Here is a 56,073-nt window from a genome sequence, read left to right on the forward strand (position 1 = left end):
TGAAAAACCATCAAATGTGACAGAGAATTCTGGGATTATCAATTTATGTTGTGTTTTTCACTGTCAATTATAAGATGGCTTGTTCTTTTTCACTTCCGTAAACTGTACATTTAACAGTATTTTACTGTACAATTACAGTAATGTGAAATATCCCGCTTGATGTCTTAGTTTTTCACAATATGTATGTAGCAAGGAAAATGTTAACCAATTAATATCTGTTAACTGCGGCATCTTTACAGGCTTTTACCTTCAAAATGACCATGCATCATAAATAAACCAATGGCATGGTAAATCGTGTATATCAGTAGTTCATTAAGTAGCTTATAATGAGAGCAGTGCTGAGAAAGGTCACTCATCGGGCCCTAAATGAGATTTACATTTAAAGCTTCTTTGATTTATTAAATCTGCAACTGGACGCTCATAGCTATGGTGCAGTGATGGACTCTGGAGGAATTATTCATCCACGGAAATGCAAATGAATGACACTAGTCAGCAGTGCTATATTGAAGGTTCCCGTCATGTTTTTGAACTCATCGTTTGCTGTATGGAAATGATATGATCCCGTTCACTTCCATGCGCTGACTCATCTTTTTCTTCACTCAGGTCTCTCTCTTTTACTGTGTTCAAAGCCTGAAGTCACAGTCCTACACTGCAGGTTCCAGCCTCACGGCTTCTCAAACACCAATATTTCAATGATTGATAAAAGATGAATCACTGTCTGGCCACTATCTGAGAGTTTGGGAAGGAGATGAAGTTTATGATCATGACTCTTCTGTAGTTTTACAGCAGGCCGTGAGTGTATATTAGCAGTGTGTGTAGTTTGCTTTGGCATCTGTTAGAACATTTGGACCCCAGAAACATTTACTTAAAGGATTAGTTCACTTTAAAAATATATTTTGCTGATAATTTACTCACCCCGATGTCATCCAAGATGTCCATGTCTTTCTTTCTTCAGTCGAAAAGAAATGAAGGTTTTTGATGAACACATTTCTCCATATAATGGACGTCAATGGGCCCCAAACGGGTCAAGGTCCAGATGACAGTGTCAGCGCCGCTTCAACGGGCTTTAAACGACACCAGACGATGAATACGGGTCTTATCTAGCGAAACCATCGTCATTTCAAAAATAAATACAAAAGTTTAAGTTTTATAAGCACAAACGCTCGCCTTGCTCTGTTCTGTGATGCGCGTTCGTGACGTCATGTAATACGCAGTTACGTTGAAAAGGTCACGCTTGACGAGTCAGTGTTTACAGATGTACGGAAGGAGGACCATACACACATATTCAAATGTCTTTGTGTCAGTTTATCGGTTAAAATGCCCATCTCGTGTGTGTATCCTGGTGTTGGAATATTAAAAAGCCTAAAATAAAATGTTCGTCTGAACAGAAATGTTTTACTTTTCATAGAAGCGTGACCTTTTCAACGTAATTGCGTATTACGTGACGTCACGAACGCATTCTCATCCTTGGGCGTCATATACTGACACTTTTGACATTTCGTCTACATCCAACGCACATGGAACCCTTTAGCGTCAATATGACACGCACAGAGCTTTGTTCGGTTATGGTTGGGTTTAGGTCTGGGGTAGGGTTAGGGTTAGACCGCTAGGAGGCGCCTTCTGGCCCATATCTATCTGTGTCTCATATTGACACTAAAGGGTGCCATGTGCGTTGGATGTAGACGATATGTCAAAAGCGTCAGTATATGACGCCTTGGGATGAGATCGGGCTCGACGTCACGAACGCGCATCACAGAACAGAGCAAGGCGAGCGTTAAAATTTTAACTTTTTTATTTATTTGTGAAATGAGCGATCGTTTCGCTAGATAAGACCCGTATTCATCGTCTGGTGTCGTTTAAAGCCCGTTGAAGCGGCGCTGACACTGTCATCTGGACCTTGACCCGTTTGGGGCCCATTGACGTCCATTATATGGAGAAATGTTTTCATCAAAAACCTTAATTTCTTTTCGACTGAATAAAGAAAGACATGGACATCTTGGATGACATCGGGGCGAGTAAATTATCAGCAAAAGTTTTTTTTTAAAGTGAACTAATCCTTTAACAAGCGGATAGGTACATACACTGTGGCCAAGTTGCTGTTTTGAGACAGTATAAAGTCCATTCTTCCCAAATAACATTTATGCCTGTTTAGTTATTGCTGCACTGTTGCACAATCCTCATGCACTGTCAAAAAAATAGCTAAATTAGAGGATGCATTACCCTTACCAGGACAAGCTTGTACCTCATGCATCTTTTAGGGATATGTAAGGTACAAATGTGTCCTTTTAAAGGAACTGCCGCAGTGACGAGCCGTCTCTCTAAAGGCACAGTTTGTGCAGATTATTTTCTGACAGCGTCGGGGTGTAATGATACTAGCGAGAGGCAGTTAATGTGAATCTGGTTGCAGGAGTTTTATTCACGTCATCATAGGACGAGCGAGATGACTGGAACGGAGAGAAACACCGGGTGTCACAGCACAGGACTGAGGAAGGCTTTCACCCGGACGGGCACGACAGGATCAGACTCAGATTATTCACAAGTATTGAGGCTTTTTTATTAGGGTTGTAACAATATATCGTGTCACAATACAAAAATGCAACAATAACTATCATGGATAATGACAATATGTATTGTGTATAGTTCACCCACAATGAAAATTACTTTCACATTACTGTGTGAATAAAAAATTTTTTTTTAGAGTTTGTGTCAGTACTACATTAAACTACTATATATAATGCATAATGTAATGTATCATAATTCAATGGGGGGATATTTGTTGGTCCTGATAATGCCAAATGTCTGATGTTACCAGTAATAAGTGGCTTACATTATTTGAAATATATCTAGTCAGTGAAAGAGTGTAAGCAAATTCTTCTAAAATAATTCTGTATTTTCAGCTTCAGAATCATGAATATTGTTATTCTGGTGTCTCTATTGTCCTGTACTTTGAGTTTCCAGCACTAAGTCCAAGAATATTCATTTACACACATAATATAAAATTTAGCATTTTGATCAACATTTCATTTTTTGTTAACTTTTAGCATATGTCTTGGAGTATCTAATAATATTGTATCGTGAGTTCAGTATCGTGATATGTATCGAATCGAGACTTGAGTGTATTGTTACACCTCTACTTTGTATGCATCTCAGGTAAGCATTCACAGGTAATCTTACAGTTTTTGAAATGCGGCATCAAACATAATTCAGGGCTACGTTTCCCAAAAGCATCGAACTAAGAAGTTCGTAAAACCGATCGTACGACTGATCTTAATATTATGGCCTGTTTCCCAAAAGCATCGTAGCTTAAGTAGCACTTGAAAATCTTCGTAGAACTACGAGTGCTCTGGAGTAATCGTACATCCCCAAGTGCATCGTAAGAAGACAGATTTATGAGGACACCTGCAGGACAACCGGCAGATTACACTTTTATCTAGATTTAACCGATTACACTGCAACGTGAGTATAATATAAGGTTTTGATTGTACTTTATTGTACACTGTACTCGTTTTTTGTTTGAATTCAATAATTAAAAAGGGAAGAAAAAAATATAAAAATAGAAATACACACCTAAATTAAATGAATTAACAAAAAAAAAAAAGATAAAAGAAGTGATGTGGAAAATATGCTTCACAGACTGGGCAAAATAGGGATGAATTAAAAATGACTCTGCTAAATCTGTCAATGACTTGCTGACGTGCACGAAACCCTGCCATGTATTGGCCTTTTCTTGGTTGGCCATCATGTGGTCCCATGCCATCTTCGTCGTCGTCCTCCTCTTCCACCTCATCCACCTCCTCATCTTCCTCCCTGTTAAGTAAGGGCACTGTTTAATTTAATCTTTTTGAAATGTATATTTTCTTTTTTTTCTTGTTCAGCCATTTTGTAAGTGCCTCCGCCTGTAGGTGCTTTATATAGACTTGTCTTGACAACAGATGACGATTATTAGGTTAAACGTTCAGAATAGGAATCCATATAAGGTAATATTTCAGCACTTCACAAATGGACAGCGACTCTTAAGTAGCACGTAGAACGCGTTCTCGCGCAGTGCATTTTTGTGAAACGCGCGTGGAATTGCCGCGAGCGTTCGTAACCTTGCACGTAGAGAGCGCTCTTAAGAGCTAAGATACATCGTTATCTGGAAACCCGGCCCAGGTTGGTATTCACAGGTACAGTTCAGAATGAAACTGAAACTTAATTTGTATCCTTTCAGAGAATCAAACAACAAAACAGGAAATCTTCGGTGAGTTCGGTCCTCGGTAAGTATCATTTACAGCGTTCAAAGCCTGACCAGGACTGATCTCAGGCAGTGTCCGAATCGCCCTTATATCCCCTCATTCACTATTCCCTACATCACTCCACTAATATAGTCCACTTGAAGGAGTGAATTCGGACACTGTGTGCGCCGGAAGGGCCGCCGCTTTTGCATAGTTTGTGCTTGACCCCAGGGTTAATAATAGTAGTAATGAAAAGATTTATCTTGAACTCTGTCATGGAAACTAGCATGAGGCATTGCAATAAATGAGCGTAGCAAGGCTAAAGTTTTATAGGGTTGTACAATTTACGAATGGGGTAAAAACACTGATGACCCAACACTAATAGAACTAGACCTCAGTAAAGCATTGGGAAACGCAGTGCTTTAATACATGCTGTAACTCACAACTTAAACAGTTTTCCCAGCACTGCTTGAGGATGTTACTAAAACTCCTAATGCATTTAAGAGTTTCAATAGTTTGGCGAGCCCTGCAGTGGAAACATGGAGGAAAGTACTGGGTCTGTTTTGGAGAAAGTGCAAATGGAGATAAACACTATTTTTATAGTCTCTTAGTAGATTTGTAAGTTAATAAAGAAGAATAACGACTCAATAAATCATGTATTGCTGAATCCTTTGATCTATACTCTAAATCAAAAGAAATTTAACTCTTAAATTTATTTTTAGAGTATAAATGCCTTTCATTCGCTGTTCATGATGTCGGATACAGGACGAATCTGGAATCAATAGAGGAATCTGAGTCCTCACTATTATCCAGAGCTGTTCTGATGTTGGGTTCTCATGGTTTAATGCTTTCTCTGAAATATTTGTGTGCAACATTTTTGTTTTTTTTCTCGTCATGGTCAGTTGTACTGACGCTGGTCGTCTCCGCATCACAAATGTCATATTCATATGCAGTGTTTTGAAGCAGAATGCAAATACAACTGTCTTGGTGTTTATTTGTGAGTTAGATTAGATATGAAATGACCTCTGTGTAATTGTGTGTTGTAGTGGCTTGAGCTTGTTAAATATAGAGCTTGTTACCATAAATTGACCTTTGCCAAAAAAAAAAAAAAAAAAAGTATGCATAATTAATATGTATTACGCATTCTATATTAGGCTATACTGCTGCAAAGTAATGATCATTTCATTAGCACTAGCCAGGGAAATCCAATAAAGAAGCTCATTTATATGAGCCAATATCAATAATGGTAATTACCATTGTAGCAAATTAGCATTGCTTTTTTTTTATTCCGCCTTGCATTATTGTACAATTTTGCCGATAGTGAAGGAAACCGGTGATGCTCCAGCACTGAAACACTCATGCTTCTGTCTCCGTTTAAACCACTGCAGATCACAGAGTCCGTCGTAGATCACCAGCTTCTGTCTCGGGAAGCACAATAGAAAGTGTTTGCAGGCCATAGAAGTGCAGTGTGGGTAATATCATGACCTTCTGTTCAAAAGATGAAGCATCACACCTGATAAATGCTGGTAATTGATTTGATTGTTGTCTTCAGAACGTACAGTTCTCTAATGTGATTTGACAAGTACAGTAACATTTCAAAATTACTGAGATTTCGTAAAAAGCTGGAATTTAGAGCATACTAAGAATATAGCATTAACAGTCAGATTTTTCTATAGTTTCATCAATTCATCAATCTATCAGTCAATCATCCATTCATCCATCCATCCATCATTTTATCGTTCGTTCCATCCATACATCTTTCCATCCATCCATCCACCATTCTATTGTTTAATATATCTGTCTGTCTGTCCATCCATCTATCCATTATTCTATCGTTTAATCATCCATCCATCAATCCATCGTTCCATCAATCATTGTTTAATCCATCCATCCATCCATCCATCCATCCATCCATCCATCCATCCATAATTCTATCATTCGTTCCATCCATACAGTACATCTTTCTATCCACCATTCTATTGTTTAATATATCTGTCCGTCCGTCCATCCATCGTTCCATCCATCCATCCATCCATCCATCCATCCATCATTTTATCGTTCGTTCCATCCATACAGTACATCTTTCCATCCACCATTCTATTTTTTAATATATCTGTCCGTCCGTCCATCCATCGTTCCATCGTTCCATCCATCCGTCCGTCCATCCATCCATCCATCCATCCATCCATAATTCTATAATTCGTTCCATCCATACAGTACATCTTTATATCCACCATTCTATTGTTTAATATATCTGTCCGTCCGTCCATCCATCGTTCCATCCATCCATCCATCCATCCATCCATCATTTTATCGTTCGTTCCATCCATACAGTACATCTTTCCATCCACCATTCTATTTTTTAATATATCTGTCCGTCCGTCCATCCATCCATCCATCCGAACACAAGAGAACTGTATTTACAATATGCACTTGCCAAACATTCATATCTGCTGTTGTGTACTTGTATAAAGTTGTGTCTGGCTTACTAATAAAGTACTTTCAACTCATTTTAACACATTTCACACATAGCTTCTGTACACTGTAGCGTACTCTTCAACCTTGGCAAGTGATTCTATGAATATTGTTGTGTTTTGTATGATACAATGTTTGTGATGCTGCTTGCTTTGGATAAAAGCACCTTATAAATGGCTAAATTAAATATGCAAAACGATTCCACTGAATTCAGCTGATTTTCCCGCATAATAATGGCAGAACAAGTCAACCGAATCTGTCTTGTCTGACCCAATAATGAAAGTCAACTCCATATTTTACTTATATAGTCAATGAATGGGAATGCTTTCTCCAGATATGATTGACCTGAGTTGTTCACATCCAATTAGTACATTACCATAAAACCATCCTTACCTTGATAGGCTATTATCTACATTAGTAATTAGCACTGCCACCTTTTCTCCTCAGCAAGGTAAAGATAATCATTCCACCAGAGAAACGGCATGTTAAGGAGTTCAAGGTTTGCCAATGAGCTACACATGTACTGTGAGTGTATTGTTTGAGTTGTTTTGATCAGAATTATACTCCTGTTGCTCTCTTTGCTTCTGGCCAATGGTCACTCACGCCGGTGCCTTTGTGTTTGTCTCGGGTCTGTGTGAGAAAGACTTCCAGCAAAGGCTGCAGGGCACAGGTAGATCAAAGCGCGTGTCTACGGGGAGCGAACTGTGAAATTCACAACGTGACAGCAGAGCCTGGGTCTTGTCCTCCTGTTCCTTAACACTCATTTTAAATCCCTCGTCCTCATGATCAAAGTGTGGACCTGTGGACCCAGAGAAAACCCCGACAGCCCAAGGAAAATGTTATCGCAGGCCAGAATTGAGAGGGAGAATTGTAAGAGGATTGGCAGCAAAACGGCTTACTGAGATTAATCAAGAAATAATCGAGTGCAGTTAGAACATTGTTCACTTCTCCTGTGACTGATGTTTAAAACTGCGTCAGATCAGAGACACGTTGTTAAATTGCAGTGAGTAAAAGTAGACATTATAATGGACCTTATGTGATATGTGAATGTTTTGTATACGCACACACACATACACACACACACACGCACGCACACACATTGTTACATGATGAAAATAAGAGCATTATGATTGACTTTTAAGTCTGATGATAATTTGCAGTTGACAATATATTGGGCAGTATTGAATGTTACGGATAAGAAAGAATATAATATTGTATAAGCAATTAGGTGTGCAGGGTTGTTTGCATTGTTGTGAATGAGTCGTTGTCTCTGGTGAGCTTTAATTATGAGTTGTCCACTGTGCGCACTGATATCAACACACAGCATATAACCTCATCAATACGCAATAACAAAAGCATATAAATGTGAAAACAAACTTGTTTAAAGTGCCCATATGCTTCTGTTGAATATTACCTTTCAAAGTTCATTACCTCAAGTTTCAAATATCAAAGTCAGATAAATAAAGTTATTGTCTGCTAAAAGAATGAAGTGATTCTGAACTGAAACAAGTTGTCAGTAATCTCTCACTTCCTGCTGAACCTGTGTAGCTTTTTAACTAATTTGTATAATGCCAGGCCATTGGCTGAGCAGTGTCTCTTAGCTCCGCCCTCAAACACTGTGGTGTGTCTGAGACTGGAAGAGTTTGGTTCGTGTTGTTCATGTCGAAAAGACGCTGTTTTCTGCTGACAAAGCAAATCCACTTTGATGAGATCGATACGGTAAAACCCACTCCATCGTTACTGTTCGTATCACTGAGATCAAGAGCTGAGATTCAGATATGATAATGAGCATTTGCTTTCTGACCAATCACAGCAGACTGGGCCATCTGACCAATCAGAGCAGAGCAGCTCTCAGAGGGGCGGGGTTTAGAGAGACTGAATCCTTGATCAAAAACGTTTCAGAAACTGTACATTACATTAGCAGGGTTGCAAACGGGTTTAAAATGAAACCACACGCCCAGCTTTCCGATTAAAGAGATTCATCCCACATTCCTTTTTGCAATTAAAATGTCATCAATAATAAAAAGGATGATGCTTTTTGATGCCGTAGACAGCAGCTGTATTGACTTATTTGCAAGTTTAGCTGAATTAAAGTGGAAATACTTGAGTGAACTCTGTGAAAAGCTTCCATTGCTTTATTCTTCAAAGTACATTTACATTTTCTCTTTCCAGTCAGTCCTCTGAAAAGGCTTCTATCAGACCAATCAATCAATGTCGAAGTTCACAGGTTTTCACGTGCTCTGAAAATGATTGCAGCAGCTGTCCCATCTGTTCCTCAAACACTGACTGAAGACGGTGTGATTTCTGTCCCTCGATGACGTGATCTCTGGGAATAGATCTGAATGAGATCTGGTGATGGTGAATGCATCAGAGAGATCCTGTTAGGTGTGTTTCTGACAGAGTCTTGGCCAGAACGCGTTCAGCGCGGCTGGAGATTGTACAGTTTGGCAGACGGTTTCTTAGATCATTTTCTTTACTGTTTTTATTTTTTATCTGCATATACATTTTGTTAAAGGCTTTTCTATCAAAACATTTCCGTTATGTTTGAAGAAAAGAACGAGGGAATATAATTTATTCACAAATCATCCTTTTGTAGTGATAATTGCCTGTTGTGTGGTCCAAAAAAATGTCTCTCTCCCTTATCATCCTCCTACTAAATTTTTTTTACATGATTTGTCTGTGTTGAATTTCAAAGAACTAAATTAGGTTTTTAATGTTGATAAAAGCGTGACAGTTTCTGATGTTAAAAGAATACATAAATGACAAGAATGAAGAAACACAAATATGAAAGTATCCTAAATAGATGAAAATGGAAAATATTGACATAATATGACAGTCAATGACAATGACACATCCAGATTAATTAAAGAAAACCTATTATATGCCCTTTTACAGTCTTGATGTTTTCAGGCTCGACTAGAACAGGTTTTTCTGCTTGAATGTTGATTATTCTCCTCATATTCTCCATTGTTGCGGCTCCTCTCTTCCCAGTCTGTCAGTAACGCTCTGTTCACTTCCTGTCTCTATGAAGCCCCTCCTTCTGAAAAGCACACTGTGCTCTGATTGGTCGGCTGGAGCAGTGTGTTGTGATTGGTCGAGCGATTCGAGTGTGTTTGGGAAATGTCCCGCCCCTTACCATAACCGCCAGTTTAACACACTACTAACTAACTCAACCAGGCCCCGCCCCTTTATTCTGCATATTAATTATTATAATGAGGAATATTGTGAAGTGTTCATTCCCGTTAGAAACTCAAGACTACAATGGAGGCGTTTCAGGAGTTCAGAAACACTGACACTGATATAGAGGAGAACTGGAGCTTTGCAGAGCTTATTCATGATCGAACAGCAACACTACACACTAAAGACAGATATACATGTAAAAAAGCATAATATGACCCCATTTCATTCATGGTAAACTCACGACAGAGAATAATTTAATCATTAAATACAATACTCAGAAACTCAGGAAAATACACAGGAAATATATTAAAGAACCACCTAAAATAATGACAACAAATAAATGCACATAGGGATTAATCAACATAATGAGGAACAGGTGCACAACTCAAACAGAAACCATAGCAACAAGGAATGATAACATAACGGTAACAGGAAAATTAAACCGAAACACAGTAAAACTAAACATACCTCTGACACAATGGTCAGTCATAGTTTAGTGTCCATTTTATGAACATTTTGACTGCAGAAAATTATTGACCAATCAGAACCAAGCAGAGCTCTGCGTAGTAATAAATCGGTTTGATTAGACAGACATAAAAAAAAGAGGAAAGAAACAAAAGTAAAATACTTTTAAAATAGTACTTGTTATGCAAATAATATACTTTAAAATAATATACTTAAGTGTGAACTGAATGCAATGTTTTCACATTGCTAATACATGTGGCCGTACAGTCAAGGAAACTCCTGGCTCACAAATATTAAATGCAAATATTGCAAAACCATGCCACGGTGGGCCAAAAATACACACATATCTTACCTTGTGACGGATGTCTCGCATGATGGCAACTTTACAATCTGCCTGTAAATGTAGCATCCAACCTATTGTTTACAAGCTATTCTTTAACATATGGTTGGAACACTGAGTGATTGCATGAGACCCGACACATTTCAGTGAGTTATTTCAATATTCCTTCTGATGTTTATTCCGTGTTATAACTAGTAGTAAAGAGGAATCTGTTCACGTGCCGCTTGAACTGATTCGCTACAGCAATGTCACCACTCATTAAAGAGCCACGAAACCACATTTAATGCTGGTATTTCATAATAATATAGACATAACTAAACCTGAGACACATGTGTCCTCTTCGCTCCGCAATGTATGTTTTCCAGAGTTTGCAGCTCTGTGTAATATTAGGATAGAGTTTGAATGCATCACAAATCACATTTAAATGAATTGCTGAATAATTGTTTATATTATATTGTTAATTGTATTATTCAAATAATTATGTATTTCCATGGATTTGACAGGGTGGGCTTAGGCTCCGCCCCTGAATCAAGTGATTTACACACATTCAATACAATTAAGCTCTTCTTTGTCCACACAGATTGACTCCATTATCAGATTGCAATGGCCAAACCATAAATACTATGGGGAAACTAAATAGCATCTGATGTGTGTCCAGTGTCCTCTGGTGAACACTTTTCATGCTGGCAGTGAAGTCAGAGACAGTACAGTACTGGTGGTAAAATTGCTGGCAAATCTTTGTGTGGGTTTGATAAGCCGCACTAATCCATCTCTGCCTGTCTGGACCCTGTGCTGCTCCCGGTGTGTAAGCAGAGACCAGATTAGGATAAAAAAAACATGATAACATCCGGCACATCCTATATTACTGACCCCCACTTCATGTTAGATTAATTTCGAGGGCATTTCAAGCTGTCTGTGTGATGGAATTGCTGTGCTGAATTTCCTAGATCGTATTACTTTTCAGAAGCACAGAGTGGAGATCCTTCAGAGCCTTTATAGGGTTAAAAAGAGAGGGCTTGTGCGGCATTCAATTCAATTCCTGAATTGAAGTTTGAGTTTGAATCAGTTCGAAATTAAGGAAGTGTGATGATCTGGAAATTCAAAGAAATTCATATTTCAGTACATCTAAGATTTCAACTATTCCTCTTTCAAAACAATAAGCATTAGCTGTAATTGTTTGGTTTTTGACCATTGAAAATGGGTCAAATTTAATAATTTGGACATGGAGCCGCATTGAGATCCCCATATCTAGGACTGAACCGTATAGGGCCTTAAAAATGAAGATACCAAAAAAAAAAAAAAGAATCTGAAAAGATATTGAGATAATCCTTCACACCTCTTGGGTTGCAGGCATGTAACCTTTGGAAAAATATATTTTTTGTCCCTTAGAGAGGTATTTACGGATCCCCTAAAGGGACTTAAATATACAGACTTTGCATGAGTTTCTCACGAGGACGTGATAGTCTGCATATTTTTATTTTTGCAAAGTAGTGGCTCCATAGGTATTTTATATGCTATTTTTTGATAGAAGGAAACAATATATTTCCACTTTTAATAGTATTTGTTCTTCAGAGATTCTTCTTTAAACAACAATATCAGGACACAGTGACCCACATTTGGTATTCTTTCCAATAATTGGATATGGGTAAAATGATACCGCATTGAGATCCGCATATAGGACTGAACCATCTTTAATTAAGATATTTAAGTATTGTATTACATGAGTAGCTCTCGGCCACTTTCATTTTAAAAAGAAGCTCTCAAATGAAAAAAGGTTGGAGACCCCTGATATAGGGCCTTAAAAAAATGAAGAAAACAATATTTAAAAAAAATAGATTCTGAAAGGATATTGAGACGATCTTTCATACCTTTTGGGTTACAGGCACATAACAACCCAGTCTCACGGCAGTTCGTGATATGGTCACGTAATTTAATCTATTGATTCGTGGCACGGGCACGTTTATTTCGTTATTTTCGTAATTCCAGCACGTTTTTTAAAACTAATGTATTTCAATGGGAAGCATCTTTCGTGATCAAAGCACGATTATATCTCCCTATCGGGCTGCAGTAGAGAAGCTGTTTAATCAACATTTATTCACGAGATCTTATCATGGTTTATGTATTTATTTTAATTATATTATTTCGTTCTTATTGCCAGGGAAGCTGGATTGCTTTGCTGTTTATTGATATTTTAAAAAAATATTTTATTAGTAGGAAATCGCGCTGAAGAAGTCTCATTCCGAACACCTCGCGATATTTGGCATCAGTTCACGTGTGCCAGATGTTGGTAAGTAGTCGTAAATACGCTGTCCTAATAATGTTTGATATAATGTATTTTCTGTGTGTCGAAATTAATCAGATTAGCTCAAGTTCAGTCACTGCATTATATCTGTCATCTCAACGGAGGCTTTGCGTTTCATTGCTTTCTATGAAAATGGTTTCTATGGTGATTAAACACTGTCTGTCACGTGATGTGCTATACAGTAGGCCTAGAGTAGACCTTCAATCAGTTAATCATATTCATATCAGGTTTTTAAGTTGTACAATTAGTTCCAAAGTTGTATATGTAGTAGAAGCACAGTAAAAACAACACCATGCTTTTACCACAGTAACATTAGTTTTACTGTGATAAGTGTAGTAAAAAGACAGTAATCACACAACTTACCATGCTTTTACCACACTATTGGTAGTTTTAATGTGGTACTTATTGTAAATGCACAGTAACCACAACACTAACCATGCTTTTACCACAATAACATTAGTTTTACTGTGATAAGTGTAGTAAAAAGACAGTAATCACACAACTTACCATGCTTTTACCACACTATTGGTAGTTTTAATGTGGTACTTATTGTAAATGCACAGTAACCACAACACTAACCATGCTTTTACCTCAGTAACCTTAGTTTTACTGTGATGGGTATAAAAGGACAGCAATCACAAAACTTACCATGCTTTTACCTCAGTATTGGTAGTTTTAATGTGATAATTGTTGTAAATTATGCATATTAACCACAACACCTACCATGCTTTTAATGCTTAATAATGTAACATCCAATATTTGTAAGGAAAATCAGTACTTTTTCCTTTAAATAATCCTATATATTATACATAATGATATTTTATTTTCTCTGTTTTCAGCTGAAAAGACCAAAAGGGCCTTTCGAACTCAGTCAGCCCATTATTGTTTGAGGACAAGTAAACGGAGGAGACGGACCGCTGCAAAGACAAATATTCGCAATCGTACGTATGTGTTGGTTTTAACCCTAAATCAAACATTTTATCAAGCATTTGTTGTTTCTTAAACCTGTTCTTACAAAACCCATAGCCCAATCAGTATGAACAGTCTCAAAGTCTTAATAATTCACAAGATTTAACAAGTTGTCAAATTCGTACGATACTAGTACATATTTGTATACTCGTACATAATCCTGCAGCTTTTACTCCTAGTGCTCATTGGCTACTGCCTCAATTCCTGTACATATTTATCGCGATATTTGTAAATCAGTTGCGCCCCTTCTTGGATAGTAGTCTGATGTCCCACACACTGTCAGAAAGTTTATATTAATTGCATTGTGTATTCATTAAAATTATTACAAATTAGTCCCTGTCTGTTGTGTTCATGTTCCAATGTCCAATGATACATGATGTCTCTCCACACCTCATAACCTACCTCTGTTTGCAAGAGTGGAAAAGCTAATCTGACTTGTCACATGACATCAGATACGCGATTATTTTGTCGTAATCAGATCAGTTACACTGCTGATAACTGTCCCGTTTGCATATAAATCATGTTATTTTTAAACGAGTTCATATGATTATTGCTTGCTATTAAAGACATACTTTTATTCATAGAAATGCCCACATATCAGTGAACGTATAACATAAAAATGCTTTTAACATTTAATTATGCAACACTCTTTACAGAAATATATCCCACAGTTATGGATAAACTCCCAACATCATCATCAAGTCCTGTGCTGGGCACATTGGGCAACAAGTGTCCTCCAACGTATTCGATCCGTGGCCAAGTTCTCCGCATCTTCCCCTGGGACACAGACATTCTTCAGGTCTTTGTGAAACATCTGTCTCCATGTCTTCCTTGGTCTTCCCTGTCTCCTGCATCCTCCTGGTGGTGTCCACTTCATCACTGTCTTTGGGTGGTGTTGTTTGGGCATGCGACGGATGTGTCCAGCGAGGTGCACCCTTTGCTCTGTCACAGTTTCTGAAAGTCTTCATGTGAAGTCCCACTCCTCCTCAGGATCTCTTTGATATATGCAGAACCAATATTGAAAATAGTGATTTATCTTTTTTCCATATTGTTAAAGCATTTTGTTTTCTCTTTTCAGCTTCATAAACTGTGCTTGATGTCTGCCTAATGCCTTCATCAAAGAAGCGTCAGTGCTCATCAGGTGTTTTCCTAAAGGACATATTCATTGCCATCCATTAGTTCTAGTCATGCAGTGACTTCATGATGCAATAGACACATGTATATTTCTGCAAGTGTATAGCAGGTGTTTGTCCGAACAATTGAAGATAGTGAGAGTGTTCAGGAAAACCTTTAGAAAACAATCCATATTTATGGAAATCTTATTGGTGCTGAAAGAATATTACAGAAATGAGACACTTGACATAATGGACATTATTCTGAGTTTGTTACCTTTACATTTAGATGGACTTAATGTCTTACATTTAGCTTCATTAAACCTTTTATTACAGTGGTCACTATAGTAAATGTCCACCATAACTACATCTATGGTATCATCATTACATCACTACCTGGTTAATGTAAATGTAATATACCCGTGAATGTATTTTATTGAAGCATTTTCTTACTGACGTTTATAATCATTAACTATTTTAAGTTGCCTTTCATTTAGTGACAATAAACGTGATTAATGATCACAAGGATATAGAATTAAAGGTGAGAATGTAAAACGTTGTGCTTACGTTTTTGCCTATTTGTTCTTTAAAGCGAAGAAACAAATATATTTTCACATAACAAAGTTGAATCTCATCTCTTGGTTTGTAAAAATATAACTTCATCATAGCGATTTTTTTAAACGTTACTGTATATGTCCCTATAATAGATTGCCCCTGTATCTTATACCTGTTTTTTTTTATATAATTAACTTATTTTTATACTGTTGTGCAGTAGGTTTGGCACTACATTTGTCTTTAAACAGTTTGACATTAAATATTGGAATATGCTTTCAAAATTGTGTGCATTCATTGTGATTTTGTTACATTTATTTGAATATAATTGATATACCTTTGATATACTATACATACACTGTAAATGTTAGAAGCACTTTAGTATATGTAATTATCTTTAATTAAAATACTGCAAAACTACCCCTGCTGTAGGCCATTGCTTAGAAAAAAGTTTTTCTTTCAAATGTATTTATGAATCAGTCTAATCAAATAAAAACATTTGTGTCATTGATCATGTGATCTCGTTTTTGGATGGTAACCACACAAAGGAGTCTTTTGTTTTTAAATGTGAGTTTTATAATTTAATTAGAATTAATACATTACAGCCCAAATATTGTTTGGGTTTAAATATGAAATATTTAAGGTATCTATCCCTGTAGCCGGAACCAGAAGAGATCTGTCATCATTTACCATAAATGGGCAAGTAAGTGTGACGCATCTGTTCAGCTGGATTGTTATTGGCTGTGACTTTATCGCAGAACTCGCTGTGATTGGACTATCGTTTAACCCATATAAAACGGCGCTTCATGTTACAAAGTATGTTTTGGTGTTATTATTGCGTTAGTTATACATAAAGTTAATGATAAAGTGTCTCTGTTTTGTGAGAAATTGCTCCTTTACTGAGATCCCCACCCTAACCCTAAGCATGGCTGCACATTTCAATGAACTACAGGACAATGTTTCCTGTTCCATTGATAGCATGACAGAGATATGTGGGTAATGTAGTTTAAAACGTTTAGTAATGAAACAATAAATGTTAAATACATAATATCTTTAATGGAAAACTGGATATCTAAATTTGTTCATTGTGCAAACTTTTATGACATATATGAGGGACAGGCTGAAATTTGATAATTTACTGTGAGCACTTTAAAAATAGCCTTTATGCCAGCTTTCCGTATATGTCAGAAAACTGGGCCCAACATTATTTAGTAAACATAGCATAAGCAGTTGTCCTGCCGATTTTCTCTTTGATACACTAACCGGACTGTGAGTTACAGCCATTTGAAATGTGCAGTTTTTTGCTCTTCTGGGGGCCGCTGGGCCCTTGGGGGTGGAAGTGCAGTACAATCTACACAGATCTACACACACTATTACACAGGGATAATGCACCATTCAGTAAAACAAACAAAACAAAACAGTGCCTACATTTCCTTTTCACCCCCTCTGGTTGCTGCTTATATGCCTGACATCAGTAACGTCTATGCTTTCATTTTAAATGCAGTAGTAGATGTACTAGAATGATCAACATGGATCATCTTCAATTATGCTTGAAGTGTTTATATCAAGATAGCCACTGCAGCCTCTTGTTATTCACATAGCTTCCCTTTATTTCACTGAAAACATTGCAGTTGCAGCTTATACATGCAAGTATGTGCAACTTTTGTTGCATTGTTTTGTTGCAACTTTTGTCCCAAATATCATTAACCAGATCTAAATGTGTATGTCCTAAGAAAAAGAATCATGGTAATTAATTATATGTAGTTGTTTTTAAATTATGAACTAAACTAAAGAAATAAGAAATTAAAATTTCTCAAATATTGTTTTTATTTACTGTACCAAACACCACTTTCAATAAACAATATTCACCATACTTTATTACACAACACTTTATTGGAGGACACAGCATAAAGTTGATAAAGTAGCATAAAGACAATGAGATTCAAGATAAATAAAAATGTGTCTTCAAAAATACATTAACATCATATTAATCCATTCACAGCTGCTGAGCCACAAAATGAGTGCCAGAGAATCATATTCAGTCACCTATGATACAGAAAACAGATTTGATATTGTGTTGGAAAATAATGATTCATTATCACTAAACTGGTTTCTTGCTCTTCCCTGTACATGTCTCGATCATGTTCATGTTCTTCTTCCTCGTCTAAACAGTTTGTTCAGGTGTACCCTACAGTACAACAGAAGAACAGAAGATGTGATCACTGATGTGGTGTAGCTTTTTCTCAACCAGAGGAAGAAGTCTCAACATCCCATTGTCAGGCGTTCTCCAGTCCTGGTCTGAAAGTAAAGCAAAAAACACAAACAATACAAATTAAGTTGTTTAATGGACAGTCAGGTCAGCTTATGGCTACGTTTACACGTGGATGGCTATTTTCATAAACGGACATTTCACCCCTCTTCGTTTTCAAAAATAACATCGTGCACACGAACCCGTGTATATGCCGTCCAGAGCATGCCAAACCTGTAGGTGGCAGTGTAACGAGAAGCTCAAGCCCACGTTAGCCAATCAGAATCCCGAAAATAGTCTCATATTGTGACGTCGCTGCCTAAAACTCAGTTTTTCTCAGTTTACATGCAAACGTGCAAACAAAGTTTTCCAAAATCTCTACTTTGGCCGGAGTTTTTAGAAATAATCGTTTTCTGTGATAAAAACTGGGTTTTCGTGTAAATGAGAGGCCAAACCGCAGGGAAATATCAGTGTCTTCACTTCGTGTAAACGGGGCCTATGTTCTGCGATATATTAAGCAGTGATGGGCTACTCTGGCCCTTAGCGTCCACTGTCCTGCAGATTTGGCTCCAACCTCAAACCCTCCTGCCTATTGTCTATAAGTAAAGCTGAAGACTTTCATATGTGCTCAATTAGGGTTGGAGGTAAACTCTCAACCTTAAAAAGGAGAACGCAAAAGGGCCAGAGTTGCCCGTTCCTGATTTAAATATACAAAGCAGCAGTCAGTACATTATATAATATACACATTGATTTATTTTATACATATATAAATATATATGTATAAAATAAATCAATGTGTATATTATATAATGTACTGACTGCTGCTTTGTAAATTTAAATCAGGAACAGGCAACTCTGGCCCTTTTGCGTTCTCCTTTTTAAGGTTGAGATTGTATATATATATATATATATGTATATATATATATATATATATATATAATATTTCAGCACATTATATAAGCTAAATACTGAACAAAAAATGTTTTACCCATATCAACAGCAACCTATTTTAAAATATCTTTAAAAAAGGCATGGTCTCTTTTGCCTTTGCAAGTGATGCTTGATTTTTTTCAAGACAACATACTCTTCTGTCACTTGTTTCAAGAGCTTCCTGTAACCTGAACAATGTAAAATTGTCAACATCAAATTATGTACTACATATTACAGCATTGTTTCAATACAAGACATACCAATGGATTTGCCCACCTTTCTGTCTTCTTTGGGCACCAGATGTTCCTTCCTCACCCGAAACAAAGGACTTATTCGATTAGCTTGTGTTGATATAAGGACTGGTCTTCCTTCTCTGCTGTAAAAAAAGAAAGTATCTACTTACTCGTGCAATTACTATTGTTCTTGAAACATAAGACAGTTATAATTTACCTTACGATTCAGGAGAGAGCATTTGATGAGTAAATACTGATTGAAATGTTCTAGAAACTTTACCTGGGAAGGGCTGATCACGGCAAGATCCGCTGCGACTCACTAGTAGCTCTTGTGAGGGTTGGCTCTTAAAAGAGCTGTTGAGTTTGATGTTGTAGAGATCTAAAAAAAAGACAAAGTAATCCTGCAATACAGAAAGGAAGGTAATTTTATTACATTACATGCAAGCAGTCAGTTATACAACTGTGGGATATATTTCTGTAAAGAGTGTTGCATAATTAAATGTTAAAAGCATTTTTATGTTATACGTTCACTGATATGTGGGCATTTCTATGAATAAAAGTATGTCTTTAATAGCAAGCAATAATCATATGAACTCGTTTAAAAATAACATGATTTATATGCAAACGGGACAGTTATCAGCAGTGTAACTGATCTGATTACGACAAAATAATCGCGTATCTGATGTCATGTGACAAGTCAGATTAGCTTTTCCACTCTTGCAAACAGAGGTAGGTTATGAGGTGTGGAGAGACATCATGTATCATTGGACATTGGAACATGAACACAACAGACAGGGACTAATTTGTAATAATTTTAATGAATACACAATGCAATTAATATAAACTTTCTGACAGTGTGTGGGACATCAGACTACTATCCAAGAAGGGGCGCAACTGATTTACAAATATCGCGATAAATATGTACAGGAATTGAGGCAGTAGCCAATGAGCACTAGGAGTAAAAGCTGCAGGATTATGTACGAGTATACAAATATGTACTAGTATCGTACGAATTTGACAACTTGTTAAATCTTGTGAATTATTAAGACTTTGAGACTGTTCATACTGATTGGGCTATGGGTTTTGTAAGAACAGGTTTAAGAAACAACAAATGCTTGATAAAATGTTTGATTTAGGGTTAAAACCAACACATACGTACGATTGCGAATATTTGTCTTTGCAGCGGTCCGTCTCCTCCGTTTACTTGTCCTCAAACAATAATGGGCTGACTGAGTTCGAAAGGCCTTTTTGGTCTTTTCAGCTGAAAACAGAGAAAATAAAATATCATTATGTATAATATATAGGATTATTTAAAGGAAAAAGTACTGATTTTCCTTACAAATATTGGATGTTACATTATTAAGCATTAAAAGCATGGTAGGTGTTGTGGTTAATATGCATAATTTACAACAATTATCACTTTAAAACGACCAATACTGAGGTAAAAGCATGGTTAGTGTTGTGGTTACTGTGCATTTACAATAAGTACCACATTAAAACTACCAATAGTGTGGTAAAAGCATGGTAAGTTGTGTGATTACTGTCTTTTTACTACACTTATCACAGTAAAACTAATGTTACTGTGGTAAAAGCATGGTGTTGTTTTTACTGTGCTTCTACTACATATACAACTTTGGAACTAATTGTACAACTTAAAAACCTGATATGAATATGATTAACTGATTGAAGGTCTACTCTAGGCCTACTGTATAGCACATCACGTGACAGACAGTGTTTAATCACCATAGAAACCATTTTCATAGAAAGCAATGAAACGCAAAGCCTCCGTTGAGATGACAGATATAATGCAGTGACTGAACTTGAGCTAATCTGATTAATTTCGACACACAGAAAATACATTATATCAAACATTATTAGGACAGCGTATTTACGACTACTTACCAACATCTGGCACACGTGAACTGATGCCAAATATCGCGAGGTGTTCGGAATGAGACTTCTTCAGCGCGATTTCCTACTAATAAAATATTTTTTTAAAATATCAATAAACAGCAAAGCAATCCAGCTTCCCTGGCAATAAGAACGAAATAATATAATTAAAATAAATACATAAACCATGATAAGATCTCGTGAATAAATGTTGATTAAACAGCTTCTCTACTGCAGCCCGATAGGGAGATATAATCGTGCTTTGATCACGAAAGATGCTTCCCATTGAAATACATTAGTTTTAAAAAACGTGCTGGAATTACGAAAATAACGAAATAAACGTGCCCGTGCCACGAATCAATAGATTAAATTACGTGACCATATCACGAACTGCCGTGAGACTGGGTTGCACATAACCTTTGGAAACATTTTTTTTTTGTCCCTTAGAGAGGTATTGTATATGCTTTTTTTTATGAAAGAAACAATACATACAGTATTTCTTCTTTCAATATCATTTGTTCTTCAGAGATTATTATTTAAATACAACAAGTAGCTGTATGCAAAATGACCCACATTTGGTTTGCAATCATTGAAAAAGGGTAAAAATCACACAGTTTGAACATCGAGTCACATTGGGATCCGCAAATCTCTGGGATTGAACCAGCCTTTAAAATTGAGATTCCAAAAGAAAATGTATTAAGAACCAGAATATAAAAAAAGATATTTAGATATCTTTAATACTTTGAGAGTTTCAGGCACGCAAATTTGAAAAAAAAAAAAAACAATATTTATGGCATTCAGATAGGGACGTTATATATGTGTTTTGAAAAGTGAAAACCAGATATATTTAGTTTCAACACTATTTGTTCTTTAGACATTCATATTTAAAAGTAAAACGTATCAACATGTGTGCAAAGTTTGACCACTGGAAACGTGTACAGTTTAACAGATTACTTTTGGAGATCCCCATATCTCTGGAGTTATATATAGGGCCATACACACTAACATACTTAGAATCCAAGGATATTAAGATATCTTTAATACTTCTTCCCCTTGTTTCTTCCACTTCATGAGTAGCTCTCGGCTTAAGCTAGTCCCAGATTAAAATGCACATTTGAGTTGTTTTAACTGAAAGCAACTTGCACTGATATATCTTAAAATTTAACTCAAGATTCACACCAGTGTGTGTGTGTGTGTGTGTGTGTGTGTGTGTGTGTGTGTGTGTTGTCCTATTCAAATTATAAATGCATTTCAAAACTAAACAGGAGCCAAGTCTGAATTTCACAGGCTGTATATACAGTATGTACAACATGATCTCAGTTCTGATGAAGGTGTGTGTGATTCGATCATTCACGGCTGAGATCAGTTGGCGTGACAATCAGCCTTTACGTCTAGATGATGGAGATTATCAAATCCAATGAATAGAATATCATATTTCTCAGGTCAGTATATGCTAATCTCTCTTGTCAGACAAGGATTTATCACTGGGGCACAGCAGAATTTTAATGTCCCCGTTGTCCATATATATTAGATATGATCTGCAAGAAAAGGCAGGGTTTCTCCCTTCTCTTCACTTTTTATATTATTTTTGAACTTCAATGCTAGCAGCTTTTAATAGCAGACTATACATAAGAAACATTTTTTCCAGGAATTTAAATGTGACCGTCAGTCCTCTTGTCAGCTCACAGCATTTGCTCTGTGACGGATTGGCCAAGGAACTTGCTGTGAGCTGGGCAAACCGTGTATGTCCTCCATAAGTGGGTCAAATATAGAGTAAATCCAGTCCACAAGGCCCGCAAACTCAGTCAGGTGCATCATGGGTAACCGTACACCGCAGCTGATGACATCGTGTCTGTTTGCACACACAGGCCTGTGCATAGAGTGACATTTACATGTTTTCATTATCACTATGATAAATTATACAAATAAATACATAACACGATTATGCAAAATAATATTTTGTGCATAAAAATGAGTTCTTCCACTGTAAATTAATAATGATTGACCCATAAGCAGCTCCGCTCTGAATCTGTGCCTGCAGAACTCAGCAGAAACATCCTCACTTTCTGCAGCATTTTAACATCTGTCATTCACAAAGTTGTGCACTTTTATATTTATATAAATGTTATATTTATATACACTGGGGGAAATAAAGTAGATTTACTTTTGGTAACACTTTATTTTGACAGTCCGCTTTTGACATTCAGCTGACTATAAGTAACTATTGCAACCGTGAACCCTAGCAGTCTGCTAATACTCCAATGACTGCTAGTTGACATGTAGTTTCAAATTAATTAGAGTTAATTGACACGTATTGACATTAATAATTGACATTACAAAGTTATAGTAAGTAGACTATCTAAAGTGGACAATCAAAGTAAAGTGTAACCTTTCAGAAATAATTACATTTTACAGAGAAATGGCAAGTAACAAGTTTTTTGCAGTATATGTATAGTTTACAGAAACATTCTCTGATGCACAACCTTGGACACATCATCAGTGTTGTTTCCAGGAGTCACTGGGTGTTTCGGGTCTTACAACAGATACCCTCGTCCAGGCGACCCGACCGAGGCTGATCAGACCCCGGCCTGTGTCCCAGTGCCATTCTACTGCCCCCACTGCTCTCCCCTCTTTAACCAGAGCCATCTGGATGCTTTTTCCACTGCCTCCACGTTGTTGCCTGTGGCTCTTCTTCGGTTAGCACCTGTTATGCCCAGCGCGCCGTAGGCCTTGCTCAGGGAGTAACTGGCGAATCCCCTACTGCCCACCTCTACTGGCATACACCTGGTCCTCCATCCGTTCCTCCGACAATCCTCCACCAGTTCTTGGTATTTCTCCCTCTTTCTCTCTTGAGCTTCCTCCATCCTCTCCTCCCAGGGCACTGTCAGCTCTAACTAGATCAGGTGTTTTGTGGCCTCAGAGACCAAGATGATGTCAGGTCTCAGTTTGGACTGGGTGATGTGTGTTGGGATTTTCAGCTACCTCTCCAGGTCGACAGTCTCGGGCAGTGAAGAGCAAACCTACAGAGCAGTTTTTACATTTTTTTCTCTGGCTTTTGTCCTTCCTTGATGAAGTGAATGGCCTTGGCTGTAGCTTGGGTGTATCGGCTGTCCTTGATCCCCTTGCTGATTGGCTCAGCGATGGATTTGAGGACCTTGTCGTGCCTCCATCGATACCGACCCTCACCAGCGCCTTGGAGCAGCTGCTCAGGATGTGTTCTAATGTCCCTATTTTGGAACAAAGAGGGCATACAGGTGTTTCTATTTTGCCCCATGTGCACAGGTTGGATGGACTTCGGAGGACGTCATAGATCCCCTGAATCAAGAACTTGATTCTCTGGGGGTTCCACTTCCAGATTTCCTTCCAGCCGGGTCTCTGCCTGCTGTTCCCGTGTCCGTGCAACGATGAAATCCTCCCTGACTGAGCTAAAAGGGAGCCTGAGCTTGTTGGTGTTCCCATATATCCGATGTTACTTAGGCTACGTGGCAGGCCCAGCCATCTGCGCAGATAGCTGCTCACCTTTTGCTCAAAACCTTCCACCACTGTCATGGGGACCTCATATATAAGCAGAGGCCAGAGGATTCCATGCTGGTAGACCCAGGCCTTGAATCTTCCAGGGAGCTCAGACAGTTTATAAAGTTGCATTAAGCTATTAATAACTACTATAAAATTGCCACAGTACCTAATGTGAAGGAATTGACTATTCAACTAATGTTAAGATAATGTTAACAAAAAGTCCTCAGATTCCCTCTGGGCCGTCCTATAAGAGAGCTTGACAAATTAGACATTTTATAAATGCTTTATCTTGTGGCTACTTGTTTTATCACAGCAAAGCACAAGTTTTGAATGCTTCCCAAAACTATCTGCCCCCAATAAATCTTGTTTGCCCCTCATAAAAGCCATCGCCGATGAGAACGGCACAGCGACAGCTCATCATCATCATCATCATCATCATCATCATCATGCACCCACACTTGCTATTATGCGTGATAACTTTGACATGCATTTGAACGGGGAAATCTCATAAAAAAACATTATGCAATGTTTAGGTCTTTTTTTTCCGGGATTCCTGCACCCATTATAGCTTTGTCATCTAATGGCAGGTTCATCCAGACCTCTATTTATGTGCAAGAATTGAGTGTGAAGAGAGACTGAGAGACATTAATTCCCCAGGCATGGAAACTCATCAGGGAGAATAATTGAATGGCTCGTCGTTTTTCAGATATATGGGTCAGAGCTGCCAGGTATGCATGCCTGCAAATCCTGCGTGAACAAGACAAAATAGACTTCCATTGGATTTGAATTGTGACTCTGGGATGTTTTATTAAATATCACTCTTTCAGGAAATGAAGCGAGACTTGTTCTTTTATCTTCTCTACGAGCTATGTTATGAAACAGATACGTTTAAAAACTACATGCTCTTCTACAATAAACAGTGCAGATACTGGATATGCTACATTTGCATTCATTCATTAAGCAAATGCTTTTATCTAAAGCAACTTACAAATGAGGAATACACAAAAACAAGTGAATCATAACATGAAAAGTAACACTTTTAAGCTCTATGCTGAAAGTGCCTCTGCATGATCGGCTGATGTTCCTGTTAACTGGATAAAGTCGTCTTGTCTGGTTTGAAACATGTCTGCAATCTCTGGTGAGAGACTAATAAATACTTTCACCATTTTGCGTTTCTTTTCCACTCTCTAATTGGACAAAGATTTGGCGAATGATCATAAATACTGACCATCTCATAATTCGAACATTTAATAACATTTATCTTTTCAGTGGCACCATGATATGAAATGAATTTTACTTTATTTTTTATTTTATCTTATTTATTATCTTTAAATCCAATTATTTGTTTAGACGTCCCTTTTGAGTTTACTATGTTTTTAAAGGGAGCAAGTGAACTTTAATTTCTAAGTTTAACCAACTGGAAATGTTTTACAGTGTATTCATTGTTAATTTCAACATTTACTAATACATTACATAAATCATAAGTTGAATCGGTTGCTATTATTTAATGGACCCAAGTTAACATGAACTAACAATGAACAGCTGTATTTGTAATAGTGCTGTAATAGTGTGTGTGTGTGTGTATGTGTGTGTGTGTGTGTGTGTGTTGTCAAATTGATTCATATGCCCCTATCCCTAAACCTGCCCATCACAGGAAACATTCTGCATTTTTACACTTTTAATAAAACATTGTTTTTTAAGCTATTTGAATTACGAGGACTCATGAAATGTCCTCATAAACCACGTTTAAGTTATAATACCAGGGTAATACACATGTCATTATACACATTTGAGTCACACACACACACACACACACACACACACACACACACACACACACACACACACACACACACACACACACACACACACACACACACACACACACACTTTTATGTTAGATTTGACAGCACTATTACAAATACAGCTGTTCATTGTTAGTTCATGTTACTGTAACTTGGGTCCATTAAATAAATAGCAACCGATTCAACTTGTGATTTATGAAATGTAAATGTTGAAATGAACAATAAATCCAGTTGGTTAAACTTAGAAATGAAAACGTAGTAAACTCAACTAAAAGGGAAGTCTAAACAAATAATTGGATTTAAATATAATAAATAAGATAAAATTAACTTAATTACGACATCATGTTTTATAAAGTTTTCATTCTTAGTTAGTTGGTTGCCTAGTGTTAACCTTATTGTTACACACTTGCCATGGTGGCAAAATATAGTTTCTTATGTTTCTGAAAATAAACAGTTGATGTGTGCCCCCAGTGGCCTGGAAGTGTAAGTGCAGCTGCGACTTTAGACTTCTGGAGGAAACTCGAGTTGACGTTATGCTACTGCACTTCAGTTTGTAAGTGTTCTTTCTGTTTTATTCACGCAGTGTGGAAGAAAAAACAGCCATCTACTCTCGCGTGTGTTTGATGAGCCACGCATGTCCTCACACACTTCCATCCGCCTGTCTCTGAGAAATGGCACTGCAAGGTTCATTTACGGAGATGGGCTGGCAATGACACATTGACGGTTTGGTTGCAATGACAGCGAAGGTTGAGTCTTTGATTTGTGTTCTCCACCTTTCCTGACAGGTGTCTCTCCAACACTTCATTTGATAAGGAGCCAACGCGTCCCCATTTCCTAAAGCTATTTCTCTGCAAACACTGAAAATAACATGTCGCCTCATTTGTTTTAGGGTGAAATGTCGATTTCAACCGTATCGATTTGACTGGGGGGGACGTCATGTCCTGTTAAAGATATAAAAACAGCAATATCTCATAGCAAACTACACTTCTTACTTCAGGGGTGTCCGAAGGCATGGGACAAAACTAACCACAGTGTCATTGTAGGAACCACAGCGTTTTATCTCCATCAACAAACTGCGTTTTCAAATCTACACATCGACAGTCGACACTGATGCAGCATCAATACTGTTGCCCTATGGGAAGGTAGAGGTAGAGAGAGAGAGAGAGAGAGAGAGAGAGAGAGAGAGAGAGAGAGAATTTAGAATTTTGAAACACGACTTTATTCCAATTTTTACCATTTTACATTTACCTTTTATACCACAACTAAAAAATAAAACAAAACAAAAACTTGTTCTACATTAGCAGAAAAGAAAAAAAAATTGTTTTCCATCACTTCAAATGTGATAACGTCATCCATGGAACTATACAAACGAAATCAATGAGTATTCTGGATTTAACTGTGGCTAAAAACAGAATATTAATATCTTGATCTGCACCCATTTCTATCTTGTTTTTTTTTCTACTCATATAGATTGCCAGCTTTGCTTAACCTATAAAAAAAATTAAACACCTATTTCTTCTAAATATTTAAAACCAACAATAAATACATCTATAGAAAAAGCTTCATTAAAACTATAAAATAAATGATGTAATAAACTAAACAACCTTTTCAGTCTAAAACAATCCATATAAGCATGAAAAATAGTCTCTCTCTTTAAACAAAAAGGGCATTCTGTAGTGACATCAGGGTTTAAAACTGAAATAAAAGCATTAACTGTTTGTAGAGAGAGAGAGAGAGAGAGAGAGAGAGAGAGAGAGAGAGAGAGAGAGAGAGAGAGAGAGAGAGAGAGAGAGAGAGAGAGAGAGATGGCATCTAAAGGGCAGCGAATGGGCTTATTAGCGTTTTTCTCACAGCATCTGGGAATGGGGAAAGGGTAATGTGGGTAATGTGTGACACAGAGCAGTTGCTGGAGTTCCCACATGGTCCACTAAACCTTGATTTAGGGTTTGTTGAGTCACGCAGAGCTGGAGAATGATGTATATGAGCACTTCCTTAGCCGGTGCAGTTGTGCTTAGCTGAGTGCTAGTGCTCTGGGTGTATTAGTCTTTCACACAATATAGTGCCTTAAGGTCGGTCTCCTTGTCTCCTTCGCACATTTCCACACTGCAAAGCAATGATATCTTTGTTGCCTTGCACTTCCCTTGGATAAATATCACTTTGCCGCGGCCTCTTTCCCTTCTGTCTGTTGTAGGATGGGCCTTTTTTACCCTCCTCTCCGTGTTGCTACATTAAAATGTGCAAAACTTGTTGAATAGGTGAAGGACCAAACCAGACTCATTAGATATGCCTGTGGTGATATGTCTGCATTGCTTCTTGCATGTTTTGCAACACTTCCAATGCAAAATGTTGCACTAAAATCATCTTCAATTTGCGCTAAAAGCATGTTCGGATAAAACTCGGATGAATGTGTTTGGCAACAAAGCACCACCCATACGGAAATTTAATATAGCCTATGTACACATATGAAATATACATATATGAAATATATCCACGTATATAAAATATATATGCCCATATATAAAACTTGTTCGAAAATGGAACAATTGACATATAAAACCAGCCCATTTATTTTATGTATGTATAATAGTGTTTTTTTATATACATGTCACATATATAATTATCAGTTTTCAAATATAATTTGTGTAGTATTTGTTTTGTTTTTATGAGCTGGTCAAGAAGAGGTAAAATAATAATAAATAATACATTTTATTTATAAAAGATTCGAAAATGAGATAGAAATTGAAATGAAATGTGGATATGTAGACTTGATCTGTAGACTTGAAATAAATAGTTAAATAGTAAATAGTTTGGCATATATAAATTAAACATATCGGTGACATATATGGTCAAAACATACAGTATTATATCAATAATAATCATATACATCATATTAATATATGTCAATATACTCATTTAATATGGCAAATTTATATATGTTAAAAACCTATATCAACATACTGTATATGTAGAGATATGTACGGTATATATGTGATAGCAATATATTGTCTTATATTTAGCATATATGACGATATTATCATCTTTGCACTAGCGATAGGGACATATATGTCATAAATTACATTTCCGTATGGGCACAAATACACTAAACACGACCCTAAACCATGTCATTTTAGCATTACCGGGTGAGCTGCCGAGCAAGTTTACTAACTCAGAAAAGGCGCACATATGGAGCTGCTTATGTGATGCAAACACCAATATACTACATTACAAGTCATGCACTACGGTAAAAGTGAGCGTATAACATAGTCTTGTCTAAGGAACTGCGCAAAACATTAGTCAATAGTAATCGATAATCTGCCCATGTAAACATAATTTGAGTGAAAGCAATAAAAGTTGTTGGTGTTTTACTGCATTTAGTGTTCATTTCAGCTTAAACCGCTGTGAATTGCATGTATTTATATGTTTTTTGAGTTTTGCAAAAATGTACAGTAGAGACATGTTTTTCCAATGAGCTAAAATTACCTAGGGCAACATCATATAATATATAATATATATATATGGCAATAAAAAGATAGAAATATGCATCCTTTGAGGGTAGATATGATATAAAGGTTCACCTTCAGAGGTTCTGCCCCAATATGGAGAAAAAAAAGATACAATCTTAGCAGTTTTTTTATGAAGCTGTAGGATGAACAGACTCAGAAAAGCAACATTAACTAGGAAAGTCAGAGACTTAGCTTTGCTGATGACGCTGGCTTTATCCCCGTGAGAATTAGCACAGATGCAGACACACACACACACACACACACACACACACACGCACACACACACACACACACACACAGACACACACACACACACACACACACACACACACACACACACACACACACACACACACACACACACACACACACACACACACACACACACACACACACACACCTGCAGCTGTCTTGAGACAGACTTGCTCTCCCTCTTCAAGCACCAAAGCTGAACTCTGCAATCATAAGCGTATCGTCCTCTACGGCTCCAGCTAATGGTGGCTCCACCAGGCTCCTCATTTGTCTTCAAGAAGGCGACACAGTCCAGCAAATCCTCTAATAGTTTAAATCATCCACAGATTCTGCCGGACACAGATGTCTCGGTCATGCCAGAGTGCTAATTAGCAAGAACACAGGTGAGAGCCAAACGAAAGAACAATCTTCCTCATCGCTCGAAGGTGTAATATCATTTCAATAATAAGCTTGAAACCGTGGAATATAACAGGTTTTCATTGCCGCTGATTCGGTCAAGGATTATTTAAAGGATTATTTAAAGGATTATTTCAGTTCAGGATTAAAATGTCCAGATAATGTACTCTCCCCACGTCATTCACGATGTTCATGTCTTTCTTTCTTCAGTCGAAAAGAAATCAAGGTTTTTGAGGAAAACATTCCAGGATTTTTCTCCATATAGTGACTTCAATGGTTATTCGAAGGTCTACATATATACTTTTTAACCACAAATGCTCAACTTTAAATGTTTACATTTTTTAGAGCATGTCCGCTGGTTTGTCTAGATGAGACTCTTATTCCTCGGCTGAATCGTGTCAAGACTTTGAAGCTGCACTGAAATATATATATATATCCGTATATAAGTAATCCGTAAGTAAAATATATATATTTTTTTGTGTGAAAATTACTTGATTAGGATATATATATATATATAATTCTTTTTTATTCTTTTTTTTAAATTATTAAAAAAAAATTGTGAAAACGACCGATGGTCGAGACTTTGAAGCTGCACTGAAACTCACATTTTGGACCTTCGACCCGTTGATTACTTGTTGAAACTGCAAGTATATATGTGCACTAATAAGTATATCCAAAATTGTACTTGTGGTAACACTTTTTCCACTTTTGACATTTTACTAACCATTTACTAACTTCTCAATTAAGTAATTTTTTAAACCATAACACAAATGACCTTTCCAAGTGATTATGTAATGCGTGAAGTCGTGGAAGTGTATTTGTGGTTAAAAAGTATATATATTTATATATATGACTCTTATTCTTCGGCTGGGATCGTGTCGAGACTTTGAAGCTGCACTGAAACTCACATCTGGACCTTCAACTTGTTGATTACCGTTGAAATCCTGGAATGTTTTTCTCAAAAGACATGAACATATTGGATGACGTGGGGGGTGAGTAAATGAGCAGGACATTTTAATTCTGGAGTGAACGACTCCTTCAACGGGATCCTCCAGACAGACGGTCCGGTCTGAGGTTCACCAGGCGTGTTCTGATTGGCCGGAGATCCACATGGGAAATAGAGAGCTCACTCTTACGCAAGCGATTAGGGCAGAAAATATGAGTCCAGACGACCAGGTGTGTCCCGATTCCTCTGATTGAATTCCCGCTTGCCTCTACGGCCTTCACCACCACAGCTCACTTTTCATCTCTCCTAATCTCATTATGATTTTATGGCCTGCGCCGCCCAGGGATGTGAGGCTTTAGGAGCGCAGAGCTGCCAAATAGATTCCCTTCAAGCTGGCGCGATAGAGAAACCAAATAAGTCTCCATCACCCCTCCAGTTCCAGCTTGATAGAGTTGTTTCTGACAGAAGCCAAGTGGAATGCCGAACGTAATTGTTGTCGTTTTACACCGCTAGTTTATTTTGCCTCTTCTAATGATCCTAGATGGCAGTTGTCAATGTATAATAGCATGACTTGGCTAAGGCTAATGACAGCCAATTAGCTGGAGCCTGAAGAGACTGTTATGTTTTAATGTCTCTGGTCTATAAACTGTTTTAAAGTAACATCAGAGATCAGTAATAACATGGATGGATAACATGGACGGAACTGAAATGGAACTAATTCAGGAATGATTTACTAATAAGCAGGAATACCCCTCACAAGACACAGTATATGAATAGCAACTCGATATTTGATGATTACGCCGACCTTTTAACCTCAGTTTACTCATGAGCGTTGTTTCCTAACGTTTCAAATCCCTTATAATAAAGTCATTATGTAATGCCCCTCAGGCTGGGATGTAATTGTTTCTCTTCTCTGTTGGATTGGTGCCTGATACTCCCACCTCTTTCTGAGGCTAATTCGGTGTTGACAGCGTGTCACATAAGGTGTGGACGAGACCGTCCATCTGGCCAGAGCGCATGAGGCTATTCTTATCACGGCACACAGGGGGAGCGTGGGAGTGATAACTGACACGTTCATTTCTGGTTTTGGAACGTGGGTTGGAAAAGACTTACACATTCACGCTGAGACATTCTGTGTATGCAAAGGTGACCCCCTTCAAGCACACACATTTTCACAGATAAACAGCATTTTAGAGATATTTAGTCAAGTAATAAGGACCTTTGGTGGGCCTTTTAGTAACGGCAGTCTAATGATTTTGGTCTTATCTCTTGTAGAAAAAGCATTTTGTTATTTAGGCAATAAGTGCTGCATCATTCAAGATCATCTGAAATCAGTGGTTCCTCTATACACAAGAGGAACTTTACAAATGTAAATGTGTCCCATGTGAAAACAAAGTGTGCTTAATTGCATTAAATATGCACTTGTAGTGTATGTAAAATCGTAAAAACTAAAAAACTGTACTTGCAGACACAATATTGATGATTTAAAGCGTAACTCTCGCCAAAATGCAACCTAAGGTCTTTTTGTGAATCTACTTTCGTGTAAAAACATAATTGACCTATGGCTAAGCCACGCCCCCTCCGCTCACTCGGACAAACAGTCAACATTCGGTGACAGACGCTATGGCAGTTATATGAAATATAGCATTTTATTAGGAGTTATTACTCACACTAAATCAGCTTTTGAACATCCTGACCTCTTGTCTATTGACACTGTATGTACATAGTTTGAATATTTAGTTATGTTGAAGAGGAGTAAAAAGGCTACATGTTTTGCTAAAAAAAAAAACACAAAGTTCCCCAGTTGTTTTGGTAGAAAGTTGTCTAAAATGTTGTGCTTCAACATGTAATTAATGGTTCATGATCAGATTAAATATGTACAGGTCTAAGTTGCATACGTTTCCAGGACAAGCATTTTTACCATCTTTACCAAGAGCACCTCTCCGCTAGTGTTGTGCTACAGTATTTACATGAATCATTCAGCACAACATTGCTAACATTTGTTATCTCAGATATTAATACAGTTATATAGTTATTGCAGATACGTTAATGAAGCTAAGTGACATGATGTACAACGCAGCTAAAAGATAACGTTAACATTTCTAATGTAAGGCTAACGTTAGCCTAACGTTACGTTAGAGATGTTAAAGATAATGTTCAAATACGTTGTTGACTTACCTTAGAACAGCTGTAGACATCCTTGTTTAATTTGACAACGTTTAGTTGGTGTTGTGGTCTACCGCATAACTTAATGCAGAGCAGACACTTATCTCGGTTGAGATGTGGCTTTGGAAAGGGTCGTCGTCCAGCCTCTCGGGATACCTAGTGTGGGGGCATGTAACCCATGCACACCGTTTGACCATTTTACACTTAAAATGACAAGAAATAACATATAAAAACGAATGAAAACTGACTAACTGCAATGCATTTCAACGGACGTGGAAGCAGAGAATGTCTGAGTGTATTGGATTAGCTATGCGCACTGTGATTGGCTCATCGTGTTTGGGGGCGTGGCTTAGCCATATGTCAATTAGGATGGAAACACCACTTTTAAGATTGACCGTATTTTAGTTTTTGGTCAAATTGCCTTTTGAATGGGAGTGCATGGGTCACTACAATGATAGCATCAAAATCGCTATTTTAAAACACTAATGCGGCTCGACACGACATGAAACTGTGCTGGAAGTGTCACCAGCGGCTCTACACATGAACTCCAGCATTGACTACATTGTTTGTGTACACAGAGTTTACTAAAAAGAAAGGTTTTGAACAACTCACTATAGCTGTTGTTGTTTCCGGTCGCCGGCATTTTGTCAGTCAAAAAATAGTCGATCTCCGAATGTGAATGAACTGACTCCATATGAGGAAATACAAGGTCAATATTGATTTTCATTAAAGACAAAACAACAAATTATCCATGAATTTATACGGAACTAAGCTTTAGAAGCTTTCCATCTTTACTCTCCTCCCTGTTATGTTGCATTCGGAGATCGACTATTTTTGACTGACAAAATGCCGGCGGCCGGAAACAAGAATGTATTTTTAATTTTTATTTGATTTTAAATGACTCTAAACATACTTTGTTCCCCCAAGTTATACATATTGTATATGTTTTATATGTCAAGCATTTTTATGTTTGTGCAAAACCATAGTGCTGAAAAAAAAGTAGCCTGACATGGTTCTTCTTTACTAAGCATCAGGGTTGTAACAAGTAAACAGGACATTAACATATGCCAGTCAGCTTGCCAACAAACATCAGCACTTCTTTAAGGTTCTTCTCTTCGGGTGAGGGCTTCGGTTATCGCTTGTGAAGTTCCTCTGAAGCCCTTCAGACCCTTCGCTGAAGCTTTTTGTGAAGGCACCTGGACAGGTATAAATATTAATCATGCCCATTGTTAGAGGAAGCTTTGTGGGCTTGACGTGAGCAAAACATCCTACCTCTTCTCCTCTCTCCTCTCTCTGATGACTGACAGATTTAAACATTTTTTTTTTTTGTGAAGCTTGGCCCCACAGCCGGTTGGCAGCAAACCTGTCAGGCTGTGCTGCTCAATGTGTGTGTGTGTGTGTGTGTAATAGTAGTGATGGCAAAAGCAGAAGATTGCTGTAGTGAGTGACAGGCTGGAGCATTAGCATTCAGATCACGCTAGCGCTTTGATATCTCAGCGCTGGCAGCCGACGGGTCCCGGGATCGTCCAGTGTTCCCGAGTGTGTCCACTTCTCCATCCCTACAACTACAGGGTCCTCTACGTACCTCACACTCGTGTGTTGCGTCTGTCTTCCCCACGGCTGCCGTCTGAGCATATTCTTTATGCTTTGACTGCGAGAACACAAAGCACATGCACAGCTGTTTTCACTACACCACGTCTAGGTGACATGTGGTTACATGACTCATTTCAACACGGAGAAGATATGAAAGGCCTGAGGACACGTCCAAGGTCAAAACACTGAGACATGCTCTTTGCACAGGGGGAAGTACATATGACATTTGGATCAGAATCAGAAAGATCTTTATTGCCAAGTGTGCTTGCACACACAATGAATTTTTCTTGGTACTGAAGCTTCCAGTGCACACATACAAACACAAAAAGAAACATTGTAATAAAAATTCTAAGAATAAAAATATAAAAATATGAAAATAGTATAAAAGTATAAGGTCACGGTTGGATTTAGTCAGAATAAGAAATAACAGATTATGAACATATTTACAGTATTTTGAATAGTATGAATACAAATATACTATATCTGTTCCAATATATACTTCCTAAATAGGTAGCAACCTTCTAAGGGAGAATATTAAATGCAACTATGCACTTATCAATCGATACCAATAATTCTCGGTTCACTTGAGAATATTTTCTCTTCAGCCGTCGCTAAAGCGCTGCAGCCGAGCATTAAAACACTCACGGTGTACACTACGGTCTCTGTACTCACAGCACGGACACGAATATTTTAACGATTTAAAAAAGATGAATCACTGTCTGGCCATCTGAGATTTCAGTATGGAGATAAAGGTTAGGATGAATTTTCGGTAGTATTACATCACATCAGAAGTGTATATTAGCAGCGCTTGTTGTTTTCTTTTGGCATCTGGAAGCAATTACATGTTACTTACAACCTTAAAGGGGTTGTGTAATGCCCTGTGTAAGTCTCTGATGTCCCCAGAGTGTGTGTGTGAAGTTTTAGCTCAAAATACCCCACAGATATTTTTATATGGCATGTTAAAATTGTCACTTTTTGAGGGTGAGCAAAAACACACTGTTTTGTGTCTGTCCCTTTAAATGCAAATGAGCTGCTGCTCCCGGCGCAGGGGGCGGAGCTTCAAGAGCCCATGTCCTTTTACCTCACACACACACACACACACTGGAAATTTCAAAGACGTTTAGCCTTTTTTGTTCAAACCGGAGTTGGACAATGATGGAGAGACTCAAGAAGAAGTGACAACATGTAGAAGCAACAGGACATTTCTGAATGGTTGATGAATTTATGTAGATTATGTGTAGTTATCTTCTAGTCACTGATTAGCAAATTCTGTCATCATAAAATCAACGCATCATACAAAGCTGCGCATTCCAAGGCACTTCAGAGGGCTTTTAAAACACTGTTATCCATAGTGCATGATCTGATCATAGTGCAAAACTGAACAGCTTTTAGCGCCACTAACTGGAAATTTCACTTTGAAATCAATGCATGTAATATTTTGCACAAATGTCACACAACAGGCAGTTTTTTTTTTTTTTTTTCAATGAGCCTTGGTTGGATTGTTTCATTGAACCGTATTCTGAGATTGTCTTCTCCACGAAGGAATCACGTAACTCTGAGTTTGAGCTATAATTAAGTATTTTCCGAAGAACCTTCCCATTGGCCGTTTATGATTCTATAAACTGCTGCTTATTAGGTTTGGGAACAGAGCAAAATATATTAAGGGCTTCAATTTAAACATTATTAGCCGAGTAGAGCATATAGTGTTCATATGTGGCTAGGACTGTTTTAGTGGGATAGTATTCCTGGATGGGCATAAAGATGCATGCAGACAAGCAGAACGAGGACATAATTGGCAGAATCTCTGGAGATTAACAGTATAGAGTGACTTTGAGAGAGGACAGATACTAATAGTGTTTGTGGTAATTTGCATGAGTGTGTCAGAAGGTTGTGCTTTTGTTTCAGTATTACACACATCAACTCAAACATCAAATCTGTGTGTGTCTGTCAGGGCTCACTATATTCGATATATGATAAATCATTTTTATTTATTTTTTGCAACAGAAACAAATGTACTCTAAATGGGTATTTGTAATTTAACGATAGCGAAACCAGTACAGCATGTAGCACACAATAGTGCAATAAGAAGCAGACATGTCTAAGCAAACAACTCTGTCATTTTATAAATCCTAGCAGGCCAGTGTGTAAACAGGAGGATGAGGGATATGACGCAATCTGGGTTATTATCAGAAGCAAGAGCCCAGCCAGAGAGAACGGCCAGGGAGTGCATTCCACATTTTACAAAACATTCATTATGTTTTGTTTGATTGAAGGTAAGTGTGTGTGTGTGTGTGTGTGTGTGTGTGTGTGTGTGTGTGTGTGTGTGTGTGTGTGTGTGTGTGTGTGTGTGTGTGTGTGTGGTTATTGACTTGGATTATCTGTTTACTTAAGCTCTATGTATTTAATTTCTTAAATTTTGTTGCTTTCTTCCGGTTTTTAATAAACTGCTGACTGGATTGAGCCATACAGAATCTCATTGAAATTTTGTTACAATGACAATAAATAATTAATCTCTATGGAAGCTTGTTTCTAAGGTAATTGTGACGTTTTATCTCACAATTATGTTCTTATATGTCACAATTGTAAAAGTTTACATTTTGCAATTCTGACTGTTTTTCCTCGAAATTATACGATTGTGGGCCGCATTTGCGAGCTAATATATTTTATTATCTGAATAGCTTATATCAAGTCCAATTTGGGGAAAAAAGTCAGCTCCAAATTTTTTTATTTTCTCACTATTGCGAATCAGAATTCAGAGGTAAAAAGTTTTTTCAGAGCTGAAAAATCAGCTTTTTCTTCTTTTTTTTTATTCAGTGGGGAAAACAAACTTCCATACATCTAACAATGTCTAATGTATCTAATAATAATAATGTAATGTACACATCGTACTCATTATTTTCAAAAAAGTTTTGAAATATTTTTTTCAAGATTAAAAAGTTTTGATTTAAATATATTTATCTTAAAATATCTTATCATTTCTTGACATTAGTTATTGTGTTAACATGAACTAATGAAGAACAATACAGAATGTATTAATCTTCAAACAGTTTGTTCTGTTAACATTAGTTAATGCACTAGAACTAACATGAACATGAAGAGTTTTATTAACTAACAATAACAAAGGTTAATAAATGCTGTGAGAATATATTGCTCATATTTTTTGTTGCATTGATGTACTTTTGTTATATCACATATAGACATGTTTGATTGCAGACCTCACATGTTGTTCCCTCAAGTTATTCCCTGACCGAGCATTGCCTTCGATGAGCTTATGATAAGATATGTTATCTAGGCAATTGGTTCCGGGAGTATATTACAGTTCATAATTATTTAACAATGCATTGGAATCTTGATGGCTTGTTTTCCTCTGTATAATTCTAAACAAACACAACGCAAACAGCTGTCGACGTCTCAGGTCAACACTCATTATCTGTGTCCCTGAAGAGCACAATGTCAAGGTGGCGGAGGCTTGTAATCATGTCCACATCAGGCACTGATTAATAGTTTAATCACAACTTGCCAGAGAACATTAACAAGCTTTTAATTGAATGATGTGCAAAAATAAATAATAAATAACTATAATGTTGTTGTTAGCAGCTTAAATGCCAGAATCCATGTTAAGTCTCTTAGAGGAGCAGTGATTAATGATAATGTGGTCAATTACAGATGAGGAGGATAATGCTTCTTATCTATGATGATAAAACTGGCCGTTTGAGTCGGATTTTAATATAGCTCTATAAACGAGCAACTATCAGGAAAAGGCTTTATGCTTGTAATCTAAAGATTATCTTAAAAGAGTGATTGCTACAAATTCAGCCTAATAACCTGACCGTTGGACTTTGCAGAGAATACTGCAACATATCTGCACATATCTGTGTATTTAGCAACAACTTGGATATAAACATTGCATTTGTGCAGCTTGTTGCCATGTGGTAGATTATAGATACTAAAGCTAATATGATGTATACTTGAATCTTACAAGTTTTAAAAGCAGTATTACAGTTTGTACCAATGAAAGGCAAAATGGGATATACATGAACAACTCAATCCACTATAAAATATCCACTATACTCTTAATTCAAATAGCTTCTTATTCACATATAAGCTAGTGCTAGTGTGTACATATTTAAGCGTTTTTCCTCGAAAAAAATGTAGTCTTGTCTTAAAATAGCTTAGATGTAACTCGACACCTTTACCTCATTTAGAATATGCGGTTCTATGAATATGCAAATGAACCCCGCCTCCACTCACTCACTCAGCTCATAGATCCACTGGTTGACGATCACACGTTGATCTGATTGGTTACAAGGTAGTGTGTGACGTCTCTTTCGTTCACTGCAGTTTTAAGCAGAAAATACTCAGCAATGCTGTCGACTTATGAATTTGCACATGGTTTGTCTTCAAGCAGATTAAAAACACCACATAGACATATAAACAACATTAAAAGCTGGACTTTAAGTCTTACTTAAAGGAACACACCGATTTTTTGGGACTTTAGCTTATTCACCGTATCCCCAGAGTTAGATAAGTCCATACCCTTCTCATCTCCGTGTGTGCCGTAACTCTGTCTGACGCACCCACCGCTAGCCTAACTTAGCACAAAGACTGGAGGTAAACGGCTCCAGCTAGCCTATTGCTTACATACTGGGAACTATATTCTCAGAAGGCGAAGTATATTTGAGACTATAGACTATGGATATGAATGGTATGAATACATGACACATTGACATTACAGTACAGAATGGCTCTTTCGGCATTATCCTGAACATTGTATAAGCATCTGTGTGTCATTAAATGAAGGAGAGGTTAATTGGAGCGTGTGTAAACATCACATAATAATAATAATAATAATAATAATAATAATACTAATATTATTAATATTATTATAGATGTATTATTATTAATATTAATAATACATGTAATTTGTATAGTGCTTTTCACAAACTCAAAGTCGCTTTACAGGGCAGGTAAATAAACAAGACAAGACAAACTAGACAAAAAAAAAAAGATCCAGGCACAGATAGAAATGGGAGGTGCGTGGGGCTACGGATAGGCAGAGGAGAAGAGATGGGTCTTGAGACGGGACTGGAAGATGGTGAGGGACTCATGGGGGAGGGAGTTCCAGAGGCTGGGAGCTTCCCTGGAAAAGGCTCTGTCCCCAAAACTGCGGAGCTTGTACTTGTGGATGCAGAGGAGACTGGCTGAGGTGGATCTGAGGGACTGTGAGGGTTGGTAGGGGGAGAGGAGGTCAGTGAGGTATGAGGGGGCCAGGTGGTGGATGGCTTTGTAGGTAAGGACCAGTATTTTGTATGTGATGTAATAGCTGACAGACAGGAGTTGATGTGGGAGAGGGGAGGATTGTGGGGGGATTTGGGGCTGAGGTAGATCTGGGTGTCATCGGCATAACAGTGGAAGTTCAGGTTGAAGTGGCGGAGTATCTGACCGAGGGGGAGGATGTAGATGATGAAGAGGAGGGGGCCGAGTACGGAGCCTTGGGGAACGCCTTGGGTGACCGTGGCTGTGGCAGAGGTGTGGTTATGAAGAGAGATGAATTGGGATCTGTTGGAAAGGTAGGAACGGAGCCAGCTGAGTGCAGTACCTTCGATACCAAGGTCTTTGAGTCTGGTGAGCAAGATGTTATGGCTCACGGTATCGAAGGCTGCACTCAGCCACTCACATACTTTTGATTTTCTGGCAAAAAGCATCCCAAGTCCTTCACATAAAAAGTCAGACTGCAGGCTTCATAAACAACTCAGGAAGTTGAGTTACATTACAAGCTGTTCACTGGCAATGCATGAAATTTCTTACATTCTTACCTTTAAGTGGGTCAAGATACTTATTTTTCACAATGGCTGACAAGGATTTATCAGTAAAACTTCACTGGGACACAAAGGAATTGAGCGACATCCTTTCCTGAAAGTTTGTCTAAATCCATAGTGCTAGCATCTTTTATTTTAACCTTGTGATTTGTCTCTCCTACAAATGAGTCACATATGTATACGTGCAAAACGCAAGCACTCTGTTGTGACTAGATCTGGAAAAGGGGTTAAATAGACACGGGCTTGAGTGAGGAAATGGAGGTGGAATAAGAAAGGACCATTGCAATCATACAGCATCAGTGGCACCCGAGCCAGCGGAGCAGATTGATGGGTGGGTGTAGACAAAGAGGTTTCAGATAGAGATGCGGACAGAAACGCCGAATCTTCATCGTGTCACAATCCATCACGGTGAGATGGAAACAAGCCTAAGAACGCCACGATCTGCATTTGCTCATCGACGTCTCGCTGCAATTACTGCCCTGTAGATTTGCATCATGAGCCCGGAGAGACAGACAGAACAAATTAAGCTACTTTAAAGCATTCATCATGTTCCTTCAAGTATTTGTCATGAGCTTTAAAGTATGTCACCTAACAGATAATTATCACATCTTTATATAAATAAAAGCATTAGTTTTTTCATGTTCTCATTATGCGCTTCAACATTTCTCACTGTGCTTCTTAGTCACTGACAAAGAGTCCAAATAATTTTGAGTCAGTGTCAGTGGCGGGTGGCGTAAAAATTAGCAGGGCATTCATAATTCATAACAGCAGTATTTAATGGAAATATCTGGGCTGTTTTGTTGTTCTATGATGATTTTCTCTTCTGTATATCTGTCAAACAGTGCAGGTCGCGTGTCACTGGCACAGGGCTGGATTATGGACCGGGTCACGAGACTGTCAAAATCCATCATAGCTTCAGGCTGAGATAGCCAAAGAAAACGGACCAACAGGGCCTTTGACTCACACAGGGCAAACTGAACACTATAGGGCTCCCAGACCCTTCAGCTCGAACCGGGCTCTGCTTTAGCGGCCTACTGTTGGTCTACTTGAACATGCATGTCCTTAAAAAAACAACTTGCTTTGCTTAATCTAAGGGATCTGTCACTGAAGGGATGGTACCATGTATCATGCATCCCCTTGAGAAAAGGAAGTAAACTTTAGCATAATTTTAAGAAGAGTGCTTATTACGGAAATAATACACTTTTAGGTGCAAATTTAATGTTTTCGGACATTGTTATTTACAATTACATTCAAATCGCTTAAGTACATCTTTATTTGTAATTTTATAACTTCTTCTATATTGTTTTTGAAATATGGTAAAAGTACTGGCAAATTTATGCTAAACTAAAATGTCATTTATATATATATATATATATATATATATATATATATATATATATATATATATATATATATATGTAATTGCACATTTGTAACGATGAAGTTGCAATTTAGAGCATTTAAAATGTATCAACTTTAAGCATAATATCAAATTACTCACTATAGCTCAAATTATAATCCAGTACAGTACTTTACATGTGATTTAGTGTGTTAGTCAACACATCAAAATGAGTGTACTTATTTAAAACATTACAATGGATTATTAAAAACATCAATGGATTATTAAACTAAGTTTAACAATATTACAAAATGCACTTTTAAAAGTATACTTAAGTGTAGTCATGAAAGTCTACTCTCTTTAAGTAAATGGCCTTTTATTTAATTAATTTTATATTATTTGCAACAGTGTTTTTAAATATACTTTTAAGATTTGAAGTACACTACAAATGCACATACACATGCACTTCTTATTCAAAATATTTTGCGTACTTACGACACATGTTGCGTACTTACGGTAAAAGTACTTACGGCACATGTTCAAAGCTCTAGATTGCCCCCTCTCCGGGGTGTGTCTGTCGCAAGTGTGTATAACATATAGTTGTTTTTAATACACTGCTAATATAATCATGTAGTCTGGACATATTTACAGTAGAAAAGATGCAGACTTTGGACATATTTACAGTAGAAAAGATGCAGACTTTGGTTTGAATGCCTTCAGTAAAGTTACAGTGTAAATGTAAAACTTTTGTTTTCCCAGTCACAATGAAAGCATACAAACTGCATATGAAATATAGGCAAGCAAAAGTTGTGTCCCAAATTATGCACTATGCATATAATATCTACCATCTAGTGAAGTAAATTTTGTTGAGTGTATCATCAGAGGTTTTGAAGTGTGCTTTATCTTTTTGGAGTTGTCAGTGTGAACACACTACTCACACTATCTATGCACTCTGCCATTGTGTAGTGTGTGAATTGGATGCACCTACAGTATATGATTTACGCACTAAATTCTACAGCAACTTCAGCAGATTTTAAAAAGCTCATGACAGCATTTCAGCATCACTACCTGCATCTCAGAGCGATTGGCTGCCTGACATTTGCATAAAGTTGCAAATCTTTCTCCAAACCGCTGTCAATCTCTCAATTCCCTGTACAAGCGTGTAGCGCGGATCCCATGGGAATGAACTGACAATGCCTGCTCAGCTCGGCTCACTCCGTTCCAGTGGACACGCACCGGCTGGAGCAACATTCACATATGGAGCACATCTATCATGCCTTTAAATGCTGCCGATGCTCACTGCGGTTTGGAACAGAGCCTATTCGTCACAAATCACCCATTTTGATCCTCATTTTGATGACTTATAAAAATAAAAGACAACCTTTTTTTGCATTGCAATTGCGGAAGTGATATACAAGCAGTATTCATGATGACAGTGTTACTGCCATTGGTTCTACATTAACATTTAAACATTTAGCAGACGCTTATCGAACGCAACTTTCAGTACAGGAGAGGGACATTTGTCTCTGAGCCAACAATATTCACAGTATACTATGGTTTATTCCCTTGTGAAAAAGAGTAGCATGCTTTTAAAAATAGTACTGACTTATTACGGAAATAATATACTTGTATGCAAACTGAATGTAATGACTTCAGACACTTAATTGTATGTTAACTGCAATCAAATTAAACATGTATTAGTTGCAATTTACATTAAATCCAATTAGCTGAACCCTTAAAGACATCTTACTGTAATTTCAGAATTACTTTCATTGTATTTGACATATGATAAAGTAGGTAGGTTAGGTAGGTTAGTGTGTGTGTGTGTGTGTGTGTGTGTGTGTGTGTGTGTGTGTGTGTGTGTGTGTGTGTGTGTGTGTGTGTGTGTGTGTGTGTGTGTGTGTGTGTGTGTGTGTGTGTGTGTGTGTGTGTGTGGAAACACATCGGTAGCCATTTGCATGGAGTACAGTAAACACCCAGCTCACACTCTAAAAAATGCTGGGTTGGTTTAACCCAATTTTGGGTCAAATATGGACAAACCCAAACGTTGGATCAAAAATGCAATTAAAAAATTTAACCCAATGGCTGGGTTTGTCCATATTTGACCAGGTTATTGGTCAAAAAAAAAAAGTGCAGGTTATTTATTACAGAACTTTACCGCAGTTATATGTGTAATGTGTGTGTGTGTGTGTAAAAAAACACTCAGCACAGGTTTACAGCACTTTACCGCAGTTCTGTGAACGTCATGATTAGTCGGGCAATAACGAGAACCACACCTGAAGTGACTTCGGAGTGTTTACTTTGTCGAAAGCTTTTAATCTGTGTTCACAACGCAAGGCTTAACAAGGATTGAATGTCGTTTCATGAAATTCAAAAGCCTTCTGATCTGCTCTGCTCACGGACGTACATCGTCTTGATGAAGCAACAGTGTGCAGGATTTGTCAGGTAGGCCTGATCTCTCCATGTAAATCTGACATCTACTTTGTCCGCCGCGGTTCTTCTCCTCGTTACACTTTGACAAGATCACAAATCTGTCGCCCTCCGCGGGTTCGTTTGAATAATCAATGTCTGCACGATTCGACTGCTGACTCCGACTGTATTCTGGATCTCATTAATATGTACCTTGTCTATTTTAATGCCAAACTAGCATTTACATGGATGCTTTATCTGTCATTGCTTAATTGACACGCTAGCTAACAGTCTTTCTCTTTCTCCTTTCATCTTTCTTTTCTTTCCTTTTGGGAAAGATGTTATGTGTGTTCCCATGTTCTCTAATTATCCCCTAAACCTGACTGGATGAGATATATGCGACATGGCTGCATTTAGCTTTCATCATCGGTAGAAAATTGGATTATTCCATTCAGATTGGGCAGAAGATGACAGAATGAATACTCTTCAGGTGTAAATTATGTAGCAATTAGATTCAGTGTCTCATTAGGATCCGTACCATTGGGTTTGTATTTTTACAGATTTGATACTCTGCTTCATTTGCTTCACTTGGTATCGTTAAAAAGAACTATCCCATACGGAAATGTAATATATGACATATATGTCCCTATATCGCAAGTGACGCCGTCATATGCTAAATATAAGACAATATATTGCTATCACATATATACATATCTCTACATATATGTTGATATAGGTTTTTAACATATATAAATTTGCCATATTAAATGAGTATATTGACATATATTAACATGATATGATTATTATTTATATAATACTGTATGTTTTGACCATATATGTCACCGATATGTTTAATTTATATATGCCAAACAATTTACTATTTAACTATTTATTTCAAGTCTACAGATCAAGTCTACATATCCACATATCTCATTATCCACATTTAATTTCAATTTCTATCTCATTATCCACATTTAATTTCAATTTCTATCTCATTTTCGAATCTTTTATAAATAAAATTATTTATTATTATTTTACCTCTTCTTGACCAGCTCATAAAAACAAAACAAATACTACACAAATTATATTTGAAAACTGATAATTATAGATGTGACGTCTATAAAAAAACACTATTATACATACATAAAATATATGGGCTGGTTTTATATGTCAATTGTTCCATTTTCTAATAGGTTTTATATATGGGCATATATATTTTATGTATTTTGATATATTTAATATATGTATATTTCATATGTTGTACATATATTACATTTCCGTATGGGATTTCAAGCTCACGTTTAGTTTGTTTTGGGGGCTTTTATTGTTTGGTCCTGGTTGAAAGTTGCTCCTCTGTCCTTGCAGTGTAACATCTTTTAAAGGGACCATGATGTGAGAGACTGATAATGAACGCGGACGGAGAAAAAGAGAGAGATCAATGTACTGAAGAGGATAATGTCTTGCTGGAGAACAGCAAAGAGATGTTTTGGCTCATATATTTGCACACCCATCACCCTGAAAGCTCTGTAAAGCAGTTATCTCCCCTTCACCTCTCAGATGAGCGGAGACGTACAGAAGGACTGTTGTGTTCTTTTGCTTACGCGCTGCTTCACGGAAAGTCTTTCAAGCTAGTGCAACCACAAATTCTCAGTGATCAATATTTCAGTGGCCATGAACATCAAAGCTCCTTACAAAAGAGTATTAAATAGCTATGGAAGTTATTATTTTGGCAAGCCTCTTTCCTGCAAGTGTACGGACAGTTCCCATGTGACCAACAGACCGTGTGTAAGTTATGACTTTCAGGAGTGCTGACTTTTTACAAATTAATTTCTACAGGAAATGTTCATGACGCGGTCTGTTGAGGTTCATCTCACGCCAGATAAATCGTCTTTTGGCGGCTCTACCACAATGAAATAAATGTCAGCTAAACCCGCTGCAAAATCGAATACTTTCTTACAGGGCTTGACATTAATTGTGTTGCTCGCCAGCCACTGTGGCTAGTGGTTTTCCAAAGTTACTAGCCACTAGACACAATTTTGACGTCGATACCATGGGAAAAAAAGTGCCATATAGATATTTTTTTATATTACCTCATAATTTGGCAGCAGGTTTATTAGGTTGCTGTCACTTTAAGACCTGACGCACGGATCCATTATAATGTTACACGTGTGTTTTCTTTCTCAACTGTTTACTTTCACTTAAAACATAACTGACTGTGTTTATGTACAAACTCGCCAAGACCGGCATTTTGACATTATTTTGTGTAATATGTTGCTTAAAAAAGGGGCTGCTTTATGTGTGCGCACTTTGGGTGTGAGTTTAAAATTAAATAAAATTAATTTCAAACAAAATCAGGCCAAAACGAAGATCATTTCGGGAATTCAAAACAACTTCGAACTACCATTGGTCCGTTGCGATGATGTACTAGATGGGAGTGGCTCTGAGGCTCCGCCTTCTTTGACATGGAAATCTTCAATAATCTTCCCAATAGTACAGTTTTTTGGTACATATATTCTCAAGATTTGAAGTACAGTACAAGTGCACATTCAGTACAATTAAGCACACTTCTTATTCACAAGGCAGGGTATTGCTGAATGTAAACTTGTTTATATGTCCAAAAAGAGTGTGTTTTCCACCTAATGCTGCCAAGTGCAGAGGTTTTAGGACAGACTTTTATACAAGAGAGTGAGCTTCCATTCAGTTGGCAAATGCAGTCATTAAAGATAAGTGAAAGGATGTTTGTAACATGGATCTTGTGAAGATGAAGTGAAAGGGTTGTAGGTTACCACATTTATTTTTCTCTCCAGGCATGCCAGCGCTTATGCCATGGCGATCTGCTCAACATCTGAGCTCTATAGAGTCTCTCCTGTTGTTCAGGGATTATATCTGGCTAGTCCGCTTACTGTGACGCTAAAAAGAAGTGTGCTGTGCTGCCTTCAAGTCATGTCGAAATGATCGCATTTACAACATGAGAACACTGTAATGTTGTAGCTACCAGTGGGAAACTCTGGATTTTCTTTGAGCCCTGAATATCAGAGTCGGTGATGTGAACGAATTCATTGCAGTGGGAACATTAGATACATAACATTATATAAGTAGACAGAGCTTCAGAAGACTTATACGAATTATAAATAAATAAAAATATTTAGTTAATAGTTGACAGATTATTTAAATCCATTTTTCAGTTCATGAATATTGTTTCTGTTAAGATTAAAAGTAATGGAATGTTCTTACAGAGACATGTAAGAAAATGAATAAAAAATGACTTTCTTTGCAGTCCAGGGCTTCAGGGTACTTATTAAATCTAGCTTGGTCTGAGCCGTTCCCCATCTCTGATTTTTTAAAATTCTCTACATTATTAAACCTATTAGTTTTATAGCTCATATTCAGGTGAACACTTATTCTGCTAAGTAGAAATCAACAATCTAGCACCATTAAGCCAAGCCCCCATCCGCAGGGTTTCAATTCATCCTGTTAAATATTACACTGCTAAAAATGAATTTCTTAAAAATACATTTCAGCTTAAAATATCTGTCTAAAATATCCACACACCAAACAAAAATCTCCAATCAAGATACTTTAGAAGGAAATGAGATGTGTGTGTGTGTGTGTGTGTGTGTGTGTGTGTGTGTGTGTTTCATGCATGTAGTCACTTCATGTTGATAAATTTTTCAGAAAACAAGACTTAGAGCCAGATTTACTACACAGGGAATATTAGCGTGAGAATTCAATCCCACAAAAGCGCTGATGGCAGTGGAAAGTCCAGCTTGTGATCTACTGACGAGGCGCAAATTAAAGAACACAGACAATAATTTCCATAATGACAAACGCAATCTACCAAGAGCAGCGCAAATTAGCGTCTGGTTTAAAGGGGTCCTATTATGCCCTTCCACAAAGTCTTGATTTTGTATTTGGTGTGTAATAGTTTTCATGCTTGATTGTTCAAAAAACGCATATTCTTTTTTCACATATTTTACATTTTTACAGCACCTCTCTCCCCAGTCTGGCTTGAACGCAGTTCCTGTTTCGATGAAGCCCCTCCTTCTGAAATAGGAAATGCTGTGATCAGCTGGATGACGTCAATTTCCATCCAATTCAGACGCTGACAATGTTACCGAAGAAGAGGACTGTGCAGAATGGATTTATGTTCAGACACAGACAGGATTACTGGACGTTTCAAAGTGGTATGTTTTTTTAATTTAGTTAATTTTGTCTTACAAAAGCAACATAAACCAAGCTGTTCTCCATAAAATGTACAGTACACAGCAACACTTTGGGGTAATAATGTTCAAGAACAGTGTTTAAATTAAGTTTTAACCACTCTTAGGAAGGTCAAACAAATAGTTTTGGAAATGTTGTGGAAAAAACAGCGTTTTTTGACAACACTGTCTTCTCTAATGCAGATCAACCAGGATTATTTGGGTAACGTTATGAATTCATAAGATCCGGAAAAATCGTGTTGTAGTCCAAACGAGCCGTTCGTTGTAGTTCTGGAAAAGGGCATTCTGTTAAATAAAAGATCTCCCTTTAGAGTGGACTTTGAGCTTTGTAACCTTGCAGATCGTGTTTAATGCTCAAACAGCAACATTACACACTAACTAAAGTGGAAAAAAGTGGAAAAGCATAATAGGACCCATTTAAGACATAGGGCCCTATTTTAACGATCTGAAACGCAAGTGTCAAAGCGCAATGCGCAAGTAACTTTGTGGGCGGATCCCGGCGCTGTTGCTATTTTCCCGGCGGGATACACGACTCTTGCGCCCGGCGCAAATCTAAAAGGGGTTGGTCTGAAGTAGCTTCATTATTCATAGGTGTGGTTTGGGCGTAACGTGAAATAAACCAATCAGAGCGTCCTCTCACATTCCCTTTAAGAGCAGACGCGCTTGTTCCACGGCGGATTGCTATTATAACGGCGGGTTTGCTGGCGCACGCCAGAAGCAGTTCACAGCCGAGGAGGCCGACGTTCTCGTCAGGGCCGTCAAACACAGAGAAGTGACATTGGGCTTAATTAATTTGCTTGCCCAGATTAGCTTCGGTTAAACAGACATATAATTTGGGTAAATGTGTAGCCTAATCTAGATTTTTTTTTTTTTACATCTAGATAGATCTTTTTCACATCTTCACGAACACAACAATGATTTCCCTCGTGTGTTAATATTTTTCCTTGTAATAATGTATGATTTGCAAAAATGAAAACTGCTGCGTCTGTTTATATTAGAGAAGCAAAGCGTATGCGCGTTAACACACTACATTATGGCCAAGCACGCGCCCTTAAAATACCATATCACTAACGCGCAACGCGCCACTGTCTTTAGACTGTTTTTTTCCTGATCAGTGGCGCAATTGCTTTCTAAAACTGGAAAATAGCACCATGGAAGTTTTGCGCCGGAACACGCCTTCTCTTTGCGCTAAACCGCCCCCGCGAGCGCAAGTTCATTCCCTAATTTACCGACGTGCGTCTGTGGAGGGAAAAGTCCGCTGTGCGCGGGTGCAAAATAGGAATGATACATGCGTCGGTTTTCAAAGTCAATTGCGCTGGGTGCAAGATAGGGCCCTTTATGTTTTTAGTGCATGGTAAATAATGGCGCAAATACCAATAAATTCACAAGCACAAACCTTACTAAATCACCATGCATGATTGATTGAAATACTCTCTTCCCATAAATTGTGCGTCTGAAAGAGAAACAAATGCGTATGCCTATGCAATAAGGTCAGCCCTAAATCCTGTAAATCCTGACAATAGTTTTTTAACGGCGAAAGAGGGTTTGCGCTGGAACAAGCTGTTAGTAAATCTGGCCCTATATCTAAAGTCCCTTCGCTTCTCATGTAATTGTTTCTTGATTTGATAATGTTTAGTAGCAAATACATTTTTAGCAGTGTAGGTTCGGGTACAGTTTTCTTTGGACCGCATTCATGTAAAGCTGTCAAGTTTCTGTTTGAGCAGCCTCTCATCCCTGCTGTCGTCCACTTCACTTTCTGCTTCATCTGCACTCGAGGAAGAAGAAGAAGAAGAAGAAGAAGAAGGACAGAGCGAGAGGGAGAGCAAGCAAGACTGTTCCTCGCGGAATCCCAAGCGATCGGCATCAGAATTCAGGCAAGACAAAGCGCAGTGAGTCATGAGTGGGATTGCCACTGAGGGCTTCGTCGGGTTGGTATAATTCATCATGGATGCCAGTGTGTGTTGACAGGGCCACAGATGCTCTCCGCTGGGAGAAAACAGCACATGTGCCTCATTTAGACCACATGATCTTTTTTGCACAACCTGTTGCAGTGCATCAGTGGAGAATGAGTTTTTGGTCTTACGGATAAAACAGGATGAGAGGTTTTCATTAGATATTACATGCATCTAGCGCAATACACAATGGAGAAATAAGTAAACACATGTGATTTGTCAGAAACCCGTCAGAAACAGAGGGTGGGCTTCTAAATATTGCATATGGGTTGTAGATGATAGTTGCATATGAGTGATGATCCTGCGTGGATCAGTTTTTCCTTCCTCTTATTCCTCCTCTCAGTTTAACATCTGCAGAATGCCTAACATCACAGCGTGAACATGATGGATGCATCTTTACAGTTTGACAACACACTGCACACCTGCAATATGTTGTGAAGATGAACTTGAGCTAGATGAATACATTTCATGAAATAACATTAACATTAACATTTTGTTTTAATATGCTGTTTTGTATTTCCATGGAACACAGAGATCTCTGCAGGATTGAGGTGGTCTTGCATTGGCTGCATGAAGATGTAGTGTATTGGAAATGCACTTCAAATCTTAAAAGTATAATTTTAACATACTGTACTTGCAGATAATAAAAATAACTAAATTAAATGCCGCTTAAACAGAGTACACTTTCAGAACTGTTACTTAAGTATACGTTCAAAAAGTGCTCTTTGTAATAATGCTAAATTAAATGTTATTATACGTACAGTATATTTTCATTTATTTGAATGTGTTGACAAAAGCACACGTAAAGTGCAATGACAAATCTATTGTAATAAATATTCAGCAGTACGCTTTAACCATATTTTCAAGACAATCAAAGTAATTGTGAAATTAGACTTAAGTTGGTCAAAAACACTCTTAACTGCCTTTAATATACATTTAAACTAAATACATTTAGATATAATTGCAAATAAAATGCAATTCAGTTTCTGAAAACATTACAACCAATTCACACTCAAGAACATTATTTTAAAGTAGTTAATTATGTATATGCAAATGATAGGAGTTTTATCGTTTTATGATGAACTATCTCTTTAAAGGACATTTCATCTTTGCAGCCCTGTGTGTGGAATGAAGCTTTTATGTGTGGATAAAGAAGAAAAATACCCTGTCTTTGACTACATTTGTTAAAACCATAGCAACTTGCTGGCTGTGACCAGAGAGTAGACAGCCCACGCATGCTTTCATGTTTCATGTGTAACCTCAGTCATGAATCCTTCCAAGACAGGCCTCATTCAGAACACCTACTGGAGCCCCGAATATGCTAAATCGATTTTAATTGTAAATCAAGCACCGTTGCGGATATGTCCAAAGTGATTGTGCTTCATTACATTGAATTGGAGAGCGGCAGAGAGGCTGTAACCCTACTCAACACATCTTTTAAAAAGATTATTGATTAAACAGAGACAAATGAATGCTGAGTTGGGATGAAAAGAATGGCGGCTCATTTGTGATATGAATACTACTGGGTGCATTTAAGAGTTTGCTCCAGACATCAGGGAATGTAATCATATTGAGCAACAGCTGTGTCGCATTGTAAGAAACACTCTTATAAAAAAATGAAATAGTCTATTGATGCTTTCTATTGCAATATGGATGTATAAGGGTTGTATCATTCAAATCACACACCTGATACCCTCCGATTGACATCCAAGAAATCTCACTGATAGAACTTTATACTTCAAAATATACGAGTTTGATCTCTTTGGGGACTCATACATGTATCAGTCCTCAGACTCACAGTCCCAAGGGAAACGCAGATCTGTAGTCTACCGGGAACATTTGCAGAAAACGCCTGTTTTATGTGACTAGGAATGTCAGTTACACAATATTTCAATGGCCCCCTTTAGACATTCTGTTGAATATAAGTAAGGGTGCACCTACATGTCAAAACTCTCAGTAGAGTATTAACTGACCGTTCGCAAAGACCCGCCCCCTTTAGTTACTGTTGCTATATCCGACAAGCCACGCCTCTCTCACTCGACACCATGTTCTCACGCAGTGAAAAACACATCTCGGAGCAGAGAGACACTGACAACACACTGACAGACACAGACCAGGTTACTCTTGATATTAAACAAAGTTTAAACTTTAAAATTTGGTTATTTTTTAACAGAATTTTAAACAATAAATACCGTTTTGTAGAATGCAATAAAATCTAGAATATGTTTTTTTTTATTCTGTTTAACCTTTATTTAACTGACAAAAGTATTGTGTAAGACAATATTTTCTATGTTTTCATTGACCAACTTAGGTGTATTTTGTAATTTTGATTTTGATGTCTGCAACATGCTCCAAAAAAATTGTAACAGAGACAAAATAAAAGCGAAAAGAGGAGCGTGTTCCGGCGCAAACGTTCCCTGCTATTTTGCAGTTTCAGAAAACGATTCCGCCACTGACCAGGAAAAAACGACTCTAAAGACAGTGGTGCGTTAGTCATATGCTATTTTAAGGCGCGTGCTTGGCCATAATGTATCGTGTGCACAACGCACATACACTTTGCTTCTCTCATCTACACAGATGCAGCAGTTCCCATTTTTGGAAACCATACATAATTACAAGGGAAAAAATTACCACACGAGGGAAATCATTGTGTCCATGAAGATGTGAAAAAATAGGCATAAATCTATATTACACATTTACCCAAATTATTCAGGCTAATTGTAGTAATGACGGATCAAACCTGTTTGATCAATAGTGGCGAGACACATCGGTATATAAGGACTTATAACCCTGGTATATAAGGACTTATAATAAATCGGTATATAACCCTGACAAAATGGGTTATCCGTCATGAACCAGGAAACAAAATTCTGAAGACTGCGAGATCACCGCTACCATCATGTAAGTTGCGTGCGCTGGCAAACCCGCCGTTATAATAGCAATCCGCCATGGAACATCAGCCAAGGGAATGTGAGAGGACGCTCTGATTGGTTTATTTCACGTTACGCCCAAACCCCACCTATGAGTAATGAAGCGACTTCAGACACACACATTTTAGATGTGCCGGGATCCGCCCACAAAGTTACTTGCGTTTGATACTTGCGTTTCAGATAGTTAAAGTAGGGCCCAAAAACTAATTTTCACGTATAATGTTGCTACTCCTTGAGCCAAGGGGTCGTAACAATTGCACAATAAATACAATGCGTCCTATAGAGACGCATTTCATGAGATGGGGTTGAGCATGCATTGTGAAAAGATTCCAGATAAATCTCAGTCTGTGTAGGGCAAGGCAGGAGACGTTGTTGTCTTCAGACGGTATTGCATGAGAAACAGTCATGCTGCTCTTGTGCTCAGGAATACTTTGGAAACCCGTTGTTACTTTACAGTCTGATCCTGCATCAAGAAATGCTACTTGAATATATGTTAGACAAGGAGAAAGCCATACATCTGTTGAATGCAGAGATGCTGGCGCGTTCTCTGGGCCCGAGCTCGTCTCAGATGCTCTAAAACACAGTGGAAATGTGTGTGGTCAGATGAGTCCATGTTTCGGTGTGTGTTTGGGGAAAACGGGCATTGAGATCTCATGATGTTCTGCAAAAGCAAACATCTGTCATGGTATGAGGAGCATCAGTGCAAACGGCAGGGGTGATGGAGGCGTACACTGGGATTGTACAGAGACACAAACTGCCATCAAGATGACATCTATCCAGGGAAGCAAGACAATGCAAGGCCTCATTCTGCTCATGCTATAACAAAAGGTTTCTAGACACCATAGAAGGGATGTGCCTGACTGCAGTCCAGATCTGTCTCTTACTGAACATGTTTGACCCATCATGAAAAGGAGAATCAGACCACGACGACCACGGTCTGTTGAGCAGATGTCTTCTATCAGAAGAAATATTCACATGCAGAACGGCATCAATTAGTATCCTCAATTCCCAAACAATTAAACTGTGTAATGAAGAGGAAAGGGGATGTGACAGCTGAACATGCCTCTCTTGTAAAGACTTTAACTTGGATATTTGGTAACACTTTATTTTGATGGACCATTTTGAACATTACGGTGACTATAAGTAACTTTGCAACTACAAGTCAACTTATTCTACTAACCTGAACCCTACCAGATCCAATACTCTAGTGAGAGCTAGTAGACATGTAGGTGCGAATGTTACTTATAGTCAACAAAATGTTCAAAAGGGACCTTTTCCCTTTTATTAAAATCTTTTCACTTTTATTTGCCTCTGTCCCAACTTTGGAGCATGTCTCAGCCATCAAAATCAAAACTTGTTGACATATAATTTGGTCTCTTTTTAACCCTCATATTTATGGATATTTCAGAAACCCTTTATAATATCTTAAAACACTTCACATTGAAGTATCAGGCTATTCACCTCTCCAATCTTATAATGAAAATATTTCAACTTGCTTCCATTATGTCTTCCCTTAAAATAGTACATAAATATATACATTGCTTCTGTTTGGGGTCTCAAAAATAAAAGCATGGTTATTGGAAGTGCACGGACTTGTCACCCTGTGTTTTGATTTAGATTTTGAGAGCGCTGTGGAGATACTCTCTGACACTGGGTTATTTTGGTTTGCTTCATTGTATTTTCCTGCAATGCCGTTGCTTTCTGGTGTCAGATTGACCTCAAACAGAATAAACATGATTATATTTGATAAGAGTCACTTTTCTTGGAAAACGCATGTGGAGTGTGGTTGAAATAAATAAATGTTAAAACCACAATACTTTTAGCCTACTGGATTTTTAGTAGGTCAGCGAAAAAAGTATTACAAGAATTAAGGGGGAAGATCTGTTCACTTTTAGAAATTTTAAAGTAAACAGCTTTTTTATATAAATGTCTGTGTGTGTGTGTGTGTGTGTGTGTGTGTGTGTGTGTGTGTGTGTGTGTGTGTGTGTGTGTGTGTGTGTGTGTGTGTGTGTCACTGGAACCCCAATCATAAGGTTAAAAAAAGATAGTAAATCTCAACATGATGACAGTATTGTCTCTTTGTTTTAAAATTTAAATATAATATTAATTAATTAATTTATTAATTAATTCATTATGACGTCTCTCTGTTTTCAGACTTAGGTAAACAAATAAATAAAAATCAATTGGTAATACATACATTAAACAATTAATGCATGATTCTATTAAAATACAGAACAAATATATGTAGCCTATATATATTTTTTTTCTAAAGGCTAAATGCATTTCTTCCTATTTGTTTATTTTATTGTAGATTGTT

The 56,073-nt window shown here is 37.6% G+C and overlaps 1 long non-coding RNA gene across 1 annotated transcript; it reads right to left on the reverse strand.

Moving 5' to 3' along the window:
• Positions 1–17,453: 17,453 nt before the first annotated feature.
• On the reverse strand, positions 17,454–21,318 carry LOC307003289. Its single transcript, XR_013798663.1, has 5 exons — positions 20,923–21,318; positions 20,180–20,281; positions 19,301–19,421; positions 19,064–19,163; positions 17,454–17,907 (listed from the first exon to the last, which is right to left on the reverse strand). It is a non-coding gene; the product is annotated as an uncharacterized lncRNA (long non-coding RNA).
• Between the last annotated feature and the right edge of the window lie 34,755 nt (positions 21,319–56,073).

Source organism: Phoxinus phoxinus (assembly GCF_949152265.1).
Source record: "Phoxinus phoxinus genome assembly, chromosome: 8".
NCBI lineage: Eukaryota > Metazoa > Chordata > Actinopteri > Cypriniformes > Leuciscidae > Phoxinus > Phoxinus phoxinus.